Source organism: Lathyrus oleraceus, chromosome 7, assembly GCF_024323335.1.
Source record: "Lathyrus oleraceus cultivar Zhongwan6 chromosome 7, CAAS_Psat_ZW6_1.0, whole genome shotgun sequence".
NCBI classification, from domain to species: Eukaryota; Viridiplantae; Streptophyta; class Magnoliopsida; order Fabales; family Fabaceae; genus Lathyrus; species Lathyrus oleraceus.
The window spans coordinates 500,166,011-500,238,099 of NC_066585.1; the positions used below are offsets into that span (position 1 = coordinate 500,166,011).

At 38.0% G+C, this 72,089-nt stretch overlaps 5 protein-coding genes across 5 annotated transcripts; 2 read left to right on the plus strand and 3 right to left on the minus strand.

Annotated features, from left to right (window-relative positions):
- The first annotated feature begins 28,051 nt into the window (after positions 1-28,051).
- LOC127104591 (secreted RxLR effector protein 161-like) lies at positions 28,052-28,474 on the plus strand. Its single transcript, XM_051041770.1, has one exon. The coding sequence runs from the start codon at positions 28,052-28,054 to the stop codon at positions 28,472-28,474; it is 423 nt and encodes a 140-aa protein (XP_050897727.1).
- Positions 28,475-29,318: 844 nt separating this feature from the next.
- On the minus strand, positions 29,319-34,390 carry LOC127101153 (protein disulfide isomerase-like 1-4). Its single transcript, XM_051038480.1, has 12 exons — positions 33,659-34,390; positions 33,250-33,379; positions 32,739-32,904; positions 32,524-32,642; positions 32,329-32,409; positions 30,882-30,968; positions 30,692-30,766; positions 30,485-30,553; positions 30,326-30,406; positions 30,102-30,236; positions 29,876-29,932; positions 29,319-29,775 (listed from the first exon to the last, which is right to left on the minus strand). The coding sequence occupies exons 1-12, from the start codon at positions 34,234-34,236 to the stop codon at positions 29,602-29,604; spliced, it is 1,752 nt and encodes a 583-aa protein (XP_050894437.1). The 5' UTR covers positions 34,237-34,390; the 3' UTR covers positions 29,319-29,601.
- A 12,333-nt stretch (positions 34,391-46,723) lies between these two features.
- On the plus strand, positions 46,724-48,716 carry LOC127101154 (uncharacterized). Its single transcript, XM_051038481.1, has 3 exons — positions 46,724-46,890; positions 47,008-47,115; positions 48,408-48,716. Exons 1-3 carry the CDS (start codon positions 46,870-46,872, stop codon positions 48,522-48,524), a joined length of 246 nt encoding a protein of 81 aa, XP_050894438.1. The 5' UTR covers positions 46,724-46,869; the 3' UTR covers positions 48,525-48,716.
- Positions 48,717-51,188: 2,472 nt separating this feature from the next.
- Positions 51,189-53,138, minus strand: LOC127101155 (UDP-glycosyltransferase 79A6). Its single transcript, XM_051038483.1, has 2 exons — positions 51,546-53,138; positions 51,189-51,417 (listed from the first exon to the last, which is right to left on the minus strand). The coding sequence occupies exon 1, from the start codon at positions 52,990-52,992 to the stop codon at positions 51,616-51,618; it is 1,377 nt and encodes a 458-aa protein (XP_050894440.1). The 5' UTR covers positions 52,993-53,138; the 3' UTR covers positions 51,189-51,417; positions 51,546-51,615.
- Positions 53,139-58,355: 5,217 nt separating this feature from the next.
- On the minus strand, positions 58,356-59,917 carry LOC127104592 (uncharacterized). The gene is made up of 2 exons (XM_051041771.1): positions 59,530-59,917; positions 58,356-58,375 (listed from the first exon to the last, which is right to left on the minus strand). The coding sequence occupies exons 1-2, from the start codon at positions 59,915-59,917 to the stop codon at positions 58,356-58,358; spliced, it is 408 nt and encodes a 135-aa protein (XP_050897728.1).
- Between the last annotated feature and the right edge of the window lie 12,172 nt (positions 59,918-72,089).

Genomic DNA, 72,089 nt, shown 5'->3' on the forward strand with positions numbered 1-72,089 from the left:
TATTGGTGGGATTTCTCGTGCCTTCTATCTGAGTCCAGAGGTTGTGAAGGGTAATCTGAAGGAGAAGGGTAAGTTGCCTGGTTTTCATCTGAGTTTCCTAGAGGCTAAGGCTAAAGAGCAGTCAGAATTGGGGAATTGGGAAGCTGTCTGTGCTCTGGTTGCGGCGAGCATTTATGGGATCATTCTGTTTCCGAACCAGAAGAACTTTGTGGATATCAATGCCATCCGCTTGTTTATTCGAAGGAATCCTATCCCTACATTGATTGGAGATGTCTATTATTCGGTTCATAACCGGAATGAGAAGAGGCGTGGGGGTCTGATTCGATGCTGTGCGCAGTTATTGGTCAAGTGGTTTATGGGTTACTTGCCATCCAAGGGTGCTTTTGTTCTTCTGGGTCAGAATGTTAATTGGGCGACCAAACTGATGGGTTTGAGGGCTAAGGACATAGATTGGACTCACAGCAGCGGGGTTGGCCAAGATTTTATTTGCAGTTGCAGGGGTTTTCCCAATGTGCCACTTATAGGGGTGCAGGGTTGCATTAATTATAACCCGACACTTCTTAAGAGGCAGATGGGATTCGCTATGGAGCTTCCACCATACAAGAGTGATGTTCAGGAATCTGTGTACTTCCCGGTTGAGGGTAATCAGGATAGGGTGAAGCAGATATCCGATGCATGGCGCAGTATTCAAAGGAAAGGCAAGGCTTCTTGGGGTAGGGCTAACAACAGATCTTTTCCTCCGTTCGATGATTGGCTCAGAAAGAGAGTGGAGCTTACTTGTCTACCGTTTCCTATGGTCGATCCGTGGTATCCGTTGGTTGAGGAGACTCATTCTACTGTTAGTATGGATGAGTTCTTAGAGATGAAGCGGGAACGAGATCAGCTGCTTGCAGAGAAGACGGAATTGGAGATGAATGTTGCTCGGGTTCAGAGAGCTAATCAGGAGCTCAAAGCGAAGATGGAAGATCAGGATAAGCGACATGCTCTGGAGACCAAGCGTTTTGAGATGGATACAGCCTACTATGGGAAGATCAGCCAAGCTTTAGCATCGTCCAACCGGGAGCACGACATCACTAAGGATAAGCTGTTCAGAGCATCAAAGGTGATAGAAGATGAGAAGAGGAGGCAAATCCTAGTCAGGGATCAGAGGGATGGGAAAGCCAGAGTCCTCGCTGCAGAGTGGGAGGCAGAGAAAGCAAAGATCAAGGCTGAGAGAGATCATTACATGGCAGAGAGAGACCACTACTTCAGGCAGATGAAGATTCATCAAAAGGAAGTTGGAAGACTACAGCAGGAGAATACCGAGCTCAGGTTCGCCGCAGAGTTCGCAAGGATGGAAGGCGAGATAGGGCCATCTGCGGGACCCTCATCCAGTTAGATCTTTCATTTGTGTTGGATTACCGTCAGGCTTGTTGACGGAATTCACTTGTCTGTATTTCTTTCCTATTCTGGAGGATTATATCTGACCTTATCTGGTTGATGTATGACTATTGCACTGATTGTGCACTTTTGCTATGTGATGGTGATTTTTCATTCAGTGATTGGTTTTCAAGCTTTATTTGCTTTGCTGTATGCACTTACACAAGCACACACATGGTTGGGGGTATTCTTGCTAAATCACATATCTCCGATCTGCACAACAAAATCAAACACTGCTAATCAGAATATTGATGCCGGATTATTATTTGTCTCGATGATGCCAGGGTCGAGAGACAGAGTGTCCTTCATATGGATAGGCACTGCATACATGCATAATCATGATAACTTGTGTTTTATTTTGCAGGTGACTATTACTAACGTGTTTGTTTGTAACCAGGAATCATTGCTCGCGCTCGAAGAGTAGTACCCCTGCACTCAACTCGCCCTCACAGATATTACACAAGAAGAAACACTCCCAGACTCATGGAGCTTCCCAGTGCTGATATGCTGGAATTGAAGGAGAAAATGACCGAACTGATCAATATAATGCAAGGTTTTGCCATTGGTCAGAAGGCTCTCGCAGATAAAGTTGAGAAACTCGAGCGGGTTTCTGCTCAGAACAGTGGGGTCAACCTGGATGGAGTCTCCAACCAGGGGCAGGGATCTCGTGATGGTGGAAAGAGGACAACAGTTGGTCTGGTGAATAATGCTGGTGCTGCTGGTCAACCTGGGCCTAGTCAGAATATGAAAGACAACTTTGTGCCTCCGTTTTATGGGTTTGACGAAGATCAGGAGGAAGATAGAGAGGCTGACCAGTTCTCTATGCGAAATGAGCCTTTTGTGCCTTACGACATTCCTCCTCAGAATAAGGAAATCCAGCTGCTGGCTGAGAAAATCAAAGTGCTGGAGAGCTATGCCACGCCTGGGGTGGTAAATATGTCCAACATGGTGCTGGTGGAGGGGATTGTAATCCCTCAGAAATTCAAGGCGCCCGCATTCGACAAATACAATGGCAGTTCTTGCCCGGAAACTCATCTCCAGGCATTTGTCCGCAAAATCTCAGCATACACCGCGGATCAAAAACTGTGGATGTACTTTTTCCAGGACAGCCTGTCTGGAGGCTCCTTGGAATGGTACACCAAGTTGAGATCGTCCGATATCAAAAGCTGGCAAGATTTGGGAGATGCTTTCTTTAAGCAGTACCAGTTTAATGCAGATATGGCTCCGAGTCGTACCCAGCTGCAGGGTATGTCTCAGAAACATAATGAGGGCTTTAAAGAGTATGCGCAAAGGTGGAGAGAGTTGGCTGCCAGAGTTCAACCTCCGTTGGTAGATCGGGAGATGTCTGATTTGTTTATGGGGACCCTGCAGGGGCCATTTGCTGAGAGGATGGTAGGTTGTCCTGTCACCAACTTCTCCGACATTGTGGTGGCGGGGGAAAGGATAGAGAGTTGGTTAAAGCTGGGCAAAATTCAGGGTGCGTCTTCTTCTTCTTCTGGTACGAAGAAACCATTCGGCAATAATGGTGGGCAGAGAAAGAAGGAAGGAGACACCAGCGCAGTGTACACGCAGCGCGGACCCGGTAGGGAACGTTACTTCCAGCATACCGCTGCGGTAACAATTCCTGCTGAGTCTCATTCAGCACAACCGCAACAGCAACAGCAACAGAGACAACAACCCTTTCAACAGAGACCACAAAGGGCTGGTTATCAAGTCCGGGGCAGAGCGCAGGACAGACAATTCGATAGGCCTCCGGTGACCTATGCCTTTTTGTTCAAAAAGTTGATGGATTTGGGCCTTGTGCAAACTAGAACTCTGGCACCTTTGAGACCTGATCAGAGGCCAGCCAATTATGATGAGACTGCGAAATGTGAATTCCACTCAGGTGCGCCTGGGCATAATATTGAGAACTGTAAAGCTTTTAAGCACACAGTTCAGGATTTAGTGGATTCCAAGGCTATTAATTTTGCTCCATCCCCCAATGTCAATGCAAATCCCATGCCTGCGCATGGTCAGAGGGGGGTGAATGCCATCTTTGAGGAGAGCAGAGTGGGGCTGTTTGAGGTTGGTCAGCTGAAGACGCCTTTGATTGAGGTCAAAAGGCAGTTGTTGAGGAATGGGGTCTATCCGGGCTGCGGATCTGATTGTGCTGAGTGCACTATTTCTGCAAATGGTTGTGAGCTTCTGAGGAAGCATGTCCAGGGTCTGATGGACGCAGGGAATATTGTGATTGAGAAGGCTGAAGGAAAGAGTGAAGAGGTCTCCACCATAACTATATACTATGATCCGGTGGATTTGTCAAATCTGGTGGAGGAGGCCCCAGTTACCATCACGGTACCTGGGCCAATTCCATATGACAAAGATGATGCCGTACCTTGGCATTATGGTGGGGAGGTATATTGTAATGGTGAGAGGTTGGAGGAACAATCCGCTAGTGAAACCACCGTGCTAAAGGTGGATAATGCCGGTCCCAGCGGTTTCACTCGCAGCGGTAGGTTGTTTGCTCCCGACGCATTGAGGAGGGGGGAGGAAGAAAAAGAGAAAAAAGAAAAGGCCGAGGCTTTAGCCAGGGCAAAGGGAAAGGCTGTGGTGGATAATGGTAGTACTCCTGTGATGACACCGGCGCCTGCGGGGTCGGATAATAAATTTGATGATGAAGCTGAGGAATTTCTGAGGATCATCAAGAAGTCAGAGTACAAGTTGGTTGATCACTTGCAGCAGACTCCTTCAAAAATCTCAATTCTGTCACTGCTGTTGAGTTCTGAGGGTCATAGGGAGGCTTTGTTGAAAATATTGAAGAAAGCTTATGTTCCTCAGGAGATCACAATCAACCAATTGGAGACGGTCGTATCCAACGTGCATGCTAGCCATGGGCTGGGCTTTACGGATATGGACCTGACAGTGGACGGCAGGAATCATAACCGGGCTCTACACATTGCAATGGAATGCAAAGGAGCCGTGCTTTCGCATGTGCTGGTTGATACCGGTTCCTCTTTGAATGTGTTGCCTAAGAAGGCCCTGGCAAAGCTTAATTGTGATGGGCTGATTTTGACCCCGACTGATTTAATTGTGCGGGCTTTTGATGGGTCAAAGCGAGCCGTATTCGGGGAGGTGGAGTTACCAGTAAAGATTGGCCCGGAGGTGTTTAAGTCAACCTTCTATGTTATGGACATCCAACCAGCTTACAGTTGCTTGTTGGGTCGCCCATGGATTCATGCTGCGGGAGCAGTTACGTCGACTTTGCACCAAAAGCTGAAATATGTTTGGGGAGGCCAGGTCGTTACTGTTTGCGGAGAGGAGGACATCTTTGTCAGCCACCTGTCTTCTTTCAAATATGTTGAGATGGACGGCGAAATATGGGAGACGCCTAGCCAGTCATTTGAAACTGTTAAGGTGGAGAATGCCCTGTTCGCCAAGCAAGAGGAAGAGAAACCGTCCATCGCTTCTTATAAGCAGGCTGCTGAGGTAGTCAAAAGCGGAGAGGCTCCAGGCTGGGGCAGAATAATGGAGGTCCCTGAGAAAAAAGACCGTTTTGGGGTTGGATATCAACCGGGCCGAGGCTTGGGACGAGGAAGAGGGGGTCGTACGTCTGTAACTTTCACGAGTGCCGGAATGCTGGATCCGGACCACATCTGCATGATGGGTGAAGATACTGACAGCGACTGTGACATGGACCGGTGGATAACGCCGTGCGAACCAGGGATGGAAATCCACAACTGGAAGGCCGAAGAAATCATCCGGGTCACTCTCCTCGAAGAGTAATATTTTTCTTGTTTTCTTTCTTATTTGCATGCAAACCATGCGTGTTGCCCGACACGTAATGGTCCATTGTAAGGGCCACCTCATGTTTAAATTTGCAGAATTTTGCATCATTAATAAAAGGATGTTTTTCAGTTAAAAGCGGTGTTCCCTGTTTTTCATTTATTTTTGCAGTTTAAAAATTAAAAACAAATAAAAATGGCAATGTTTTCATTTTTCCTTTTCAATTTTTCACACCGGTTCTAAAGCAATGCATGAATCAACATTCATGCAGATGCGATTCCTCTCCGGATCTCATTGATAACAATCCTGTTACACCCTTGTATGACTTCGACAATCCGATCTATCTTGCTGAAGAAGAAGACGAAGAAGATTGTGAACTACCAGGGGAATTGGCCAGGTTGTTAAAACAAGAGGAGAAGGTCATTCAGCCGCATGAGGAACAGATTGAGGTCGTGAACCTGGGTACTGATGATGTCAAGAAAGAAGTGAAAATCGGGGCTGCCTTGGAGGGAAGTGTTAAGAGCAGAATGGTGGCATTGTTGAAAGAATATGTCGACATCTTTGCCTGGTCTTATCAAGATATGCCAGGGTTGGATACCGATATCGTTGTGCACAAGCTACCGTTGAGAACAGATTGTCCTCCAGTGAAGCAGAAGTTGCGCAGAACTCGACCTGACATGGCGATGAAGATTAAAGAAGAAGTGCAGAAGCAGTGGGATGCTGGTTTCCTTGCTGTCACTAATTATCCGCCATGGGTTGCGAACATTGTGCCAGTCCCGAAGAAGGATGGGAAGGTGAGAATGTGTGTGGATTACCGAGATCTGAACAGAGCTAGTCCGAAGGATGATTTTCCACTACCTCACATTGACGTGTTGGTAGATAATACTGCTCAATTCTCGGTGTTTTCCTTCATGGATGGTTTTTCTGGCTATAATCAAATCAAAATGTCGCCAGATGATATGGAGAAAACAACGTTCATTACACCGTGGGGTACCTTTTGTTACAAGGTGATGCCATTCGGTCTCAAGAACGCCGGTGCTACTTATCAGAGAGCCATGGTGACTTTGTTTCATGATATGATTCATCATGAAATTGAATGCTATGTTGATGACATGATAGCAAAGTCCCAGACAGAAGAGGGGCATTTGGTAGATTTGGCCAAGTTGTTCGACCGGCTGAGACAGTTCAGACTGAGGTTGAATCCGAACAAGTGCACGTTCGGAGTGCGGTCCGGTAAATTGCTGGGGTTCATTGTGAGCGAGAAAGGAATCGAGGTTGATCCTGCAAAAGTAAAAGCGATAAAAGAAATGCCTGAACCGAGAACAGAGAAAGAGGTTCGTGGTTTCTTAGGTAGATTGAACTACATTTCACGGTTCATATCTCATCTAACAGCCACGTGTGAACCAATCTTTAAATTGTTGAGAAAAGACCAAACGGTCAGGTGGAATGATGATTGCCAAGCGGCATTTGAAAAGATCAAAGAGTATTTGCAGGAGCCTCCGATTCTGATGCCTCCTGTGGAGGGAAGACCGTTAATTCTGTACATGACAGTCCTCGAGGGGTCTATGGGGTGTGTATTGGGGCAGCATGACGAGTCTGGTAGAAAAGAGCATGCCATATACTACCTTAGCAAAAAGTTTACCGACTGTGAAACAAGATATTCACTGCTCGAGAAAACTTGTTGTGCTTTGGTCTGGGCTGCTCGCCGACTAAGGCAGTACATGCTGGTTCATACCACTTTGTTGATTTCCAAGATGGATCCGATCAAGTACATTTTTGAAAAGCCAGCATTGACCGGAAGGGTTGCGAGGTGGCAAATGATTTTGACTGAATATGATATACAGTATACCTCTCAGAAAGCGATCAAGGGGAGTGTATTGTCTGATTACCTCGCCCAGCAACCTATTGATGATTATCAACCGATGAAGTTTGAATTCCCTGATGAGGACATCATGTTTCTCAAATCGAAGGATTGTGAGGAACCGATCCCGGAGGAGGGGCCTGACCCTGAATCCGAATGGATTCTGATGTTTGATGGGGCCGTTAACGTGAATGGAAGCGGTGTTGGTGCTGTTTTGGTTACGCCGAAGGGATCTCATATTCCTTTTGCTGCCCGGCTAACATTTGAATGTACCAACAACGTAGCTGAATACGAAGCTTGCATATTGGGTATCGAAGAGGCGATTGATTTGAGAATCAAGAACCTTGTGATATATGGAGATTCAGCTCTGGTGATAAATCAGGTTAACGGAAAATGGTATACGCATCAATCTCATTTGGTTCCGTACCGAGATTATACGAGAAGATTGTTGACGTTTTTCACCAAGGTGAAGATGCATCACGTGCCCAGAGAGGAGAACCCTTTGGCAGATGCTTTGGCTACTCTGGCTGCCTTGATCAAGGTGCAGAGGTGGAATCAGTTCCCCAGTGTTGAAGTGGGACGTCTGGATAGACCGGCTTATGTGTTTGCTGTTGATACAGCGCCTGATGATGAGAAGCCGTGGTATTACGATATCAAGCGCTATCTTGAGACGCAAGAGTATCCTGAGGGAGCATCTAAGAAAGATAGAAAGACTCTGCGGAGGTTGGCCATGGTATTCTACCTGAATAAGGATGGGGTTTTATATAAGAGAAATTTTGATTGGGTCTTGCTCAGATGTGTTGATGATGCAGAAGCAAGCCAATTGATGAAAGAGGTTCATGAGGGATCGTTCGGTACCCATGCCAGTGGGAATGCCATGGTAAAGAAGCTGCTGAGAGCAGGTTATTATTGGATGACAATGGAGGCCCAATGTTTTAATTTCGTGCGGAAGTGTCGTAAATGCCAGATTTATGCTGATAAGGTGCACGTGCCTCCAAATCCATTGAGCTTAATGTCGTCTCCGTGGCCGTTTGCTATGTGGGGCATTGATATGATTGGAAAGATAGAGCCTACGGCTTCGAACGGGCACCGGTTCATATTAGTGGCTATTGATTACTTCACTAAGTGGGTAGAAGCAGCCTCTTATACGAACGTGACAAAGCAGGTCGTGGCCAGATTTCTCAAGAGAGACATCATTTGCAGATATGGAGTTCCCGAGAGAATCATTACTGATAATGGTTCTAATTTGAACAATAAGATGATGGCAGAGCTGTGCCGGGAATTCAAGATCGAGCATCACAATTCTTCTCCCTATCGTCCGAAGATGAATGGGGCGGTTGAGGCAGCCAACAAAAATATAAAGAAGATTGTGCAGAAAATGGTGGTAACATACAAAGACTGGCATGAGATGTTGCCGTTCGCGTTGCATGGGTACAGAACGTCGGTGCGTACATCTACTGGGGCAACTCCTTTCTCATTGGTATATGGGATGGAGGCTGTATTACCTGTTGAGGTTCAGATTCCCTCTTTGAGAGTCCTGATGGACGTGAAATTGCAAGAGGCTGAATGGGTGAGGACCCGGTACGAAGAGTTGAGCCTGATAGAGGAAAAGAGGCTAGCAGCCATCTGTCATGGGCAGTTGTATCAGCAAAGGATGAAGCGTGCTTTTGACAAGAAGGTGCGACCTCGGGTGTATCACGTGGGTGATATGGTGCTGAAAAGGATCCTTCCTCCTCAAAACGATCGAAGGGGCAAATGGACACCGAATTATGAAGGTCCATTCGTGGTCAAGAAGGTTTTCTCTGGTGGAGCCTTGTTGTTAACGACCATGGATGGCGAGGATTTTCCATCCCCTGTGAATGCGGACGCAGTTAAAAAATACTTCGTATAAAAAGAGACCCGCTGGACGAAAAGAATAAAATAGTCCAGGCAAAAATGGGCATCCCGGCGAACCGAAAAACAGAAAGAAAGGTTCGGGCAAAAATTAGGGATAAAAATGAAAATGTACACCCGGCAAGTCGAAAACCTGAGAAGGCGACTTGGGCAAAAATGGGTATCCCGGTGGACTGAAAACCCGAAAGGGCGGTCCAGGCAAAAGAGGGATTGAAACGAACAACTACGTCCAGCATGATCGTTTACGCTTTGGTTAAAGCATCTTGGATAATACCCGGTAGGGATCAGTCAGAATTGTCTTGTTCAGAAGGCAGAAAGCATGGAGAGTCTGAGGACATATGGGGTGTAACCGAGTTGGAACTCGATGAGATCACGGGGTTCACATTGCCATTAGGATAGATTTTTCCTTTTGTGCAATTACCTCTTTTCAGGAATTGCTTCCTTTGTATTGCTCATTTGAGCCACACCTTTCCAGTCAATAAAATGCACATTCAGTCAAATAATTTTGTTTTTGTTTTTCATTACCGCTTTGATTGCAAAAACATCCAGATATTTTTGATAAAGAATTTTGCATTTTAAGACATACAGGTACCTTCCAATGCATGTTTATAAGATGGAAAGCTTGAAATCTTATTTGGAAGGTTGAGTGACCCAAGTGTTGAAATCTTGACACATCTGGGGCACGGTTTTATCTGACGATCTGTTTTGCAGGAACTGTTAGGTACTTTTTCACTCACTTGCAGGTTGTGATGTGGAAGCTTTGTAACAGATCCCCAGAGAGTTCGCTCAGGAACTAATGAATGGAAAAACGACGAAGTGACGTTGCGGCGTACGACGATCCTTGATGGTAATCAAGAAGACTCTTCAAAGTCGGAAGACTTGAGAGTGGGTAATTCCCCGCAGAGTCCGCTCAGGGACGAATGCATGAAGAAAGGACGGAGAGACGACGAGACGTCCGACGACCTTTGGAATTAATCAAGAAGACTCTTCAAAGTCGGAAAATTGAAATTTCTGTATAAATCCCAGGAGTACGTCTCTCGTCGAGCGCGGAGCGACTTGGAATACAAAATGATGGAGCAGAAAAGGTCCAGATGAGTCTGGGGGTTCTCAAAAGTGGAAAGCTGATGCGAAAGTAGGAGGTGGATAGCATGGTTCGACGAGTCGGTGGGTGTTGTACCCACTTTTCTCATCTCCCCAGCTAGTCCCCGAGTGGAGCGGGTTTTTTCAATGACATATCTCTCCAACAGTGTTCATTCTACCAGTGGATTGAACGAGTTTCCGTAGCAGACGAATATCTGCATCCCCAGCCGAGGGTATCCTACATGTGGATTGATTGGGTCCTCCCCAGCGGAGTAGTTGTCGTTCCCCTAGCAGGGTCTGGATGGTATTCCCCCAGCAGGTTGAAGATTGCTCATTTCCCCAGCGGGAGTATCTGTGAGGGTTCCCAAAGCAGAGTTGGGATCTATATCCCCAGCAAGTCAAAGACTGTGGTATTCCCACAGAGTGCAGTGAAGGATCTGTATCCCCAGCATGTCCTCGAGAGGGTGGGGTGCAAAGGAGGTATTTCCCAGCATGTCCTCGAGAGGGTTGGGTGCAAAGGATCTGTATCCCCAGCAAGGGTTGTCTATTTCCTAGCAGCAGTGGTATTCCCCAGTAGGGTGGAAATCGGAGCAGTGGCGAGTTCCTCAGCAGAGAGTCTCGTTTTCCCCAGAAAATTCCCTTGAGGGGGATATTTTTATGCATTCATCATGAAAAATAAGCATAGCATATTGCATAGAAAAATAAATAATCGCGTAGCATTTCCATAACTATGGAGCATTACGCAGAAAAAATCAATCATGCATCATTGCGAGCATAAGCTAGTCTCAAGCCGTGGTTACTGTTTGAGAAGTGGTTTTTGCCAGACAGCGAAGGTGTTACTCCGAGGAGTTTAGCCTCATGATTTGATCAAAGGTAGTTCCCCGGTAGTGCGATACTGGAGGAGGTTTCTGTCGTGCGAGATAGAGGGTGAAGATGTTACTCTGAGGAGTTTAGCATCATGACGTCAGTTCAACAATGTTCCCCAGTAGTGCGATATTGGAGGAAATGTTTCCGTCGGACAGAGATGGAAATGATATCAGAAGACGTTACGCGAGCAGCGCGATTCCGGGGTTCAAATGGAGAAAAGGAGATGTTGCGACATTTTCTGGAGATCGGGGTTCGATCAGAGAAGAGTATATGCTGAGGCATGTTCCGGGGTTCAAATGGAGATAGAGTTGAAGATTATATCCAGGATGAGGTCCTTGGGATTATCTTCTGTTCATGTGTCACCTTAGACTTTGGCGGATGCCAGTGGAGGTCGTTACGGGTGTCTTCGGAAGAAGAAATGCACATGTTACCTTCCTTATGTGAAGGTGTACCCTCTGATATGTCGCCCTCAGAGTGGTTTGGTGTTATTTCCGTCATTGCCAGCGGAATTATCACGGGAGAATGGAGAAAAGGATATGCTGAGGCATTTTCCTGGGGTTCAAACGGAGAAAAGGAAATGTGGAGACATTTTCTGGAGACGGGGTTCAAATGGAGAAAAGGAAATGTGGATACATTTTCTGGAGAACGGGGTTCATATTGGCGATCGCGGGTTATCGTCAGGCGACTGGGGTCCAAATCGGAGAATGGGGTCCATTTATTTTGGCAAACAGGAGAATGGGGTTCAAATGCAGAGATCTGAGGGTCGTTTGCGCAGAGAAAATTTCGGGGTTCAAGAAAATGAAAAAAAGAGCAGAGAAAAATTTCGGGGTTCGAGAAAAAGGAAAAAAGAAAAGAATAATAATCCCGAGCGGATGAGTGGTGTTCAGGCCATGGTTATCCCTGTGTTACCATTTATTTTGGTATCCAGGTCGACGTTTTTCGAGTTTGTTTCTTCGCCGATGCTGACAGGCGTTGGTAATTATATCCCATCAGAGTGCAAATTGTTCGTCTGTTTCTTGGTATTCAATCACTCTTCATCCTGATCATCCGAAAGCCGAGGCTATTCGTATCGACAGGTTCACAGTGGATTGAATAGGGGCAGCTGTAACACCTCAAAATTTGCCCTCTTCTCTTGGGACTAGCATTAACATATTGCATATCATTTTAGGTCATTAGGCATTGCATATTGCATATCATGTGGTTACATTGTGCAAGTCATCCTCCCAAGTCTTTGTTGGAAGATGAGAAAGTCAAAGTGCAAGCCTAGGGTTTATTGACTGATCATGGGCCATCTGAGGATTGGGCTGTGAATTAGGGTTTCATGATTCTCAATGGATGCTGGTCTTCATCTTGATTGCAATGGTACATCATCATCATCATGGTTGGTTATCATCAGAAGAATCAAGAGTGTGGAGGCAGATTCCTTGAGATTAGGGTTTTGACCACTGGTCAACCCTAATCAGTTGTATTGGGCCAATCAGGGCATAATCAGGAGATGGGGTTTATGATGGTTATGGGGTTCATAATATGATTATATGGTGCTTATTGAGGCTAGGGTTTCACCCTTGAGCTATTTCAGTTGGAGATTGGAGCTCAGATTGATCTATGCATTGCCTGATTTATCTGTCAGTTGAAAAATCAACTGTGGTCAACTGTGCATGATCTGATGGATTTGGAGGTGGAAATGAGTTGGATACACTTCATTCATGTTGGAACAAGTGTTATTTGACATCTCAAAGCTTAAGAATGAAGAAAATCAAGTCAGGACAAAAACTGCCAAAAATAGAAAGTGACTTGTAATTGAAGTTTCCAAAAATGGAAAGTTTTTGACCTCAAAGCCACGTGTCCAAGTAAGCTTCAAATGAAAAATTGTTCAACATGAAAGTTGTAGATCTTGTTCTCACCTTTCCAAAAAGTCCAAGAACTTGAAAATCCCATGTATGGTTGGAAAATTATGGCTCAGCGAATTTCAAAAATGACCCATAATCAGGAGGCCATAATTTCCACATGGTTTGTCCAAATTGCAAGTTCTTTATATGCACAAACTCCATTTGACATGTACTTTCATGGTGCATAATTGGATTTTCTCAAAAGTGGCCAATGCAAAAAGTCAATTTTCAACTGGACAGTTAAATTGGACCAAAGGCAAAATTGTCCAACTTTCAAAATAATTGGAATTTTTGAGTGGGGATTTTTTCTACACCTCATGAATGGCATTTAAAATTTGTTGGAATCATCATTTCATGGCAAAGGCTTGTGGTTTGGAATTTGGCTTGAAAAGTGAAATTGCAAAATTGGACAATTAGCCATCACATAGTGAAAATGGGAATTACACATCCAATGAACATCCAACAAGTAGCAACAGCTCATGACAGGTGTTTAGAAGGTGTATGAGGTGGCATTGAGCTGTCATGAGCTGGCTTTGGAAAGTTCAATTTTGCCCTCACTTGGGAAATTACCATTTCACTAACAAATGCATTTGGTTGATTAAACATGTTTAGGTGGTAATTAAGCATTGGTATATAATCTTAATCACTTTCTAAGCATAACAGAAAAACACATTTCCCCAAATTGGATCTGAAAACCTCTCACATTCTCTCAAATTCATCAAAATCTCAAGAACACTCCAAAAACCAAAATCCATCAATCTTCCTCAAATCTTAACCAATTCTCGAATTTCTTCTTGATTTGAACTCCTCTCATCATCAACTCAAACTGTTTTTGGTCATTGGAGCACAAGGAGTGGTAATTCATAGCTGTCCAAAAGTGCATCATTCATGGTGGATCTTGAATTCGAGCATTAGAAGCCATTACATTCGAATCCAACTCTTCTACTCACCTTCCACGAGCATATACTACACCTGTTTGGAGCTAAAACACACGAAGAACGCCGATTGCAGCACTGCCATTGCCGGTATGTCGAAATTTCGAATCTCCTGTTTTGTTCGATTGATAGGTGCTTTGTGTAGTGCGTCTCATGTAGAATCCAATGGTGCTTGTGGTTTATAAAATGGTGAATCGTAGGTTACGAAATCGTGATTTAAAGTTTCGAACTAGAACCCTAATCTCTTCGATTCACACGATTTAGGAACAGTTAGGTTTAGATAAGTTGATATTCGGATTGTAGAGGATGAGACGGTTACAACGGATCCTCGTTTGCTCATTTCCATGGAGATTTGTTGTTCTTCGTTTTCGTGAAAAATCTGGAAAATTATTGGTTGACGGTGATGAAGTTAGGGTGCCAGATCTTGTTTTCTGTTTGAATTTTTAAAAACCGTGTTTCCCTCCCCCGCCACTGTTACTTACAATACTGCCATTGTCAAGTTTTAATTAATTCAAAAAAATTCTAACAAATCATTAACACATTAAATAATTCATAAAAAATAGTAAAAAATCATAAAAATGTGGAAATTTTTTCCTTGACTTTGTTGACTTGTGTAGGATTTTTTTGACCTATTGGTCAAAGTTGTGCATGGTATATTTTTGGTTTGACCTAAGGTTCTTTCACATGTATGACATTTCGACACACTTTACCATTTTAATTGTGAAATGCACATGCTTGCAAATAAATTCTTGAAAATTTTTGTGGTGGTTCTTGACTCATTGAGGATTATTTATATGTAAATTTCATGAATTTTTGATACCTGGTTAGAGAGCAGCAAATTCTGGAACTTAGGTGTGACAATTTGTGTCACACCTCTTGATGTCAACTTGTTGAATTTAATTGGATGACCTATGCATGTTGGAATTGGCTGAAATTTTGCATGGTGAATTGTTGATATGTTAGGATGTTGTATGAATTTTTGTAGAATTTTTCACTGCCTTTTCAATTTAATCTTGATTTTTCATTTCTGGTGATTGAAATTGCAAGCTCATGTGATACATGTTGGTAGATTGATTGGGAAATCCTCATATTGTATTGTATGGCCATGAAATTTGATATGCATGAACTAGACACATTGTGTGACCTCCCTGTTTTGGTCTCATCCATTTCTTTTTTGTTTTCATTGAGTTATGAATTTTTGAAGTGGATGTATGCATTGATGTTGTGAATTGAAGCATGTAACTGTGTCTGTTTTTGTTGATTTTCATTAACATGGTTCCATTTGCCCAATTAAGCTCAAATTTGACATGGTAGACCTTGATTGACCCCTGTTTAGGTGTAATTAATTTGAGAATTTTTGGATGTGTTTTGGTATGGATTTGAATGCAATAATTCTGTTTGTATGCTTGGTGCTTCATTTGAACCAATGTGCCTTGTTTTGTGCATGAATTGAACATAATGGATGATATAAACATGAGACCAATGATGTTTGCTTGTGTTTGATGATAATTTGATGTTGGATGATGAATACCTTGCTGTTTTGAGTTTTTTCTTGCTTTTGGACCCTAGGCTTGGCCTAGTGGTCTAGTTACTAATATTTGCTTGGTTTTTCAGGATCAAAAGCATAATGTACATGGAGAATGATACAAGTTGATTTTAATTGATGTTGTTGATGTTTGTATATTAACATAGCATTGTTTTGTAGGTGTTGAAGCTTGGGCTTAAGCCTTGAGCTTGCCTTGTGTTGTGCATAGTTTGTTTAAACTGGTTAACTGTTTGTTGTTTATGGTTTGTCTGCTTAAGTACTGACTGAGTTTGATTGTTTCCAGGTACTTTAGTTGCTCAGTTCCTTGCGAACTTTTGCTTTGCGTTGCTTAAGCAACTTGCATTGAGGTAAGTCCTCTCGACTTCATGTAGTCTGGAGACCCGGCTGTTACCGGGCCGGGCAAATAAATGTCTGAAGTCCTCCTTAAGAGGCAATGATTGTGGTTGTTTATTTTTAAGCCCAAGCAGGTGAAAGTCCTTTAAAGAAGGCAATTGGTGGAAGGTAGGGGTATGCAGCCTACCCCCCACTATTCAGTTGAGTCTTCTCCTTGCTCCCATTACATGGTTGTAGCATTGAGATCAAAAGCCCAAGATCTGTTGTGTCAGAGTCATCGAGTATAAAAGGGTTCCCCTATTCTGGACCCATGCTCATTTGTCAGCTCTCCCTGGTTAGGGATATGAGCTGTGAGGTCTGATCCTCACTTCATCCCATCATCTGCTTCACCTTAGCCTCGTAATGGCAAGGTTAAGAGCAAACACAGCCCGTACAGACGATTGCTTAGGCAGTCAAACCTGATTGATTGAGCCCCCTTGTTTGGCTATAGTGCGTGTTATGTGGATATCTGATTGACATGCTTGTTTGAGATACCTGTTCTCATTTGATGATATATGATTGTATGCTTGTGTGCTAGCTTCTTTCCTGGTTAGGTTAGTTTGCTTATGCAAGTAGGATAGAAAACTGAACTCAGGGTTAACGATGCATGACAACATTAGGTTCGAGTCTCAGCTCCCTAGTCTTGTGTCTTTCCCCGGTTTCTGGTTAGCAATTTAGTCCCTTTCAGGGGAACTACATCGCCCTGATCCTCGTTCCAGACGAGGTATGTAGGCAGGGGGTCGTACGAGACCTCTCCGGGCAACCTTTTTCTTTTTTGCGTGTGTTTACTTGTTATCTGACTGTGTGTTTTGGTTCGGATGCCGACGTAAGCCCAGTGATTGGCAGTCGGGCTCCACGTTTGCCGTTTAGAGTGTGTTTTGGTTCGGATGCCGACGTAATTCCATCCAAGTGGTTGTCGGGCTCCATGTTTGCCACCTTTGTTTGTTTGATTGTTTTGTGTTGTTTGGCGTGCGTAAGCCGAACTACAGAGGCTCTGATTCTTGTTCCAGACAAGATATGTAGGCATAAGGTGCGACGCCTTATCGAGCCCGTTTCTCTTAACCCCACCTGCGTTCCCTTGTGTGTGTGTGTGATGTTTAGCAACCTTTTCTTTTCTAGAACGTGGATCCCTAGGAATACCTAGGACGTGAGGGGTGTTAATACCTTCCCCTCGCGTAACCGACTCCCTTACCCTTTCTCTCTGGTCGCGAGACCATGTCTTTCCAGGTTTCTCTGAGCGTTTCCTTTCCCTATCTTGGGATAAATAACGTTTAGTGGCGGCTCTGTGTGTTTTTATTTTTAGGCTCGCCGGTTGATTTTTCGCAGGATGCGACACCAGGCATTTAACAAAAGAGTTAAGAGACAGGTGTACCAACTTGGCGACTTGGTAATCAAACGCATCATCCTACCACAAACTGACCCCAGAGGCAAATGGACTCCCACATACGAAGGGCCATTTGTGGTTAAGAAGGTATTCTCTGGTGGAGCCATGATACTCGCTACTATGGATGGTGAAGACTTCCCACATCCCGTGAACGCGGACATAGTTAAAAAATACTACGCATAAAAGAGACCCGCTAGATCGACGTATCTAGGCAAAAGTAAGGGCATCCCGGCGAACCAAAAGGGTTCGGGCAAAAATTAGGGATATATAAAAAAAAAATGTACACCCGGCAAGTCGAAAACCTGAAAAGGCGGCTTGGGCAAAAAAAGGGTATCCTGGTGGACTGAAAACCTGAAAAGGCGGTCCAGGCAAAAATTAGGGATTAAAGCGTATGACTATGTCCCGTTCTCAGTCAACTTTCATCCAAGTTCGAGGGACTGACCAAGCCAATCACTTCTATCCGACAGCAAGGGATGAGATGCTCGAAGACATAATGACAGTAGTAGGCTTAAAATCAATAGGACTTCTTCCACATAGCTTTCTCTTTGTTTTCGACAATTTCCTCTTACTAGGATTTCTGTCTCCTTGTACACAAATTGCCTGTTTATAGGCCTCCTTTCAAAATCAATACAACCCTCTTTCAAAAAAAAGATGCTTTTGTTTTTACTTTTCTGTTTTGGTTGCGTAAATGTCCATTGATTTAATTTGAATTAATATGTGCATTTGAATATGATAAATGTTTACCAAAATATATGCGTAGAATAGCAATAGCAATTACTACCCGACTTCAGGATCGAGGAGAAGGTCTAACCATGCTTCCAATGAATCCGCTACCAATTCTATTCCCCCAGCAAGTCTGTTATTCCTCAGAAGAAATTAGCAGTATTCCCCGGCACAGCCAGTTACTCCCCAACAGAGGTCGGCATCATCAGATAGATTGATCATCTCATCCATCCTCAGCCAAGATCTGTGGAATATTTCTACCATCAGACAGAATCAAGAACCCCCTGCCGAGAAAGGGTCATCGTTACAAATATCTCCAATCAGTAGATGGGGATTTATTTTCCCCAGTAGAGTCCCCAAGCAGAACTTCTCATACGCATAACTCATTCATTACATCATTTCACAGCATACGCATGCATACAACATTCGCATTTATTTTAGCATAACACGAAACATCTCATACATCATGACATAGCATGAAGCTAACTTTTCTTTGCAGGTTATTTATCCTCCTGATATAGTCAAAATAAAAGGTTCATTCAGACAGACACCTTTATCAATCACATTCAAGATTCAGATACATATTTCAAATACAGTTCATGGGAACATTCATTCTGACAACACTTCGATATCCTCCTAACAATGGCATCTTTAAGCCCATCCCAGACATTTATTGCAAGTACAACATATACAGGTTATCAGATACAGCCTAACGTACGGTTCATTCTGATTCAGCCCAACATATGACTTCTTCAGCAACTCCAATGCGGTCTAACGTACGACCCATTTGGACCTTCAAATCCTCAGATGCTGCCTAGCGTACGGTACATTCAGGGGTGTAGTCTAGCGTACGACTACTTTCTTTTTCAGATGCAGCCTAACGGACGGCTCATTCTACAACTCGGATACGATCTAACGTACGATCCATTCTGAACTTCAACAACCCCAACGCGGTCTAACGTACGACCCGTTTGGATCTTACAACCCTCAGATGCTACCTAACGTACGGTACATTTCTGAAGTGTAGTCTGGCGTACGACTACCGCTTTCATCATCAGATGCGGCCTAACAGACGACTCATTCTGCGACGGTCTAACGTACGACCCGTTCGGATGTCCATCCCCTCAGATGCTACCTAACATACGGTACATTTCTGAAGTGTAGTCTAACGTACGACTACCCCTTTCGTCATCAGATTCAGCCTAACGTACGGCTCATTCTGCAACTCAGATACGATCTAGCGTATGGTCCATTCTGATCCTTTATCCCCAACAGCATATGACACACTCCGACTCCCCAGCGAAGTCGGCAGCCTAATGGATGACTCATTATACGGTCTAACGTACGACCCAGTGTGGCACCCATGTCTTCGAATTGGCCTAATATACGGCGCGATCTGAAGCTTTCGTCATCAAACCTCCCGGATGGCATCTTTAAGCCCATCTCCATCAAGACCAACTGTCGATTCTCAAGTGCAAATTTTTGGGGCATTCTAGTGTTCAATAATCTTCCACCTCCAGACCACGAATGGCATACACGCCATCCTAACTCTCTCGGTTCAAGAATATTGAACAGGGGCAGCTGTCATACCCCAAAAATTACCCATCATTTTTCCTAAAAAAAAAAAAAAAAAAAAAAAATTAATAATTAATTAATTAATTAATTAATTAATTAAATAATTAAAATAAATAAATAAATAAAATATAACAAATTATTTTGGACTTGGGTCTCCCTCATTCCAAGCCCATTACCCACGAAATTAGTCTATAAATACTGAAGTTTCAGTAGGGGAGTGAGACTTGGAGTTTACACTGGGAGATTCACTGGAGAAAGAAGGAAGAGAAGCAAAACACTCTGAGGTTTCCTTGGAACAAAACCTTGAGGAAAAAGAAAGAGAGAGAACAGAGAAGGACGGATAGAAACTTTGGCATAGGAACCCTGCCTACCCGGAGAATTCAGAGTAAAGAAACCCTGAAGGCAGCCCATCTGCACCGAAGCCATCGCCGTCCAATTCCCGCTGCCTAACTTATTCCGATACTACAAGTGGTCAATCCCTTCAACCTTGAATTGGCAAACAGGTTTGCGTATCTCTATTGTTTATACTTTCAATTGGCCATATCTATATATATAATGCATCATGATTAAATGTTGATATATAATTTGCTTTCGTATGGGAATTTAAATATGCCTGAATACCCTGAATGTTTGACCATGTTATTCCTGTGATAAAATGCCATAAAATTCAAAGTTCCTAACATGGGGCTGTTTTCAAATTCAAAATCCGTGGCCTTCGCTAGGCGAGGCAGAGGCGAACGAGACAGTACCTGATTCTTCTAGTCTGTTTTTTTTTTATGTTTTTATCATAGCCATGCATTATTCATCATATCCTATTTATTATTGTGATATTTCTCCGGTGTAATCTTCGATTGCACCCTGATTTGGTGTTCTGACATGTTTCTTTTTTTGAGTTTCGTAAAGGTTCACATATCCCAGGAAAAGGTTATTGGCTAGGTATTCCACTTTATTTGTGGGATACCCTTGTGGAGTTTCACCCTAAATTAATTTTTTAATGTATTAATTTCTAATGTATTAATTTTTTAATATATTATTTTTAATAATTTTAATGTGGAGTTTCATCCTAATTATATAATTAATTGTAAAACTTTGCCTTTGAATAAGTGATCTTGGACCTCTCTTTGTTGCCTTACGATTACGATATTACGGTCATGTCCCGCGAACGTGGGGATACCCTTAGCAAAGACCCTTCGGTTAAATCATCATAAAATAAATTATAGTCCCTCGGATGTTGCCTTCGAATATACAACTTTGTCCCTCGATGACCCTCCGATGTTGCCTACGGTTAAATGATGATAGTCCCTTCGAATGCTAAGGTATCCTCATAACTGTTGCCTTCAATGACCAATCGATGACCCTACGATGACCCTTTTACATCCAAAGGATAAAACTACTTATTTCTCAATAATAAGGACAGTTTTACCCTCATAAGGATCGGAAATGCCCGTAAAGACCTTGGGTCGGTATAACTCTTAATTGCTGGCTCACAACTTAAAACATTTTTTTCACACCTCACACCTTTCAAAATACCTTCAGAAAATCACCACTTGGTATACATTCATACTAGAATCATTACCGAGTTATATTTTTCTAAACAATTTTCAAAACTAAACGAGATAATCACTTTGTATACATTCATACAAGAATCATTACAAAGTTAAATTCTCTTTTCAAAATAATTTTTCTAAACAATTCACAAACACTTTTTTTTTAGACAAAAATAATATAAGTGATCGAGCAATTAAGAGCCCATGGATAACCATGGATACAAAGGGTGCTAACACCTTCCCTTTGTATAATGTACCTCCCGAACCCAAAATCTAAATTAAGGTTTTTCCTGTTCTTTTCCACCTTTCCTTATTGGATAAAAGAAAAGTCGGTGGCGACTCTTGCTAACCGCGACATTGCGATTAAAACCACAAAAAGTCCAGTTCACCGTATGACAATAACATAATCGGTCTTGCATAAGTCCTTCATCCCAGATAGTTGTAAAGCAACCTGAAACCACTCGTCGGTAGGCTGATGCAAGCCAGTAATCTTCTGCACATGGTTAATGAATTTCAGCGGATCATAGTCCTGTAGAAAAATAAATCATCGTCAGAAACTTGTAATATAATAATAAACTTAATTAAAAAAAAGAATGAATCCAACTAATTTTACCTTTTTGTCCCAGATATGTCTAGCAGTATGGTCTGGAAAAAGAGACAGCAATGACAACTCTAACGAGCCTTCTCCAAACACATATGTTGTCTCATCATCCTAAGGTCCGTGAAACATGTCGCCTACGGGAAAATGGAGGCAGTTGCGTCACTAGGTGACACCTGTCTCCTACGGGAAGAAGAATGTGGAGATATATGAGCCATAGAAGTCGATGCCTCCGCATCAACAAGGCTAGAGGGAACATGAGTCTACGAAACCTGACTTTTTTCCCTCTGGAAAGGTGTATGTTGTGCAATCCTATTGTGCCTCAATATGTTGTCTCTATTAGCTATAATTCCTGTAAGTAAAATGACAAGTGTTACACAATTACTACAAGCAACCCTGCAAGCAAGAAAGGCAAAAAAAATGCATACTGATAAAATACGGAGATAAATCTCTGATTCCTGGGAACTCAAACATTAAAAAAATATGGGGATGCATCTCTGAATTTTCCAGCAACTTTCATTTTCGTCAATGGTTATAATGCAGACCACCAAGACCCCAAAAATAATGCATTTATCATTACTTTTAACTATGAAACACATTTCTCATAATGTATCAACTATGAAACATGCACAAACTATGTATTTCAATACCTAATCATCAATTTCTAAAAATATGTACAGAAACTCAAAAAAGTTTACAATAATAAAAAAACTTACAAGAAGTGAGAAATACTTGAAGTTAATGTAGTTGAATGAGCTCTTTGATATCGTCTGGTGATGATTGAATAAGGTTTGATGTTGCTTGATTGATTTTGGGACAATTTGATTTTGAAAGAATTTTAGAGAATTTTTTTTATCAAATGAGTAAGAAGAAGGGTTCTGGTGCGCTGTGTACAAGAAAGGCCCGGAGATGCATCTCTGTAATGTTTACGAAGATGCATCTCCGTAGTTTTTCATATTAAATCAGACTTCTATTGACTTAGGATGCGACCGAAGATGCATCTCCAAATTCTAAGGGCATTTTTATATTTTCACGTGGTGGCATAGTAATACATAAGATATATTAATAAATTTCCTTTGCGGAATATGGATTGCTTCCTAGTTATCATAATGAAGCCCGGATGGAGAATTACATTGAACTTGCAGACTTGAAGATAACGTGGGATTTACGTTTTCCACATAGCAGTTATAATCTTAAAGGTAACTTGGTTGTTGCCTTGTACGAGGTGCGAGCTCTATTAATTTAATCTCTTTATGGTCCTTCATCTTTGTAATTTGAATCTCCGTCTCATTCTAAGCCTCGTGACTTTTTTCTTGACTTTCTCTAGAATTTATGTCCATTTCTTCTCGTATGATGTCCTCCTCTAGTGATATTGTTATCCTAAAATGTATTTTTTGGCAATGTAAATTTCTCTCATGTGGTCATATATGGTGACTCGTGTTCGTAAAATATCAGATCTCTACATACATAGAACTCGCGAGACTTTAGATTGTACACCCTTCATCTTTTTGGTCCTTGAGGGCACCCAAAAAGATGTACATATCTACTCTTGAATCAAACTTGTATTGTTGTTTGGAGTCCGTTCCTACATAGCATAAACAATCAAATACTATCAAGTGGTTATATGTGGGCAGTTTTTCAAAGAGCATCTCATATCAAGTGATTCTTTGAGTCATTTTCTATTGTAGATGTCTTGTTAATGATATGAGTGACAACCAAGATGCATTATCTCTAAAAACGAATTGAAAGATTTGTTTGAAATCTTAGAGCACTAGATACATTCAACATATGTATGTGTTTATACGTTCTACTCATCCATTTTACTGGATTGTTACAACACATGAAGATACATGCATTGAATCATGTCTCCACCATAATATAAAATTTATCAATATTTTTTAAGTTTAATTGTTGTGTTTCATAAGATATATCCGAGTTTTTCGAGAATAGTCATCCACAATGGTGATAAAATAATAAGAGTCATCATTTGCATGTGTATTGTATTTTTCCCACAAATCACAATGTATCACATCAAAAGGCTTCTTGGCTTTATTAATGCTTTGAACAAAAGGATGTCTACATTATTTTGATTTGTGACATACGTCACAACAAGCAACATTATTGAAATTAATTTGCAATTGACTAGTTGTGAAATGTGCCTAAGAGCTTGATCCAATGGATGTCCTATTCTTGAATGCTAAAGAATAGTGTTGTCGCTATGTGTAATACCAAATGCATCATCATTCACATCTCCTTTGAATACATAATCTCCTTCCTGCAAATTACTCGAACCAATCGTCCTCTTTAAAGTTTTGTCATGTATCATATAAGAGTTAGAGTAATAAGCAATCCAAATCACATGTCAACTGGGCTATGTTAATCAAATTACAACTAAAATCAGGTACATGTAAAATATTGATCAATCTAATGTTTATATCTCCAAATTTATCCACCAAAACAGTGTTCCCGGTAGGTAATGTGATGCATAATGGTTTTTCAAGCATTATAATATCCCTCAAAATGTTGATTAGAGAGATCATGTGGTGTGATGCACCACTATCCAATATCCATTGGACCTCTACACTACCGTCATCAACGATTTGTTCTCCACCACACTTGTTATTCCCTTAATGTGGTCGTTCTCCACCATACTTGTTATTTCCTTGATGTGGGTGTCTAGTGTCTCAATGTGACGAGTATCCAACGATTTCAAAAGATTATGCTTTGATCGTTCTACAATGATCACACTTCTGCTCCCTGACGATGAATGAAAAGTAGTTTTTAATTCTGATTGGTTGTTGTCTTTCTCCCTATCTAGAGCAAATCTCACTTCCTCTCAATACATGGTTGAGAGCATGTCGCAACAGAGACGGTGGGTAAGAGTTAAGGATAGTTGCCTTGACATGATTCATTGTCGAGACTTTTAAGGAAGAGATGAAATTGTTGTTGTTCTTCTCTCTGCTTCAGTTCCTCTGATGCGCCACAAGTGTATTTTGAAAGTGGTTGAAGCTCATTTAATTTATCTAAAAGATCTTTAAACTTAGTGTAAAATTCTGACACTTAGATCGTCTTCCTTCTACAATAAGTAGATAGTATGTCACTGTTGAATAAACTTTAATGTCATAGTTAATAGGTTTTATTAATAAGTTAATGGAGAGATTTGGAAGGTCAAGAGACAGTGGCCAAAATTTATAGTATTTACTAATTATCATAATTCCTAGAATAGCTAAGGTTTCTGAGTATGTATAAAGACCAAAATTATACTCTAATCAAAATACAGAAGTTTACAAACGAATCGTTTCTTCTGACAAATTGGCATCAGAGCTGATGGCAAACATGATGAATCAAATGTCGTTGCCACGGCTAACAAAGTTAAATTACGAAAACTGGAGTATCCAAATGAAAGCTCTTCTCGGATCTCTAGACGCGTGGGAGGTGACCAAAGATGGGTTTGAAGAACCAACAGATGTTGAGGGATATACGGCAGCTCAAAACAAGGCGTTGAAAGAGACGCGATCGAAGGATAAAACGGCACTATACATGTTGTTTAGAGTTGTTGATGAATCAGGCTTCGAAAAGATTGCCGGTTCGACTACGTCGAAAGAAGCGTGGGACATGCTAGAGAAAGTGTTCAAAGGAGCAGATCGAGTAAAGCAAGTTCGACTCCAAATACTTCGTGGCGAATTGGAGAGGATGCAAATGAAGGAGTCAGAAAATGTATCTGACTACATCACGCGTGTACAAAAGGTGGTGAACCAACTCACCAGAAATGGCGAAACAGTAACTGATGCACGAGTTGTCGAAAATATTTTGAGATCTTTAACAGATAAATTTGAGAATATTGTGTGTGCAATAGAAGAGTCGAAGGACCTTTCGACGCTCGCAGTCGAAGAGCTCGCTGGTTCCCTCGAAGCACACGAACAACGTAAGATGAAAAAGAAGGAAGAAGGAGTAGAGGACGCAAATCAAATCAAGGAGCAAATCAAAGACGAAAAGGTACTCTTTTCTCAAAATTTTCGAGGAAGAGGACGTGGTCGTGGAGGACGTGACAGTGGTCGAAGTGATAGAGGCAGCAACTTCGAGAGAGGACAGTCGAGTCAGCAAAATTGGCGTGGCAGAGGACGTGGTCAAAGAGGTGGTAGGTCGAACCATTCCAACTTTGAATGCTACAAGTGTGGCAAGTATGGTCATTATGCGAAGGATTGTACCTCATTCAAATGCTATAACTGTGATAAATTGGGACATCTTGCAAAAGATTGTCGAATCGAAAAGAAGGTAGAAGAAACAACCAATCTAACTTTGGAAGCTGAAGCAAATGAAGGTTTTCTCTTGATGGCTCAAAGTGAGATCAACTCAAATGACGATGTTTGGTATCTTGACTCAGGAGCAAGTAACCATATGTGTGGTCACAAACACTTGTTTAAAGAAATGAGAAAGATTGAAGATGGAAATGTGTCTTTCGGAGATGCATCGAAAGTGAAGGTCGAAGGCAAAGGAACGATTCGTTACCTGCAGAAGGGTGGGATGATAGGATCAATTCAAGATGTTTATTATGTACCAAATCTTAAAACCAACATCTTGAGTTTGGGACAACTTACAGAAAAAGGTTATTCGATACTTATGAAAGAACGGATACTGCATTTGAAGGACAAGCTGGGACATCTGATTGCTCGTGTCGAAATGGAGAAAAATCGAATGTACAAACTGAATCTGATAAACGTTCAAGAAAAATGTTTACAAGTAAGTGTCGAAGACAAAGCGTCACTATGGCATCTACGCTTTGGTCATCTACATCATGCTGGTTTAAAAAGGTTGGCGAAAAGGAACATGGTGCATGGACTACCAGATATGGATTATGAAGGAAAGTTCTGTGAAGAATGTGTGGTTAGCAAACAAACAAGAACTTCATTTCAAAAGAAGGCAGAATATCAAGCTAAGCATATCCTTGAGTTGATTCACACCGACATATGTGGGCCAATCACGCCAGAATCTTTCAGTAGCAAAAGGTACTTTATTTCCTTTATCGACGATTACTCACGGAAGACATGGGTTTATTTTTTGAAAGAAAAGTCTGAAGCATTCGAGGTGTTCAAAAGGTTCAAAGTAATGGTGGAGAAGGAAACCGACAGACACATTAAAGCAGTTCGATCTGATAGAGGTGGTGAGTATACTTCGACAGCCTTTATGAAATATTGTGAAGAGCAGGGTATAAGGAGATTTCTAACTACAGCATACTCACCTCAACAAAATGGGGTGGCTGAAAGGAAGAATCGAACAGTCCTTGACATGGTTCGTTCAATGCTTAAAAGCAAGAACATGCCAAAGGAATTTTGGTCAGAAGTTGTAAAATGTGTCATTTATGTTCAGAATCGATGTCCACACTCGAAGTTAGAAGACCAAACACCACAAGAAGCGTGGAGCGGACAGAAGCCAATAGTTTCTCATCTCAAAGTATTTGGAAGTGTGGCTTATGCACACGTACCAGATCAACGAAGAACGAAACTTGAAGACAAAAGTCAGAAATACATACTCATAGGGTGTGATGAGAAAACAAAAGGGTACAAGCTATTTGATCCCATAAGAAAGAAGGTGATAGTGAGTAGAGACGTTCGAATAAACGAAGCAAGTAAGTGGGACTGGAACAGTTCGACAGAAGCTGTTGTCGAAGTTGAAGAATCATCTGTCGTTGTACCATCAAACATTTCGACAAAACTTGAAGATTCTGACAATGAAGATGAACCTACACAACCCAGAATGCGAAGTTTGCAAGATCTGTATGATTCGACAAGTGAAGTGCACCTTGTATGTCTCTTGGCAGATGCTGAAAACATCAGTTTTGAAGAAGCAGTACGAGACAAGAAGTGGAAAAGTGCCATGGACGAAGAGATGAGGGCGATTATCCACAACAACACTTGGGAACTAGTTGAATTGCCAAAAGGTAGTCAACCCATTGGTGTAAAGTGGGTATTCAAGAAAAAGATGAACGCTCAAGGAGAAATAGAACGATACAAAGCGAGACTTGTTGCGAAGGGATACAAACAGAAAGCAGGAGTTGATTATGACAAAGTATTTGCACCTGTTGCAAGAATGGAGACAATTCGATTACTCATATCTCAAGCTGCTCAATTCAAATGGCCAATATTTCAAATGGATGTCAAAACAGCTTTTCTGAATGGTGTACTAGAAGAAGAAGTCTATGTTGAACAACCACTCGGGTACATGAAAGCTGGAGAAGAGAAGAAGGTACTGAAATTGAAGAAAGCGCTATATGGGCTGAACCAAGCACCGCGGGCATGGAACACACGTATCGACACATATTTCAAGGAGAACGGGTTCGAGCAATGTCCGTACGAACATGCCCTCTATGTGAAGAAAAATGGAAGGAATGTATTACTTGTTGCTCTCTATGTTGATGATCTTATTTTTCTGGGCAGTAATGATTAGATGATAGAAGAATTCAAAAGCACAATGACACGTGAATTCGAGATGACAGATTTAGGCCTGATGAGATTCTTTCTTGGTCTGGAAGTTCGACAAGAAGAAACAGGAATCTTCATCTCACAAGAAAAATATGCAAAAGAAATCTTGAAGAGATATAAGATGGAAAGCTGTAATCCGGCTTCGATGCCAATGGAACCAGGAACAAAGTTGTCGAAATTTGATGGAGGAGAACGTGTCGAAGCAGGAAAATATCGAAGTTTGGTAGGAAGTCTTCGCTATCTCACATGTACAAGATCAGATATCTCATTGAGTGTAGGCATTGTAAGTCGATTCATGGAGGAGCCAATTTACACACATTGGAAAGCATTGAAGCGAATTCTGAGGTACATCCAAGGAACAGTGTCACTTGGGATGTTTTACTCGAATTCAGACAAATACAAGTTGGTTGGTTACTCTGACAGTGATTGGTGCGGAGACATAGACGATCGAAAAAGCACTTCTGGATATGTGTTCTTCATGGGAAATACTGCATTCACTTGGCTTTCAAAAAAAGCAGCCAATAGTAACACTTTCGACATGTGAAGCAGAATATGTAGCAGCATCCTGGTGCGTTTGTCATGCAATATGACTCAGAAGATTGATGAGTAAAATGGAGCTAGAACAGAAAGGTGCAACAATAATACAAGTTGACAACATGTCAGCACTTGAGTTAGCAAAGAATCCAGTAAACCATGAAAGGAGCAAACACATTGACGTTCGCTTCCACTTCATTCGAGAACACGTGAAGGAAGGAAATGTCGAATTGAAGCATGTAGCAAGTAAGGACCAAGCAGCTGACATTTTCACAAAACCACTATCAAAAGAAATCTTCGACAGAGGCAAGAAATTGATAGGCATGATGAATAGAAGAAACATTTAAGTTTACAGAGGAGTTTTGTTGAATAAACTTTAATATCATAGTTAATAGGTTTTATTAATAAGTTAATTGAGAGATTTGGAAGATCAAGAGACAGTGGCCAAAATTTATAGTATTTACTAATTATCATAACTCCTAGAATAGCTAAGGTTTCTGAGTATGTATAAATACCAAAATTATACTCTAATGAAAATACAGAAGTTTACAAACGAATCGTTTCTTCTGACAGCCACAACTGATGAATTCTGAGTGGATCGGTTTGAACAAAACGTTCTTCAAGATCAAGCCAGATCTCTTTAATATATTCTTACCATTGGAATGTGCTTATGTGGCAAGTTTCTGCATTGGAGATGCTCTAATAAATTTGAGAAGTGTAACTGTAACATTCACCTGCCAAGCATACTTTTCAATGGAACTTTCTTTATAAAACTTATTTTCCTAGCAACTGATTTCTAATGAAGCTTTATAAAACTATAAAGCTTAAACTAAGAATAAAATTAACAGATAATCTAAAACAAAAAATAGACTGCTGATAAACTAAAATACTGGGCCACTTCAAATTCAGTCTCACAAAAGTCTAATACAAAACCATTTAAGCTCAAGAAGCTAATACATATGTTAACATCACCATCATTTTTCTACTTCCCTTTTCTTAGAAATTTGTGTTTTGGCCAGGTTAGGGCAAGTGCTTTTTCTCTCTCAATCATTTGCAATTTTCTGTGAGCAGCAAGTGACTCTACTCTTATCATCTGGTTTAAGTCATCCCTCAGTATAAATATATGTCATTTAAATCTTACAATTCATCCTTCACTTCTGTGCTGCTACTCTGACTCTCCTTGATATCAGAATTCCCACTATTTTCGGTTTTCGTAGTTGAAGTTGGTTTTTGGAGTTGGAACGGGATTGATGCGTGTTTTTTGAGGAACTTATAAAAAGCCACAACTGTACGATCTACATTAACAGTAATCTGCATATACAATGAACCCCATACATATTAGATCATTGAATGATAAAATTAGTATACACAGAACTGAACTTGTGCATTCTCTAGTTTAATATTCACTTACAGGGTCGGAACTCTTTTTTCCTGCTGGGTAGAAGAGGAGAGTGGGGAATCCATCAGACTACAAAGTGAACATAACTAGAAGGTGAGTACACATGCAAGCATGCATGCAAAAGTAAACCATGATGGCTTCTGATGTATGCTCAAATGAAAAATCCAAAACTTAACATGAGTTGGAACCAAATGTCACTTTATTATAACTATAATAGCAATATCAATTGGAGGCTTACCTTTGCCCTAGGATGCTCATTTGTTGTTCCATCCATCTTGGCTATTACAATAGAATCAATGCTACGAAGATGTTTTGCGAGCTTGTTGTATGTTGGTTCCAAGGCTTGGCAATGACCACACCAGGGAGCATAAATCTGATGTTAAAACAGCCATTAAATTAACACAACCCACTGAACAAGCTACACACGAAATATGATTTGAAACTGGTGGGCTAAAATTATACCTCAATTAGAACATCCTTTGACTCATCCAAGACAATTTCGTCGAAGTTATTGCCAACAACTATTTTCAAATCACCATTGTTCTGCCATCAAGTTAGCAAATGTGTTGAGAGATGAAAAACATAGCTAGCAGGATATACGTGGAAAATAGAATGTCTTACACTTTCAGGAATTGGATCTGATTTGAGGAAAGGTTTTAGCTTGTCTTCAAGGAAATCTTCCCCGAATGCCTGAGGGAACATGAAGAGTTGAATTTTTTAGCAATCGCTTTTAGGGTTTACTAAAGCATACAAGAAAGCATTTGTGTATATTCCGAAACATGATAACAAAATGAACAGATCCCTTGGAGGAAAGGGAGAAAAGAATACCTTAATATTGTCAACAGTCACCTCTCCATCAAGCAAAAACTTTCTACCATCATCACTTCCTGTGAATGCAAGTACCTATTTCAAAATATCATTTGTCACTTGATTTACTTGGAATTCAATTTAAACTTTATAATATGTCGAGAATCTCAAGGCTCAACCACACAAAATATAGAAAAGGAGAAATTATTACTTTGGGAGTTTTCTTAGAGATACCAAAATAATCTGCTACAGGCTTTCCAACTTCTTCATTATCCATTTCCACATGAACAAAAATCAGCTACAAAGGATCATTGTACAGAAATATGTTATTGTCCTGAAATCAAGATTCTTTGGGGAAAGTATAGAAACTAAAATTTATTATTTCTTAAATTTTAAATGATGCATAGGGTTATTATGAGCAAAGTGTATGAACAACATAAATAGATCAAATTTGAAATCTCAATAGATTCTGCAAAGGACGTGGTTATTATGTACAGCCAGGGAAATTTTTGTAAATTTCAAAACTATTTCATAATCACAACCACTCATTCAAATCAAACTCACAGAGAAATTAGCTTCTATGCACTAACTGTGTAAAACATTTTTACACATGCATCCAATTATATCACATTATGATGCCACTATGCTATGTTAGTAGTACCTAAAGCATCTCCACTAATACCTAAATGGTATGATGCGATTAGATACATGTTTAAAGAACAATCACACTGACTGTATATGCAAATTAAATCAATATAACTTTTACCTGGTTTCAAATTACATTTGTTTGTTAAAGAGGCTTGAATCTGAATACTAATGTCTTACTAATAAGAAAGTCTGTACATATTTATATACATGAGGGGAACAGTCTAAATAGTATTGTGATCCTATCATGATCATATAACTATGGAATGGAATCTAATCAAATATCCCTATAAATATAAGAGCTAATCATAAGAAGAGGATAATAACAAATCTGTTTACAAACAATAACTATTTCTCAACAAAAGGAAATGACTTTGAACCACCTTTGCAACAAATAGTGTATCCATTTTAAGAATATCAAATAACAAAGAGACAGAGAAATAGGGAAACATGAAACTTATATTAAATTTAAAAAATGGTTAGTTTAGGACTTTGATGCACCTAGAGCATCCTTTGAACTCCTCAGGACTTGAAAACTAATAAAACTAGAACTAGTTTTCATAAAAGCCCAGTGATTAAAAACACAAGATTTTAAGTTTTTAACTTACTCCGTTGGACCTGGTTACAAAAAGAAAAAGAAAAAGGTCTTTTTCAAACAAGTGGAGGCGGCTACATGGAGCAAATAACGTAATGATGTTATTTAACCTACTCAGCAACAATGACACCACTGGACATATCCAGACATTTTAGTTTGGCAAACACCGCCATATAAAAGTACATATGGCATTCACTTAGTCAATTCCATGCCTTCCAAACTGAAATTTGTATACCCTTACTTTCCCCTAATCTATTTTCATGATCCACTCGGATGCGCAGTGCACCCTAATTATAATTAACAGCAAAGCATTAAATTTTATTTGCATTGTTTGGTGAATAAAAGGCAAATACAAATTTGTCTAGACTCTAGAAAATGAATGCAGTGACAGTATTAAACAATGGCCTGTTAGAAATACCTTTCCCTTGAAAATCTTTGATGCTTCTTGAAATACGTGAATGAACTTCGCTGTATCCTTTTTAGTCACAAACAGCAACAGCTAAACGCAACGTATAAAACGCAACAATAGTTAGACGTTAGTTAAGATCCCATTTTCAAGGAAAGTCTATTCCTAGATCAACAATATAAACCGAAAAGAGATATAAGTAATTGCCTGTTTCTTGATTGGACTTTCAAAAATCACTGGGGCACTTTCCCGTGTAAAAGTTGTGACAAGCGGAAGCTTGCTGGAGGATACAAAGTTGGCTATTGCAGCTTTAACAAATTGGCCATCTGCAGAGATAATAAATTATATAAGTCTGCATTAAAAGCCTAGTGATGTCCTTTTCTTATCGAGGAGTTGGAGGAGAGTGGAACAAGAAAACAAACCAAAATGGTTCAGTTTCTCCTCCTCTTTCTTGAGCAAGACCAAAGCAGGGCGCGTCACATTTGGGTCAATATGGAAAAGCTTAGCCACATTAGGAATCACGGTTTGGTAAAAATTGACACCATCCTCAAGTTTTGATGCTGCAGCTAGCTCATCACTTTCAGCACCCTGCATATTAAAACAGAATAAACGAGGCATCAGACCTAACAACCAATCAACCAACACTTTCATAAACTGAATCATCAAACTTCAGATCCGTTAGTTTAATCTATAGAGTATCAACACTGCAAATGGGCTTAATTAGGAAGGAAATAACTGTATATTTTTCTTCCTATAAGACAAACCTATATTAGTACGACCCATATACGCAAAAACCACGGATTTATCAAACCAAATTGAAATAGGCATTTAAATTACAATTTTTTTTTTGAATAAACTGTACTACTAAACTGCATTTGATAAAAGATGAGAGACATAAATGCAAGACAATCAAATAAGAATTCAAAAACTTACAACTAAGGAATTAAGGAAGCCCAAAACGACTGTAGTTTCAGAGGTCAATACGCGTTCAGCATCATCCAATGTAGTAATGTTGTATACACCAGGCCCTATCTTCTTCTTAATCCATGTCACTATAGCATCTCTGCATAAAGCAAAATTTCAATTCATAAGAATGCTCTAAAAGCAATGTCACATCAACTGAAAGCAAAATTCGATGATTATAACTTATGTAACACGACACTTCTGATTAAAAGTGTGATCGCTATCATATTCGATTTGCTAAAATAACAGGGACTTGCAGTGATTCTGTCAAACTAAACTCACCACGAATCCAAATATTCACATATAGGTTATAATTCTCATTTGTGATCACAATTAAGAAAACACACAAGATCAAAATTCGGAATGGAGAGAAAGTTACTTGGTTCTTTGGCCACTGTAAGGTTTATGAACTCCATCGACGAAGAAGTAGATAGTAGGAAAACCCTGAACATCATACTCGTGAGCCAATTCATTTTCCAGCGAAGCATCGACCTTAGCCAAAACGACACCGTCTTTCTTCAACTCAGTGGCGGCGGCGGCATACTCCGGCGCCAGAGCTTGACAGTGACCGCACCACGGGGCGTAGAATTCAACAAGCACGAATTGGTTGTTTTCAATTACGGTGGTGAAGTTTCGCTCAATCAAAACGACGACGTCTTTCTCATCCACCTCTGGATCATTGAACTCGTCCTCCGACTGAGGGTCGTAGCCGGAGAAGTCGCCGACGTCGTCTCCGTCGTCGTCTTCATCCTCTTCGTCGAAATTATCGGGATCTGGGTAATTGGCGTGGCCGTGGTGTGTGGTGGATGCGTCTTCAGGTTCCTCCAAGAAGCTGAGATCTTCGTCGTCTTCGATGTCGTTTTTAGAGATTTTATCGCAGAAAGTGAGAGATAATGAAGAGAGAAAGAGAAGAGTGGTGAGAGAGAGTAAAACGACGAGACGTTTATGATTCAGCATTGTGAAGTGTGGATTCAGATTGTTTGGTTTGGGTTTCGCCGGGAGGGGGAAATCTATGGTAGTTTGAGTTAGTGACAGAAGTAGTAACTGTGTGATGACAGATCACATAACTGCACCAACTTTACGTTTATGCTATGTGTCTATTAGTGATGTCTTTGATTTCTGTTTATTTTTCTATAAAATGAAATTTTCTAATTAATTTAGCAAAATATATGTGATATAAATTTATTTAACATGATATAGATTTTATTTAATATATATTTAATTATAAAATAAATAATGATAATATAAATTTAATTTTGATACTTAAAAATAAAAAATTTGTATCTCAAATAAAAATAATTATTAATTAAAATAAAATAGGTATTTTGATAATAATGGTCGGTAAAAAAAATAGAAATTTTAACATTTGAAAATTATTATTTTGTGTCTCAACTAAAAATAATTGTTAATTAAAATAAAATAGGTATTTTTCTAATAGTGGCATGTGAAAAAAAGAGAAATTTTGACATTTAAAAATAAGAATTTTTTATCTTAAATAGTAAAAATTATTAATTAAAATAAAATAGATATTTTTCTCTGACAGATGAAAATTTAGTTATGTCTGACTATAAGTATCATCTAATTTCATAAAATAAATTTTTAATTTTATTAAATTTAAAAATAGATTAATTAATATTTTTAATAATAATAAATAAATAAACTTGATTAAATTTGTCGTAAGAACAAAATTAAATGTCAATATTGTATACATTTATAAACCAATAAATATTTAATATGATAATCATATACTATAATTATAATGATTGGAATGAGGTCATGTGTCATTTGGAAAAAAATTGAGACATTAGTTATTTACTTTTTTTAATCTTTTATTATTGTAAATTAATGGAAAGGAAATAGCAATTAAATAGTTTGGTGGTAGTTAATTTTAATAGAAAGATAGTTGATACTTAGAAAAAAAATAAAAAGGAAAAAAGAAAATGAAGTGTTAAAAAATTAAAAATGAAAGTGGGAGAGTGTGAAAAAAAATGTGAAAGAGATTTGAAAATTGAATTAAAAGAACATAATGAAGTGAAGATCGCGAAAGTTGAAGTTTTAAAATGAATGATCGGAACGAGACCATGTGTCACTTTGTGGTAGATTATATTGGGGAAAATTGAGAGATTAGTTATTTACTTCTTTTTTTACCTTTTGGTAGTGTAAATTAATGTAAAGGAAATGGCAATTTAGGTGGTTTTATGGTAGTTGATTTTAAAAGATAGACACTTGATTAGTATTTTGATTTTTGAAATTATAAATTTAATCTATAATAGGATTTATGTATTTGTGCATAATTGAGCTTAACTTTTGATATTGATGAAGGCAATAATATATATACAAGAGGTGACTTAGATGAGAAGCAACAGAAAATAACAAACTATCTAAAAAGGAAGTTAAAATATATGCAAGTTGTGTAGAGCTAGGGATCAATCAGAAGTTGAAAAAGTTTAGTAATCAGTTTTTCGCGTACGACATGTCTATTAATCTCAACGTGTTTTGTGCGTTCATGAAAATGACATTGGAAGTGATGTGTCGTGCAGATTGGTTATCACAATACATTACAATGGGTGAAACAAAGTCGACGTGGGGATCATGTAAGAGATAAGTTAACCATTGTATTTCACATATTGTGGATGTGAAAGCACGATATTCAGCCTCCGAGGAAGAGTGGGAATTAGTATTTTGCTTTTTGGATTTCCATGAGATGAGAGAATCTCCTAGGAAGATACGAAAGCCAGTGATAGAGTGTCTTGTGTCACCACATGAGGCCCAATCATAGTCGCTAAAAGCTTTTAATTATAGCGCGGATGAGTAAGATAAGAACAATCCTTGGGATGGGGAGCGTTTGATGTAACGAATCACTTTATAAGTGGCTTGGAGATGAAGAGAAGTTGGAGAAGACATAAACCGACTGAGTTGTTGAACACTGAAGCTTAAGTCAGGTCGGGTGATGTAGAGATAGACCAATCGACCAATGAGTCTCCGATAGGTGGTAACATTAGTGGGGTGAGTCATCGATAATGGTGTATTTGTGTGTTTTTGTCATGGGAGTAGGATAAGGTTTAGCAATAAGACGACTTGTGTCATAGTGTAATTCTAAGGCACATTTGCATTGACAAATCAAGATGCCACTAGAAGAACGTATAACCTCAAGGCCCAGAAAAAAAATGGAGGTCACCAAGGTCCTTGATTATGAAGTGTGTATCAAGAATAGTTTTAATTTTATGTATCCCATCGATGTCATTGCCATAAAGGATGAGATCATCAACATAAATGAGAAGGATAATACATTTCCCACCATGAAAATGAGTGAAAAGAGAGTGGTCGGAAGCAGATTGTTTGTAATGCAAGGAAATAAGTAATAAGGAAAGTTTTAAGAGTCATTGTTTGCTGACCTGTTTTAGTCCATAGAGCGACTTCTGAAGTTTGTAGACTAGGGAAGGATCATAAGGCTTTAAACCAGGAGGATGTGTCATATATAATTCTTCACCGAGATCCCCATGTAGAAAGGCGTTGTTAACGTCAAGTTGAATGAGATGCCAATTTTGAGATGCAGCAATGGCTAAGAGGAGTCAGATAGTTGTCATCTTAGCAACTGGTGAGAAAGTGTCAATGTAATTGATACCCTTAGTTTTTCTGTGCCCTTTTGCAACGAGTCGGTCTTTGTGCCTTTCAATGGATCCATCTCTATTGCGTTTGATTTTATATACCCATTTACATCCTACCTTTTTCTTATGTTATGGTAAAAGAGTCATAATCCAAGTGTGATTGTGTAGTAGGTATTGGAGTTCAACAAGCATGGTCTGATTCCAACAATCATGTTGGAAAGCTTGTTTGAATGTGGTTGGTTCAGTTTCACAGATGACAAAATGAAGGTAGTGAGTGGAGTCAGGAGGTAGATGTTGAGTGTTGGTGTAATGTTGAATGGGATAGATAGTGGTAGGAGCAGGTTGGTGTTGAGAAGAAGTTGGGTTATTGTAGACGAAATCTTCAAGGTGTTTGTATTTTTGAATTATTATGTTGGAGACACGAGAAATAACAGGTGGTGTGAAGGAAGAAATGTTGTTGTCAAGAGATTGTAAATTCGTGGCGGTGGCTATATCAAGAGATTGTAAATAAGTTTTCGAGGAGACGGTTGATGAAAAGGCCATGATGTTCATGATGTCAGTCAACTAGATGAAATAGTGTTTGAGAAAGTAAAAAACACCCATATCTCCTATTCGTTGAAAGAGGCCTTTTTGGAAAGCAGTTTGTTAGCTTGGATTTTTGACAAGGGCAAAAATCTTAGTACAGTAAGAAGAATTGGAGCAAGTTAAGGTCAACAGAAGTTTGTCGAAATGTTATGGTACAAAGGTCGAAACTTCAAGAAGAAAGGTGCAAAAGGGACTTATGATTTTTTTTCAGGAAAAATGAAAGTTTTCCTAACATTTAGACGTCATGAAGATTTGGGTTTTCGACTATGTCGAATAGCATTTATTTAGGCATAATGAAGCGCTCTATTCAAATAAGTAACTACTTCTCAGTCTTATCCAAGAAACATGTGGAGAAAATTCAGAAGCAAGACGCATGCAAGGATCTACGTGACGAAGGTTGGAGAAATGAACGTTAGGAGCAGTTATTTTATACTTGTTGTCGTACTCCAAATTTTGACCATCTCATCTTTCTATTTATTAAGCTATATAAGTCATCTGGTCAACCTCAATGACCTAAAAAGTCAAAGGAGGATCATTTTGACTTTTCTAACCTTGATTCCATTTTGAACAGTTAACACTAACTAGTTAGTATTATTAAGGTTGTTTGTTTTTTATTTTTGTTCAGGATTAGTTAGGTTGCTAAATTTATGTTTAGATGGTATTATGGCTAGTTGGGCTTGGATTAATATTAGTAAAGTCATTAGTTCAAGTTCAAATTGAGGGATTAATACTAGTGGGGTTAATTTGAGCTTATTAATTAAGTTTAATTTAGGTTATCAAGTTAATTAATTCATAACCTTTTAATTATTTAGTTTGTAACCTTTAAAAATTTAATTAGTTATAGTTAAATTTTAATTATTTTATATTAAAAAAAATTATTTGGTTTACTAGTATTTTTTGTTGGGCTTTGTTTGATTTAGATAAGCCCAGTCCGGCTTCATCTGGGTCAATTAGATAACTCAAAGGTCAACAGGGTCAAACCCGAGACCCAACCCTCTGAATCGGGTCAAGCATGACCTAGGTCCATCATCTTTTTCCCCAATCAAACCCTAATTTGCGCCAAAATTGAAACTAGAGAAAATTATAAAAAAAAAACTTGCAATTTTCAATTCAATCCAAACTTTCCATTTACATTTAAATCACGAATTACAAATCAAATATGGACCAAATACATTACAACTTTCAAGTTACAATTCACAAAACCTAGTTTCTATTTCTAAACCCAAATCAATCTAATTATAATTAGATTATGAATTTCCTAAAATGAATCAATCAGAATTAAATAAAAAATATCTATATAAACCTAAGTCTAAATTGAGAAGGGGAGGAAAAAAATGAACCCTAAAAACTATTGCTTATGCAAATATCTAACCCTCACAAGAGCTCTGAAATCTGGTTGATTAGGGTTAACATCGAACCCTAATCGTACCTGAGCTTTATATCCATTCTGTTGACACCTGCAAGAACAAAGAAAAAGAAGGGAGATCAGAGGGAGCTATCAAAAGGGATTAGACGAATCATAAGAAAAGGGATAGAACTCAACTTAATTCATACACTGAAGGAGAGGTATACTTCAAACTCTTGATTTAATGTGCATCCATGAATAATTTTCGCTATTGGGACAGGGTTTTGGTTCAAATATGTGCGTGGTTGTTCTGTTTTGGTTGTTTGGTTGTTCTGATCTATCGATCGATGCAGGTTTTGTGTTGATCTGGGTGGTTTAAGGGTGTTTCTGGGTTATGGCTAGCATTAGGGTTCATGTGATGAACCCTAGGGTTCATCTGGGAAAAGGTTAGGGTTTTTCGCATACCCTTAGGGTTCTTGGGGTTTAAACTTATGGTTCATATGAGAACCCAAAAGTTGTTAGGGTTCTAAGGGTTTTAGTGGGAAAAGATGAGTTTCTGGGTTGATGTTCATCACCTAGATGAACATCGGTTTAAGGTTCCGATTGAACTTCAATCGCATACTTGAGGCGCAAGGTGGTTCAAGGTGGGGGACGGTGGTTTCTGGGCTAAGCTTGTATTTTTGGGTTAATGTTCATCATGTTCATGATGAACACGGTGGTCCGGTGGGGGTTTGAGTGATGGTGAAGGGTGGCTCGGGGAAGGGAGAGCAAAAGGAGTTTAGAGTAAGAGAGAGTGGGGGAAGTGAAGAGAGAGAATGGGAAGAGAGAAATGAAAGAGGGTCTTAAGGGAGAGGGTTTAAGTACTCCTTATATGACTCCTCTGATGTCATCCAAGTGGCTTTCCCAAGATGCTCCACATCAATTGACTATTTTAGTCAACTGATGCTCACATGCAGGCACGCTCACCCATGCTCTGGTTGACTTTGCTTCTTAACCACACAATTTACATACATTGACCAGTAATCAAAATCAAAGGCTTTGATCTAATCCCATCAGGTCCACGTGATCTTGATCAAGAGGATCACAGAGAGTCAACCATTGACTCTCTCCTTCCGTAGACCCTCCTCCATACGTGGGCTTCAGCAGCAAATAATTTTCCAGAAATACAAGCTCAAATTAACCCCACTAGTATTAATCCCTCAATTTGAACTTGAACTAATGACTTTACTAATATTAATCCAAGCCCAACTAGCCATAATACCATCTAAACATAAATTTAGCAACCTAACTAATCCTGAACAAAAATAAAAAACAAACAACCTTAATAATACTAACTAGTTAGTGTTAACTGTTCAAATGGAATCAAGGTTAGAAAAGTCAAAATGATCCTCCTTTGACTTTTTAGGTCATTGAGGTTGACCAGATGACTTATATAGCTTAATAAATAGAAAGATGAGATGGTCAAAATTTGGAGTACGACAACAAGTATAAAATAACTGCTCCTAACGTTCATTTCTCCAACCTTCGTCACGTAGATCCTTGCATGCGTCTTGCTTCTGAATTTTCTCCACATGTTTCTTGGATAAGACTGAGAAGTAGTTACTTATTTGAATAGAGCGCTTCATTATGCCTAAATAAATGCTATTCGACATAGTCGAAAACCCAAATCTTCATGACGTCTAAATGTTAGGAAAACTTTCATTTTTCCTGAAAAAAAATCATAAGTCCCTTTTGCACCTTTCTTCTTGAAGTTTCGACCTTTGTACCATAACATTTTGACAAACTTCTAGTTGAACTTAACTTGCTCCAATTCTTCTTACTGTACTAAGATTTTTGCCCTTGTCAAAAATCCAAGCTAACAAACTGCTTTCCAAAAAGGCCTCTTTCAACGAATAGGAGATATGGGTGTTTTTTACTTTCTCAAACACTATTTCATCTAGTTGACTGACATCATGAACATCATGGCTTTTCCATCAACCGTCTCCTCGAAAACTTATTTACAATCTCTTGATATAGCCACCGCCACGAATTTACAATCTCTTGACAACAACATTTCTTCCTTCACACCACCTGTTATTTCTCGTGTCTCCAACATAATAATTCAAAAATACAAACACCTTGAAGATTTCGTCTACAATAACCCAACTTCTTCTCAACACCAACCTGCTCCTACCACTATCTATCCCATTCAACATTACACCAACACTCAACATCTACCTCCTGACTCCACTCACTACCTTCATTTTCTCATCTGTGAAACTGAACCAACCACATTCAAACAAGCTTTCCAACATGATTGTTGGAATCAGACCATGCTTGTTGAACTCCAACATCTACTACACAATCACACTTGGATTATGACTCTTTTACCACAACATAAGAAAAAGGTAGGATGTAAATGGGTATATAAAATCAAACGCAATAGAGATGGATCCATTGAAAGGCACAAAGCCCGACTCGTTGCAAAAGGGTACAAAAAAACTAAGGGTATCAATTACATTGACACTTTCTCACCAGTTGCTAAGATGACCATTGCTTACCACGCCCCCATTATGATGACCCATTACTAACTTAGTTCAAAATGCACCTCGTGTTTTTATTATTTTAGTTAATTGATTACTTAATTAACTATTAATTGGGATTTATTTATTTAATATTTAGGATTAATTCAATTAAATTAATAATTAGGTTTTTTTTTTCTAATTTTAATTTATGTATTCATGATAATTTACTTTTATGATTTAATTGGTTAACTAATTAGGATATTCACATTTAAACTAATTAGGGATTTATAATTTAGGGTTATTTAAATCAAGAAACTTGGGATAAAATTAGGGATAATTTCTAAGGTTTTAAGGGATGAAAATTAGGGATAAATTTGGGTTAATGGATACATCATATTGCATCTTATTTAATTTATTTTCTTAATTAAATGAAATTATATCTTTGCAATCAAATGGGATGATAATTAATAAGATAAAAACCAAGGATAATTCAAGGGATAAAATTCTAAGATTTTCAGGAATAAAATCGGGATAAAGGGTTATGTCTAATATTAAAGTATAATCACTAATTTATTTTCTTAAATAAATTAAATATTATATTTTTGCAAAAATGATTAAGGGATAAAAATAATTCAGCACACCTCAAACTATAAGCCCTCAACCCTAGCGTATTGAGGCATTTTCTTAAAATCAATCACTTCTCTGCCCCCGATGTGTGTGAATTTTCAAGGAATAAAAACAATCAACAAACAACTTTTTTATATAAGAACTACGGTACTCTGATCCCTCGCCTAATGTGAAGATACGTAGGCATAGAGTTGTAAACTCTAGCGAGTACGACAATAAAAAACCTTTTTGGTCTCCCGTCTGTTTTAATTAAAATATTTTCTCTATAAATATAGCAAATAATTAACATTTAATCGATAATCAAGCAAACGTCTATAAACACACACTAACCCTAGAATTGAAGTAGGATTACATTGAGTGCAATGGAGATAGTGGGTGCCTACTACCTTCCCCTTACTTAACCGACTCCCGAACCTAACATCTCACCCTTAGTTTATAGGTTTTATAATTATTATCATGTTCCTTAGGAACAAATAAAGGATGGTGGCGACTCTGTCATTTTTCCAATCGCGACACTTGTATAAGTCGGGATTCTAGTGTTAGAATTAGGGTTTTCATTCAAATGCAAAGTATTTCATTTTAGTTTATGATCTTTGTCAATTTCCCTTTATTTCTCTTTTAACTACATTGTTATTGCACTTTTCACTTTATAAACTTTTTACTTTCCCCTACATTGTCGAAATCACTACTTTCTTAATTATTTCGACTACGTCGAAATCTTTCAAAATCTTTACACAAACTATAAACAAAAGGTTATAGAATTATGTCCTATGATTCCCTAGTCGATCCTACAAGTAATCTTTAATGAGAGACTAGTGATTATTTGCCAAATTTCTCAGTAAACAGTAATATACAAATAATACATAAAAACAACAATAATGTTTAAATATGCCTTCCACGGGCTATATGTGCAGCATGAGATAAACTAGTAAAAATCTCACCATCTGGGTTTACCAAACCCATGAGGTTATCTATAATAACTGCAATCATCTTGAGGCATTGCTAGTCATCGACATCAATTGGAGGTAGCGGCGACACGTCATCTACATGTACCTCAGTATAAGAAGGCCTAATATCATCTATATTCTCAATAGGTGGGATGATGTGAGGGTGTGATATAGTGAGGTATCAGTCAAAGTAACCATCCTCACATTGTGAGGCATGCTGAACCGTAACTGCGTGATCTCTAATGCACGACCAGAGCTGATGATGTTACTCTAAAATTACCAGTCAATTCCCATAGATGGAATATCCAAAACTGGTTGTGGGATTCTCTGAATATAACGATATTGTTGCAGACACCTCTAAGGCAAGTGTCTATCAACCAAGGTCTCACACCACATATAATCTGCATATAAAGAAGAGGCATCAAACTCGTAGTGGACAAAAAAGGATTAGAACCACTCGTCTAACTTGTATTTGGGAAGACTCAGCCTCAACAACCATAACATTTTCTTTCGCTTTATCTGTTGCACTGCCTGCAGTACTGCCCTTTCTGGCCCTATATTTCATTATAAAAAATGGGAATGAAATAAGATTAATTCCAGAAATTTTAAAATTTCCCTAATTTCATCGGAAATTTTGAAATTCCCATGTAAAAACAATTTTTTTAGTAATTACCGGACATTCTGAAATTTTTGGGAAAATGCATATCAACTGTACCACAAATTGTGAAATTTATGAGGAGAAGTTTTTAGAAATATTGAAAATTATGAAATTCACGGTACAAAATCACACAAATTTCGTAATTTACGGTAAAAAAATACTGATTTTGACATTTCGAGTATCGCCCCAGAAAATTTGTAATTCGCGCGTGTGGTTGATAATTTTTAGAAAAAACGGTGGAAAAAATTGTAAGGTTAGTATGGTCTATTCAACAAGGCATGATTATGCATACCAGAAACCACATTATATTTCCATGTATCATTCTCCTTACAGTATCATCGCAATTTAAACAAATACTCACATTTTCTCGATCTGATGTCAACATGTTTCAACTTACGAATAAGTGGTTGGTATGTGCCAATTCTTTCGCATTTCATTGTTACAAATGCTTGCCTTATATTAGAACCATTTTCATACCTTCCGATTACAATGCCAAACCCCAAATTTTCGACCTCCATGCGGACCTAATGTATCATATGTTCATGATCAATAAACTCTTATTTATTTGTAAATTGATCATAAACATCTACCTTAACACAATCGGTGTAACCCCGGTTTAACATCATCCTTCACTCATCTGGTTTAACATCTGATTTAACATCATCCTTAACTTCATTCAGTTTAACATCCATCCTCACAATAGTTTTGGAAAACATATTCGAGTGCACCATATTTAATATCAATCATAACAGAAAAATAGATTAAAAACTCAAAGTATCATGCAAATCCGAAGATACATCTCCAGGACACATGAAACTTTGTCCGAATATGCATATCCAGACTTAACGTTCTTTTTTCCAGCTCAAAAATCAGATTAATGCAACGAATGTGGGAATGAATGAATGGACTTTACATTAAATTCCAAATTCTATTGCTCCCTTTGATGTGATAAAATATAAGAATGATGTTTTGGTATTGAAAAATTGATTGAGAATGGAATTTTTTTTCAAGGGTTTTGAGAGTGAAGTTAAGTTTGATCACGAGGAAGAAGAACATACAAGGCAGTGTTCTATTCAATTTTTCGCTTGACATTTTCGGACATACATCTCTGGAATCATTATCGAGTTGTTAAATAAACTAACTCATTGGATAAAAATACCATAAATAAGTACATGGGGTTCCATAAATAATTTCGGCAAAATATAACAGCTGACTAAAATACAAGGACTATTGTGATTTTAGGTACGTCCAGAGATGCATCTCCAGACACCAGTACAAATATTTTTTTGGGTTTTCAAATGTGCGAGGCGTATGTGAAGTCAAGCTTTTCCAACTATAGATTTTGATGAAGACAACTTAATAGATAATTCTCATAGTTAAAGGATAGAAAAATCCCCATGATCAAAGCTAAAACATCAAGTGTTATATCTCATTCAACATTATCAATGATGACTTTGGAGCTTAAAGTTTGATCACATCATTTTAGTGGTACAAGATGCATTTCTGTAATTTGTTGTACCATAGTGCTCAAAATATGTTGCTCATCTCATCTTAGTGCATTACCAAAATTTTGACATAAAAAAGAAGTGGTTCAACCATTTTCTAAGATATTTTTCTGTTTTGCATCAGGTGTAACTGGTTACACCCTTTTGGTTAACCGGTTACACAAACACGTTTTTGACTTCTTTGACATGCATCATCAGGTGTAACCCATTACACCATTTTGGTTAATCGGTTACACAAACTAAATTTTTTATTTTTTGGAAACACTTCAGCTGTAACCAGTTACTATTATGTGTTAACCGGTTACCACTGAAGCAATGTCATTTTTCACTCAAAATTTGATTTCAACGAATTTGTTATTGCATTTTTCAATCATGACATCTTTTCATAAATAAATGCTTGTTTAGAAAAGGTTTTATGCTGATATAAATACGTTTATATTAGACTTTGTTTCTTACCTCTTTCTTATCAATTCAAACTTATTTTCAAATTTCATCAAAGTGCCATGTGCTGCAGACTTTTATGTCAAGCTCTTTGCATTCAAATTTCACTATATCATAAAGGTTTCATCATATTTCATCTGAGAACTTTGTGTATAACACCTTGTGAATTGTATACTTAAGAAAGAGAAGATCTATTCTAGTAATTGCTAAAAATCTTACAAAAATTTAGATTGTGTTTTGTATACCTTGTTGTTCAGGATTGTCGGAAACAAGAGAGTAAAATAGAGAGAATTGTTCTCTATTTCTACTTGGTTGTATCATAAGGTGATTTGTCTTAATGATTGATTAGTGACTTGTGTATAAAGACTATGATAGACTTGTACAAGTTATAACACTTAATAAAATCTTGGTATAATTAGTCACCAAGTCCCTCAACTTAATTTAATGTTCCGCTTTAGTCACCTAACTAAAAACCGTTACAAGTTAGTCCCTTAACTTCACTTCCGTTATCCTATTTGGTTCCTCCCGTCAAATTTTGACAAAAAAACATTAAGTTCTGGTGACGTGGCGTGACACAAAGACCATTGGTACGAATCTGAGTCATCATATGTAGTTAAAAACTAATACACTGTTTAAACTACGAAGGTTTTGTTTTTGGAGTTTAACTAGCGTATTCGTTTTTAACTACATATGTTAATCCAAATTTATACTAATGACATTGCTGTTACGCTACATCATCAGAACTTAACGTTTTTTTGCCAGAAATTAGCGGAAGAGAGCAAATAGAGTAACGGAAATAAAGTTAAAGGACTAACTTGTAACGTTTTTTTTAATTAAGAGACTACAACGGAATATTAAATTAAATTAAGAGACTAAAGCATGTATTAAGTCTAAAATCTCTTACTGCGTAAGGGGACTGTAATACTCTTGAATTGTGAGGATAACCATGATATATCGTCGATGTTTTTTACATTTATGTATTTTATTGCTTTCTAAAACATTATCTGACCAGAAAATTAAAAGCAAAGTTTCAATAAACCAAAAATCGATCAAAATACTTAATTCACCCCATTTAAATGCACTCTACACTTAGTGCCCCATGAGATTGGAATGAATATTCTCCTTTTTATCCATGGGTGTAGAATGTTTTGGGGGGTCAATAGGGTACTTCGAGGGTAGTCCAACAATTAGGCCCAAGACCGGAGAAGCCTCTCTAAGATACGACGTCGTGTAAGAGCAAAGCGTTTTCCAGAAGCAAATAAAAAAATGCGCAGTGTTGGGTGAAATCCGAAAGTGCAATAGAAAATAGGGAATTGAGGGAAACATTGTTCAGACAAATCTGTCACAGAAAAACAAAACGAAACGAAACGATGATTAGCATTCTCGCCCAGGTACTTCCTTAACCCAATCAACTATTGTCCGAATTCCAATTCAGGATTCTCTTTCCGTGTCTTGTTTCAATCGGTGAGTTTTGATTTGTTGAAAAATGGTTATAATCCATAACACAGGAACGGTTATTGGGAGCTTCCCTGGGTGTGGTATTGACGAGTGTGGTTGTATTTGAGCAACGCAGATACATCTTCGCTTCGATATCCGATTCCCCATCTCACTCTAAGGTTAGTTGCTTTTCTATGGCTTTCTAGTGTTTTTGTTATTAAAATGGAGAGTTTATTGTTTTGGTAATTGTCTTTACAATTGGATGTTTATGTTTGTCTTTGTTCGTGGAATGATGTTTTCAAATGTTGGATTATAATGAGTTACGCCTCATTTATATGCATTGCAAAGTAGCATCATTTGGTTTTCTAAGTGGCTAAACATACTATTATATTGGAAGTTGAATTGATAAATATGTATTTGCTTCTAACTTATGAGTTTTTAAATTGAAATAAACGTTTAGGCTATGTTTGGATTGACGGTGTAGAACGGAACGGAGTGGAACTGATGGAATGGAGCCGAGCGGAAGGGAACAGATGGAATGTAGTGGAGGGGAGCGAAGCGGAATGTATTTTGTATAACTTGGCGGAACGGAACAATGGAATTCCATTATTTACCATTCCATTCCATACCACAAATCCAAACATATTAGTTGTCGCGTAGCTCAGTTGGTAGGGCATTGTCGATCCCCATATGTCGCAATTGAGCTCGTTTGAATTGATGGAATCAGATGGAGCGGAGAGGTATGGGATGGTATTCCATTGTTTGAATTATTTAAAATCGGATGAAGCGGAGTGGTATGGATTCCATTTCATTCCATCACTTACAACTATATTTTTCCCCCTCCGATTTGGGTGGAATGTAGAACTTGCCTTCTTCCGTCCTAAAGTTTCCAAATGATGGAATGGAAAATTCATTCCGCTTCACTCCATTCCACTACATTTTGCTCCGCTCCATTCCACTCCGTTCATTTTATGATCAAATTCATAAAATGAGTTTACAAGTGTTTGTTCATCAAGAAGCCAAATGAATGATCTTTTGAAAATTGAGATGCAGAAGCTGATGAAAAGTTTATCCTAACTAGCTCATACCTATGAAGCACTAACATAGACAAAAACATGAACACCAGAAGGATATACATTGATAGTAATTTGAGAAAATAGATAACCACATGCTTTAGTGTCGTATAGGTCACTCTGAATCAATTGAGTACTGAACACACCTTTGATCTGAAGTGCTAGTGCCTCATAAGCTCAACGTCTAACGTACTTTTACTCCCTTCTATTCAATAACTTTGAAAGTCCATATGCTTCATCGAAAACGATATTTTCAGAATTCTCAGGCTCAAGTTAATTTGTATTTGAAATACTGGGTATTCATTCCATCAGTGTCAGTGTGTCACCCCCGACTTGCTTATTTCATGTTTGATTTACTACTTTTAGATTCTAACCTTTCAGCTTTCATGTTCTACCAGGTTAGAGAACCCATATTTGGGAAGAAATCACGTTCTGAATTTGCACATTCCTGGAACAAAACTGTGGATCAGACATTTGGACCTTTGATCAAGTCTCTCAGCTCTCGCGGATGGTAGAGATGGTGTGAATTTAATATATTTGTAATACTATCTTTTTGTGATTGTGATATCAGAACACGCAGTAATTTACCTTCACATTCTATATTTGTTTGTCAAACTATAGCAGTGCTCACAAATGTAACGTTTTCTGCAACGCTCGTAAGTTCGTTCAGTATATGCATCAAAATACCTGATTTTTCTTCTTGTCTACTCGGAAATGAAGCCCAATGAAACCTTATCTTTCGACATTAACTTGTTAAATGGAGTTGAATTGGCTTCACATAAAGTTTTTTTTGTTAATATTTTAGGCTAACAGATTACGATTTTTTTTGTTTATAATTAAAGTGGCTCTGATGATGCAACCAGTCTCGTTATATTTTCTCTGTTTTTTTTTTGTTTTTTATAATTGAAGATGTAACAAATGAGCAAGCAAAATAAATTTTATACTTTTTTTTTACAACAAAAAAAGAAACAGTAAAGATGTGAGGACTTTTTAAATTTTTTTTACAACAACAAAATTATATTTTCAAAAACATTTGTTAAAGAACTAAAGTGGTGTAAAAAAGTTTCCTAAACATATTATTTTCCTAATTTTTATATATCAAATTATACCTTATCTGACCTATGTAAAAAAGTGTCTCATATAATAAGGATCTAGTGTCTCATATAATGAGGATCTTACTTAAAAACTATTATCAATACTATGTAAACAATAAAGTTTCATAATGCAATAAAATAAAAGTTTAAATAATTATAGGTAAAATATATATATATATATATATATATATATATATATATATATATATATATATATATATATATATATATATATATATATATATATATATATATATATATATATATTTTAACTTTATTTTGGAGTTCATTTTGATCCCTTAATTTTAAAAAATTTCAAGTTGATCATTTAATTGTTCAAATAGTATCACGTTCATCCTTTCCGTATGTCCTGTTAGTCAAAGTCAATATTACTGTACAAGTGGAGCACACGTATAGCTGATGTGGAATTATTCTGTCATGTGGATAAAAGTGTGCAACCTTAAAAAAGAAAGTGACATTTACAACTCTTCCATCAAACCCTAGCGCAACCACTGTCGTTTCTTGAAGGTGCATCAACTGCGATTTGAGGCAAAGACGTTCGTTCAAGGTGAAATCGAAGACACCATTGCTCATTAGAGATATGTTTGAACTGGTTATTCTGTGAATTTTTAATGTTTATTAGGGTTTATGAAAACTTTCTGAAATCCATCTTTTTCTTCGCTTCTATTTTAGGGCATAGTTTGAAGTTGATGAACATTGACATCTAAAAATCCATCACAGTGGTGAATTTGTAGATGAAGAATTTATGTGTACGAAGGGGGTGAGATGGCTGACTTGAAAATAGATGTTGATAGGTGAAGTTATTTTGAGTTGTTAGGTTGTTTTAAGGATTTAGGTTATAATTTCATAAAGAAGATATATTACAGGGATCCCACATTTGGGATGAATGTCTTGGTTGATGACAAATGTGCCTTAGAGGTGTTGATCTCTATAAGGTTCATCTTAGTGTTGGCATCTATATTCAACACATATTGTCTCAATAGTCAACAAACACCTACTCAAGCAATCCCAACAAGCACCCACTAATGCATCCCAGCAAGCACCCCAACAATTTACACAAGCAGCTACTCAAACATCCCAACAGTCAACTCATGGAAGGACAAACAAGCAACCAGTTAAGAGGGCATCTCAAACAGCTACTGAAACATCACATCACTCAACTCTTGGAAGGGAAAAGAAGCTACCAGTCAGAATGCCAACAACATCATTTGTACCACCAAGACATACAACTAGATTGAGTGCAATGAAGACTGCAGTGAGTCCAACAACAAGGAGGACAACACCAACTAAGAGATCCACACCAAACTGAAAAATTTAGTTTAACTTAAAGTTGTTGTTTGTCATTTTGTCTGTTGAATTCAGTTTAGAACTTTTAGTTTAAGTTTGAACATGTGTTTATGTAATGTGTTTTGAACCTATGTAGTGTGTTTTGTACCACATTAGTAATGTTGAATATTAGTGATTTACACCACATTAGTAATGCATAATATTAGTGGTTTACTCCATATTTGTAATGCAGAATATTTAAGTGTCTTGTCTGAACTGTTTTGATATGGAAGTTATGTGATGGTATGATATGAAATGTTTTAAGGATGAGCAAATGTGGTCACTAACACAGAGTCAACTATCTATGATCCTAAACTAAAATTGCTAAAGGAAAAGGCTAGTTTATGGATACTTCAGGTGATGTGACGACTAATGTGGTTAGCAGGATTAACCTTATTAGCTGAAGCATGTTGATTTTGTGAAGATGAATTTTGAAGCAAATGGATTTTTTTTGGCCATAATATAGTGGAAAATCATATTTTCTATAACATGTATGAACCGGGTGACCGCTCATTCCACAATAAGAGCATTATTTATTCTTATAACTATAGCTATTTATTTCATGAAGTAAAAAATGGAGGACTAGAACCACGCCCTTCACTTGAAATTTTCTCACCTCACTTGCATTATTAAGAACATTAGACTCATCATAATGAACTGCATTATAATGTATTTTATGATGCAAAACCATAGAAATTTTTTGTTGATCGTTGATAGCGGACTCGTTAAACTAGAAAGGAAAAGCAGAAAGGTGAAGCTCTGGTTTAAACACAGAAAATGCATATTGTTTGGAGAGTTAGTTACAAGTTTCTACATATATAGCATATATCTCTAACTCACTCTAGCAAGTAACACTAATAGCCTTGATAGCTAGAATAGCAAGTCATAGCCTGAAAGTACATAAAGCTGTCATAACTTGATCATCAAGTTGCAGGAATGAATGAGCTTGGCTTTGCGGTGACTTGAGCTGCAAGCAATAGGTTTAACAATAATATCCAATCTAATACATTGAAACACTTCCAATGACTTCAAAAGGGAGAACAAAAACAAGTAAAGGATATGGCACAAATTTTATTTTCCAAGGGAGAAGAGTACCTAAGGACATTGTGATTTTGTTGAAACATGAAAGTGACTCTACCTAACCCAAAGTCAAACCAAACATTCACTAAGCCAAACACTTCAACTGCTCAACCAGATCTATGATGAATTTGTTCTGAATTTCCCTATCCAACAGAAACTCTCTCCATTTCATATGATTCTCTCTTATCTCTCTCCCAGGCTCTCTATCAACTTCCACCATAACAGTTTTCACAGCCTCCAACAGATCCTCTTTCTCAAAAAACCCATCTTCATCATTCCTTTTCACCTCCACCCCTGCTCTCAAATCATCAGCAATAAGCTTAGAATTCAAAAACTGGTCACCCTTGAAAGGTAACAGCACCAACTGACAATCACTAACTATAGCTTCTATCACAGAACTAAAACCAGCATGACACACATAACACCCTACACTTGAGTGATTCAAAACAAGCTGCTGCTGCAACCAACCACTATGCACAATTCCTCTATTCTTCACTCTCTCTACGAAACCTTTTGGCAAAGCTCTTCCCAACTCAACCTCAGCATTGAGATTTGATGGAAAATTCAAAACCAAAATGAAAGGTAAACTTGTAAGTTCCAACCCAATTGCTAGTTCCTTGATTTGATCATCGCTTAGAAATGTTTCACTACCAAAGGAACACAATACGACTGACTTTGTCGGAAAATTATCTAACCATTTTGTCCATTTTTCATCAAGCACTTCCATGGATGGCTCTGGAACAAGTACTCCAGAACAAAGAACTGGTTTTTTAATACGGTTTTGAAAATAGTCTATATAAGGACCTTCTATATCTCTGCAACTTTTCAACACTATTAGCGAGCATTCACTAAGTGTCTGTGCAAATCTATCAAAAACAGTAGGGTTGTCACCAAATCTTTGAAACATCATCGTGAAGATAGTTCTGGCTTGGAAGGTTTGAAGGGAAATTTTGGATTTTTGAGGATAACCAAATGGAGAATTTTTAAGATCCTCCTCAGAAGTGATCTCTCTTTTTTCAATATCAGCAACAAAAAGTCTGCAATAAGAGATAGAATTTGCAGCAAAGACAGAGAAGTAAACAGATTTGATGCCAAGTTCATAAGCTATTTTCGGTAGCCAGTTTTGTATAAAATCAAAGAAAACAAAATTGGGTTTAAGCTTCAACAAAATGGTTTTGACCTGATCTTGCATTAAGTTTATTGCTTGAAAGAGTGCACCAAACATATCAGGGTTCAATTCAGAAGTGTTGTTGGGTATGTTATCTGGGAGGTTAAGGGGAATGATTTGGATGGCAGGGTTGAGATTGAAGGTTGATTTGATTTTGGGAATGTTATAGGAAGGTGACAAGAATGAGATTTGAATTCCATGAGAGAATAATCTGTTGGATAATTGAACAAAGGGACTAATGTGACCAAACCCAAGATAAGGAAACATAACTACATGAATGTTACTAATACTCATGTTTGTCTAATTGATTTTTCAGTTTCTGTTGTTTCTCAGAATGGTGTCTTTACAATGCTCACCAACCTTGCTTTTTTAAACATAAAATAGTATTAATCATACTGTCAAAATGATGCCATCGTCTCTGTAGCATTTTCTTATTTTCAATCGTGTCATGCTCACATGACAGAATCTCTCAAAATCTTTGAATTGGATTAATCAATTATATCAATAACGTGGCAAGTGGCAAAAACTGTTTAGTTGATGTGCCAACAGCTATGCATTTTATAAAAAATTCATCAATGTGATTTTATTAAAAAACAGTGGACATCCTACCATTTAATATCATTAAAATAATTTTATAAATAGACCATTTAATATGACACCACGTGAGTTATATAAAATTTTATTCATAAATATGACCTGATAGATAATTTGATATGACACCAACATTAAGGGTTATGATTGGATAAGGAAGAAGGTTGCGAGATTTGTTCACTTATATGTGTGTGACGAAGTGATGTATCATATCTTGGATCTAACAACGTCGAATGAGGTTTGGTATAAATTTTCTGTATATGTCAAAGACGCTGATGAACAAATTGTCCACGAAGCAGCGACTATACAGGTTGAAGACACATAACGATTTGATATGCAACAAGTCAATGTATTCAACAACATAATCACCAATGTGGTGAGATTTTGGGTGAAGATATTACAATTATCTTGTTGTACTCGTTACTTGGTTCTTATGACCATTTGGTGACTACTCTTACCAATGAAAAAGACACTATTCGTGTTGATGCGATTACTGCCACACTTTTGTCTCATTCACAATGGAGACAAATTGTAGAGGAAGAAACTTAAGAAGATGATTTGTATGTGAAGAGGGTCAAGATTGTGGGCGGAACAAGAGTAAAACGCATTCTTAAAAGAAGATGTCTAAATCCAAAAATCTGAAAACAATTGAGTCTTATAATTGAAAAAAATGGACATTGGAAGAAAGCATACCTCATCCAATTTTACAAATGTGGTTCAAATGATGATTCTGGAAATGAAGGATATATATTGTGCGTTTATCCAACAAGTGCACACATGCGTGGATTCTTGACTCTGATTATTCTTACCATGTGACGTCTGTTCGCATGAATTTTTAGCGAACAATCACGAGTTTAAATAGTCTATGAGATTAACTCAAAAAATCTCAAAAGAAATTTGTGCAAAACACGTGTACATGAAAGTATGTGTGTGAAGTGACTGTGAATGTCTATATACAGACAAAGTGAAAACAAACTTTAATGACACAAAAATTTGAACTAAAATAAATGGAAACTGCAATAAATGATATTAAACGAAAATCAGTAAGTGACAAAAAAATAGAAAAGTGTTTCAATTAAGGAAACATAAAGACAATAAGGAAAAAGCCGCAAATTCATACATGATTCTCACAAACTATTTTGCTCGTTGACTCGGATACTCCAGTTATATAAAGAAACATATGAATTTGTGTGACCCTCATTACAATATATGAACTCACTATTTATATTAAGATAAAGATAACAGTCGCCGACGAATTACTCCAAGAAAATAGACACGTATTAAGAACATGAAAAACTTAGCCTTCTGAAGAGCTGGCACATTGTCAGAACATAAAAACTGCTGAAAACTATTATCCTACATCCGTAACTGCTCTTAGCGACTAATAATTGTCTGCTCGTCGAAGGTAGTTGCTGAAAACTCTTAATGATAAGACCTTTATCAAGTCTTTGGTTTCCAAAAATCTTCAAAGTCTTTGAAGCCCGTAGAACGCATCTACTTTGACATGGTGTCGAGTGATCAATTGCATCTGTTCCCGAGAGTCCTCTGAACCGTATTTCAAGATCTGCTATTGAGATTCTTCCAAACCATATTTCAAGACGCTAGTCAAAACTTTCCAGTCGACGTATTCGTTTTTGTCGACTTGTGTCAATAAATGCTAACACTTACCATTTTCACAATGCAACATTCAATTGACTTTTTCCCAAATAAAAATTCTAGGCTAACATATGCCCAAAAAACTACCACTTTCAATCATTTGTGTCAGATGAAAGAAAAATGGTATTTTTGTAACCCTTATACACTGTTTACCTAGTCTACACATGTGATATCAATTAGATGTTTTATTATTTAATTATTATTTCTTTCTCATCATGACCACTTTCTACCAAACCGCCATGTCACAAACGTGCGTGGAGCTGATCATCATCATCCCTTATTTCCTAGTGTTAAGTCAAGACTCTCCATCAAATTTGTTTTGATGAATACAAAGTGCAATTCAAATGATCATGTCAAAATTATGGAAAAAGATTCAAGTGCATTTAATCAAATCAAGTACTCAATGTTCAATATGTGTGAAAGCTATCATCAAAGGATTCAAGACTTATTTTGAAGACTAGCATTGATCTTGAGTTTTTTAAGGTACAAGCATGCAATATATATTGATAAATTAGTGCTAAGAATTAATCCAAATATTCATTGCATGCATGATCTATCATGTCTCACATGTCTTTGTTGGTATACTATTTTTCTAAAATTCAGTTCAGGAAATTGATTACCCCTTTTCCAGGAATCGATTTCCACTTGCCAGAACTCGGTTTTTTAGTTCAAGAAATTGATTACCCATTTTCCAGAAATCGATTTCCACTTGTCAAAACTCATTTTTTTAGTTCAGGAAATCGATTACCCCTTTTTCAGGAATCGATTTCCACTTGCCAGAACCAAATTTTTTAGCCAGGAAATCGATTTCCCTCATGAAATTTTGAATTTTTTTGAAGCAGTGCCTATTTTCAAATCTGTCCTATGAACTGAATATTTTCCAAAGGTCATCCTTTAACCATTGCATCTTTTCATTCAATCACACTCTTTCATAGAGGTGTCAAGATAATATATATATATATATATATATATATATATATATATATATATATATATATATATATATATATATATATATATATATATATATATATATATATATATATATATATATATATATATATATATATATATATATATATATATATATATATATATATATATATATATATATATATCACCTTGACACCTCTATCAAAAGTCACCTCTTCCATTGCAATTTGAAATCTTATACACATTCATTTTCAAACAAGTGTTTTGATGTTTGAACTTTCATTAAGAATTTTTCTGCATTGTTCACATATATCAGTCCAAAAAATTCATCTCATATTCATAAACACTTGAGCACTAATATATCATTATAAATTGCTTGTTTGAAAGAGAAGATCAGTCATAATGATTGATATATTGTGATATACTTTCTTTACTTAATATTTTCCAGAATTAGTTTTAAACACCTTGCTGTCCAGAATTGTTGGAAGCAAGAGAGTTGAGTTTGAGAGGATTGTTCTCATATCAACTTGGTGAATCGCAAGAGGTTGTTCTTGGTGATTATGTCTGTCTTGTACAAGTCATAACAGATAGTAAAATCTCGTTCGTGTTGAAAGGGGACTAAACGTACCTTCAGATTGTGAGGGAAACTAGGATACATCCTTGTGTTTTTTTTATTCTGCACTTTATCGCTTTCTAAACTCATCACCAAACCAGAAAAATCAGAACCAACCTATCTCTAAAACCAGAATTTTTAATTGGTCATAATTCACCCCCTCTTAGGCGCACTCCGAATTTACACCTAGGAGATTAAACCATCACTAAAAATGTAATTAAAATAGAAAATCATTTAATTCCATCTTTTCATATTTTCCCATGACATTTTGGTGCCAAATGTCAACCTGAATGCGCCACATGTCCAACATTATTTGGAGGGAAAAAACTGAAACATTTTCTTCCATTTGACTATTTAAAACATTTTTACTCAACTCTCTTCTCTTTCACCATTTCCTTCTTCTGAAAAGCGAAAAGAAAAAGAACTCTAGGGAGCTTTCTGTAATTTATCATCTTCCTCATCACATTTCTTCCCTAAAAACCTTGAGAATGAGTCTACGTCAATGATTACACTTACATTCCTAAGCTTCCTGTAGAGGATGGAAACTAAAATGTTTGGTATGGTAACACCCCCATTCTCTACTCCATTGCAGGTACCATTTTTATTTCATGGGTCCTCTCCCTAGACCTGTTAAGAAACCTCAAGTGTTGAGAGATTTCTTTCTCAGCTACCCATTTTATGAGCCTTTGGTATTTGTTGATGAACCCTTTGGTTTTAATTTCTTCAAAAATAAGGTCTTCAGCTCCTCTTCTTCGACTGAGGATGCTTCTTACATCCAATGGCTGAATAAGGTTCAAGAAAAAAAGAAACATTTTTGGAAATATTTGGTTATCTTTGACCTAAACAACTGTCATGAGTTGGTCCCAAATATAACTCTCACACGCTCATTGCAGCCATGTATTTATGGGACATCTCCACCAAAACCTTTCACCTTCCCTATGGGATGATAACCCTAACACCTTTTGATATTGCTGTTATTGTTGGCTTTTGACCAACTGGATAGCCCCTTAAGCCTTCAACCAAAAGCAAAACCAAACTTGAGTTTTTTTCACCAAAACTAATTACAGCGCTTTCATTGAACATCAGTCATGTTTCCTTGCTTCATCTCAAGGAACTCAATCTTATTCTTGCATGTTGTGTTTGGGATGCTACTCAAACACAACATGCATACTTTATAAATATTTTTGAAACTAGCAACGAAACTCAAATAAATAACATAACTTCAATTATTTCATCAAATCGAAAATACTGAATCAAAATAATGTAATCGAAAATTAACAAAAAAAAAACACATCTTGTTCCCGATGTTACAGATCAAAGCATATAAACTAACTAAGTAGTGTAAGCGATAAAATAAACGAATAAAAGCTTCAAGGCCATCTTCCAACTCACAATATCACTTACTCCTTCTGAGTGTCTGTACAATAATGTAAAGAGCAACATAAAACAAACAAGAAAAGGGTGAGAATACGCTCAAATATATTAATAATGTAAAATAATGCAAGGGTAAATAAAATTACACAATAAACAACACACATTCAATTACACAACAATACTACAACTCAATTCACATAGCCTTTATGTATGCAATATGACTCATAACATCGACACAATATGTTGCATGACATACAATAATACAACAAAAACAACAATTATGGTTCCACTGCTAACCATAACCAACAGTGCAATACAACATTCAACAATGGTCCCCACTTCTGAACTACACACCTCAACATAACATATACAATTATATTTGAAGCACATAATTGTATTCACAACACAAAAACTGATACAGATGACCATAATTCAACACATACAATCATGCTAATTAATTCAATTATCGCTTCGTAATAATTCAATTTAATTAATCAATTATACAAATACCTGAAAGCAACATTCAAACATTAACTACACGAGAAAACAACATCAAAACTAGACTTATCCCCCAAAATGACCCCTGGAAGCTGTGACGACCAAATCGTCATCTGGGTGACGATGGTCACCCAACCCGTCACCATCCCCTTATATAACCCGTCACCTATGTGACAACCGGAAGAAGAATCCTTACCTGAAGACCGTGACAATCTCCCCATCACCCCGGTGACGACCATCAGCCAACCCAGATGCATGGCGACCAACCCGTCATGCTCGTGACTCCCGTCACGCTGTTGCAGAATGCAATTTTTGTGTTTTGGCCATGGGAGCTCACTCGAAGCTCCGATTTAGACCCCTAGCACCCCGAATCACACAAAAAACAATTGATACATATCGTACAATAATCAAATCTCCATATACTAATCAATTAACAACCAATTTCACCAATTATTCACGAATTCAAGAATATGTTCATAATTCAAATACAAAACAATGGTAGGGGCAACATTCAGATTCATACTCAATCCATATACATGATTTTCAATAACATTCAGAACACAAATTTACACACAAAACATTGCAATTATCATGGGTTACGATGATGAAAATCCTAGAGGATGGTGAGAATGCCTCTCTACCTTTCATGTAATACACCTATATTCAAGTAGTTTTCCCCTTACCTGAATTTCCAGCAAAAGCTCCAAGCTTGGCTATGTATTCTCCTTCTCTCTCAAGCCATTGTTCTTTTCTTCTCATACTTGTCTCCTTTTCTCAATTCTACGTACGGTATAGTTTTGGCTCCACTCCCTTTACTATTTATTTTAACCTAAATTATAATTAATTTCCCTCTTCACACTTTTACCTCTCCATTAATCTCCATTTTACCCTCTTTCCTTATTTTTCTAGTAATTCTATTTTTTGCCCCACTATTTTCTCTTATTTTTTTCTATTTATTTAATTAATATACTACTATTTTAATTAAATAAACCAATTAAAATTCTAATAACCCCCAAACACCACATAACACACATTATCACCAATTAAATGGTTAAAGCACATTAAATAATTTAAATAATTAAATTAAGCAATAAAATTTAATTAAATAAGTTAATTGAATTCAGGGTCCCTCATCCACTTATAGAATTTTTGCCCTAAAAAATTACCTGAACGAAACAACTCTAGATAAGACTCCCTCATCCGACTCTCCAGCTCCCACGTCATGATTCCTCCAACATGTCCTCCCCATATAACCTTCACCAAGATAATATCTTTACCTCTTAAGTGTTTCACTTTTTTATCATCAATTTGTAATTGTGATGCCTTTACAATCAAGTTATCTCTCACTTGCACATCATCCATTTGAATTATATGAGACGGATCTGGAACATACTTTCGAAGTTGAGACACATGAAACACACATTGAAGATTCGAAAGAGACGGTGGTAAATTAACTCCGTAGGCCACTTCTCCGACTCTCTTCAAAATATGATAAGGACCAATGAAACACAACATGAGCTTTCGATATTTCAAAAAACGACTAACATCACTCATTGGATTAACTCTCAAGAACACATGATCTCCCTATTGGAGTTCAAGTGCTTTCTTTCGCTTATCGTGATATCTCTTTTGTCGACTCTGCGAAGCTTTCATCTTCTCCTTAATCATCTTAATATTTTTCGTCATCTATTGAACAATCTTTGGCCCAAACACAAGACTTTCTCCAGACTCATACCAACACAAATGTGTCATACACCTTCTACCATATAAAGACTCAAACAGTGTCATTTCAATACTAGAATTGAAACTATTGTTGTAGGTGAACTCAATCAACGACAAGTAAGTATCCCAGTTATCTCAGTGAAAGTCACGTTCACGTAGATATTTTTTAATCATGTTTACAAACTTCGTGAACTTTCCTTTTCTTAGGACTTTCCACCTGATTACCACTTCTTGTGACAACATCATTTATTTGTCTCATAGGATTTTCCCTGGGTTGCCTCAGAAAGGATCCTTGAGAGACTGACATTAAAGCTTGTTGTTGTTCTATTTGAGAGATCTACATCTCAAGCATTTTATTGTGGGTGGACATAGATTCAATTTTTGTTGACAAATGGGGGTTTTGGTTTCAGAAATCATCATTTTGTCGAGCTTGTGTTGCCACCAAACTCTCCATCATGGTTTCTAGATTTGACTTTCTAGGAGTTGCGCCTTATGGCAACCTAGATGGTTCCACAGTGTTTTAAGTCTCATTATTCTGGTAAGAGAAGTTGGGGTGGTATCGCCACCCCAAGTTATGTGTATTTGAGTAAGGGCTCCCTATCTAATTATTCGTGTAATTAAAAGTGTCTTAGTTGGTTCCTCATACTAAAATCATTTGACAATCCCCCACGGAATGTCCATTCACCATGCAGACCTAAAAAAAGGGTCATGTAGGAGTGGTGGGATTTAAAGCAGCTACCAATGTCCGATCAATGGAAATCCAATAATTGGAAAGATAATTACAAACAAGAGTGTCGTCAATGGCAAAACTGCCATCATACTGTTTCATAGGGCGATATCATGTTAGACGAATGTAAACCGAGTAGGGAATACATGGAGTGGTATGCATTTGTATCAAATTTGTATCTATCACCAAATATATTCTTATTTGACCCTCGTAACCAACTCACATCTTCAACCTTTCAACACACCAGACCATCAACAAGAACTTACACCCAACAACCTTTCATCCCAACACAACACCCCTCCCCCGTTATACCCCAAGCCAACAACATCACCAATAAAACCATTCATTTAACCTAACCCCCTACAACGCCCAACAACAAAATTCAAATTTTACCCAATCAACATCATACTCCCAACCACAAACACCATTCACCACCCACAACTACTAGACACCCCAAACACAAATCCTTTTTTCTCAGTCATAACAATTTACCCCGAATACATCACAAGACTGTTACATCCCCTTCCGACATAGCTCAATCCCTACCGCTATCCAACAAAACTGGGAGAGAATCATATTAAGTTATGGTAGTGCAACGACGTCAGACTTTATAAACGCAGAAATGGTCAAAGAATTGATGGATCAAATAGATTACTCAACCATTAAATGAAAATTTGCCCCGTAGAGTATCTATGCGATTTGGACAAGGTCTTGATTGTGGAACCGGCCACGGTTACCACGACTGGGTCAAAATCAACATTGTCACTAAATTTTGTTTATTCTAATTTTATTTTTATTTATGATAATTATATATTATCTTAATTAAAATCTATATATTATTTTAATTAAAACCTATATATTATTTTAAGTATAATTAAGTTTTAATTAATTTATAATTAAAATAGAAAAAAAAAACATTTTCTAAGGTTCCTCCAAACTAATGGGCGTAGGCTCTAAAAATTAACACACTTCCGCCCATTGAATGAGAGGAGCCCTTTAACTTTGAACTTTTCCACCCATTGAATGAGCAGATGATTTATACAAATATTTTTTTTTTGAAAGTAGGGCATTTTGGTATATACTCTAAAAAGGTTGGTATTTTGATATATATTATCCAAAAGCAGGGCAAGGCAGTAAAAATTCACAAATTCAATCGCAACCAAACAAATAAGAATTAATAGATTGCAATAAGCACGAAATCAATATGACAAAGCATTAACAATGAGGAAATTACGAGATAACAATCGAAAGCTTTCAATTGATAAAGAAACGATTTCGAAACAAATACGAATGAGAAACATGAATTTGAGAGAGACCCTATAGGGTGTCGCTGTTCAGCCAAAATAACAAGTATTCACATGTTTGATTGAACCCTTATGATACCATGTCACAAATTCTAGCTTGATGTTTTTCTTCTATTTAGAACAACGTTGACATTTACACAATTGATTATAAAATATTTTATATTTGGTTTTCTAATCTATTATAAGAAAGAAAAACATATACAATTAAGGATGACTAAATCATTTCTTATACATCTAACTTTCTAATCTATATTATGAATGAAAAATATATATGATTAAGGAGAAGCAAATCATTCCTTATTAACATGACATATTAAATATTTGACGTGGGACCGATTTTCTTGCTAATGCCAAGAGACAAATTTGATTTCACTTGGAAGGATTGGTAGATCAATCTGAATCTTTGTCTGTCTTATCCTTAATATTTTAAGTGAATGTCTCTCTTGTATTTGTAGTAAGGATAGACAACGGGTCGGGTTGCGTGGTTTCGGGCCCAAAAGCCTCAACCATCCTAACCCGCAGTTGTACAATATAAGCCTATTTCGCCCATTTTCTTAATCGGTTTGGACAGGTTGGGCTAGGACGAGTCACAGGTTAATACAATTGGTTAAATCCGATTATTGGGTTGATTTTTTATTAAGCCCAATAACACATTTTGAGCTACAAATTACTACAAACTAAACCCAACATAAATCCAAATTACCAAAAATTTAAATTCAAGAAAGCCAATAACCTATTATTCAATATTCTATCAATGGTCCCAACAAATTCAACATAAATCCAAATTACTTCAAAATATACATTGATCAAAAACAGTTGCACCCTTTTTGGTTGCAGTCACTATCTTTACCATACTTACTCATCATTTAACAAAGTATCACCTACAATATAAGTATTAAATTTCTCTATGCATCATGGTAACAAACTCATTAAATTTCTTTATGCATCATGGAGTTTCTAAGTTCACCAAACAGTCCCCATAACAAATAATTCATTCTTAAACATAAGTATTAAAAGAGCAACATAACATATTATTGTTCACGATGAAGTACGAACACCGAAAATAGGATACCGACATTGATATGTCGACATTTATACACAAGTATTTAGTACACTTACCATGATCTAAGACTCTTTCAATGACACTTTGATCTTGATCCATCTATCAAACTGTTTCATATAACAATCTCTAACCTTCCTAAATAGGTTTACTTGCAGGTCCGCTTACAAAATCCTAAACTGATATGTGTTTAAGTATATGGTTGTTCAAATGACAAGATGTTTGGAATATTAGAGTATTAAGTGAGATGTTTCATAAACTAAAAGTGCATATAAAAATAAGACAAGACAAAAGACAAGATATAGAATGTAAATGAGCGAGACAAAATGAAGCTAATTTGACAAGTTAAATGACTGGAAGATAAAGATGGAAGCAAAAGTAAATTTTATAGGAAGCTAACTTTTTTCTCTCAGACACATGATACTTCAAGTGTTTTCCTATTGCAATGCTAAAAATGCCATCCTTGAAATGAAAATTACACCTGCTTAAATAGTACTAAAAAATAACTGCTAGGAGGTTATGACCTATTCATGAGGTGACACATGTCGGAGCATATCTCCCACGATTGCTGGTAACTCCCCATGCTATTCTCCCACGATTGCTGGTAACTTCCCACACTCTTCTCCTACGATTACCACCATGATACACCGACCTTCGACTTCGACAAACTCCCTTTTTTGTCGACCCAACCTTCTTTACTTTCTCCCTCGTTGATCTCACTTCCGAGTATCCATCGGTCGAACTGGTTTCGTACTTCTTGGGTCGAAATTTGACAGCTAACAAATTTCCCCCCAAAAAAGGATGGTTTTGACTTAGGCGCTTCGACCAAGAAACTTGACTTTTTACTTTCCAAATTTTGGCTGGCCATCTAATCGTTAATGATGCTTTCGTATGCAATGATGATTTTCCTACGCTGCGATTTCCCAGACAAACTGTCATCATTACGAGCTACTTCCTTGGTCGTGGGATCTCAACTAAAGTACCAACTCTTCCACTACCTCCTAGCTGGACAACTGTTAGTCGACTGACGCTTGATTTACCATTAGTTTTCCTATAAATAAACAGTTTTTAACCTCAAAATTTTCTTCCTTCTTTTTCATCTGCATATCTCTTCTGCAACTTTTCACAAAAATCCCTATTTTAACAATTTTGCTTCATTCTTCCTAACAATGGCCTCCTCCACTCGTACCAAAATGATAATTCCTTCAACACTGACAGCAACCCAATTGCATTTCAACTTACTTCCATGGAAAGCATGAAGCGTATTCCTCAACTTGTTTCTGCTGATGAAGCAGTGATAAAAATCTGGCAACGCCAGATGCTCATTCCTTTAGTTATTGACAACAAGCTGGTTGCATTTCATGGACCTTTCCCAGACTCAAAGTCCATACCCAAAGTAGTTCAAAGCTATTTTCCTGGTTACACTCCTGCTGCTCTTCCAATTTTCGACAAAGATGAAACTATCGACGTCAGATTCATGGATCCAAAAGCAAGGGTTTTCAGGTCGATGCCCACCCTTGGCAACAAAGAGTACTTGTCTTGGCTCAACAAAGTTCAACGAAAGTGCCAAGATCAATGGAGAAGCGCATGGATCTTTTGACGTTATCCAGATCTCTAGTTATGCCCACCGAGTCAATGCTTATATATTGCTGGCCTTGATGTACTTCTGGGAATGTTCAACCAATACTTTCCAGCTTCCATGTGGCATGTTGATGCCAACTCTCTTCATTGTGGCGGTTATTACAGGTTTATCGCCACTGAGCGATACTTTCGACCCCACCCTTCCGACAAAGACCACTTTTTCGTTTGGGCGCGCTAGTCTCCAGAACTACATTGAGGATCATCATGACAAGGACTTTGTCAAAGTTTCTAACGAAGAACATATCACTTTTCTAACATTATGGCTCTCATATTATGTGTTATATTTTGAATCTTTACAGATAGCCAAAAGTTATATAAGCATGGCGATCTAGATCCACGAGGGTCGACAAGTCTCTCTAGGTAAGCTTCTACTGGCTTCTTTATACCACTCCCTGAGGCTCGCAACCCTGAAATTAAAGTACCTACATTCGACTACCAAGGCCTTGAACCTGTCGGGTCCCATGTGGCTTTTGCAACACTGGTTGAATGCCACTTTCGAATATCAGTTAGGCTACTCAATATCAGACCGCATACTTCGTTTAAATGAGGATAAACCCATTGAAGGAGCAAGACTTGCCCTGATGAACTGTCAAGAAACTCCCAACAAACATCTTTTCATGAAGTACCTCAATATGTTCATCGAGGCCGACAAGTTTTCCCTAGGTATGACTCTGTTCGTGGATCGACGCTTTGTTCCGAAATGGTTTAAAGATCCCTTTCCATGTGAATCCCCTCAGGTTGCAGCGCTGTTAAATGCCGTATGGAGGGCGTTTTTGACCCATACGTTGCTATCCTTTAGGATCAAAGCGGGGTCTAAGGGATATGGCTTTATGAGTTACCAACCCAACTTGATGGCTTGACGATTCGGTCTTAGTCAAATGCTCCCGAAACCTTTGGTGTCACATTCAACTGGCATCATATGGTATGGTCGGTCCTTAAATGTTGACGACCACAAAGCTTGCTTGCGTAAGTCTGCTCAACGCTTTGAACTACCCGTGTTCAAGTTCCAACAATCTTTTTTAACAATTGCCGATTTCTACGAATGATGGCCGACTACCAACGTCAAGTTTTTTCTAGTAACTTTTTTCTTTAACACATGATTGATGCCTTTTCCATTCTCACTGGCGAGATACTGCCTCCACCAACGTCTATCGATGCTTCCGACGCAAATATCCGAACTACCAACGCTAATGAAGTCCCCAAAAATGTAACTATCATTCTTTCACTAGCCCCAGGCAAACCCTCAAAGAGGAAAAGGGCGCCATCAACTCCGAAACCAAAGGTATTCAGTGTCATTGTTTCCATGAAGCTTTACATTTTTACAATTTTCGTCCCCCTCTCACTTATCCTATGATTCAGGTTCCTGAAGAGGTCCCTTTGGTCGATAATGAGGATTCCGATGGCAGTGTGCATTCCCATATTTTCCCAATATCAAAATTATCGTCGATGACTCCCCCTAATCCAGCTCGAAAAAGTAAAGTCCAAGCTAGGAAACCCTCCTCAATGGTCGCTCCTTCGACCACGAACCCCGTAGTTCCAAATGACCTTGGTGAGATCTTTTCCCCTCATGGCCTAGAAAGAAGTCATCCTATTTCTCCAACTCGCGTGGGTTCTCATGTATTCATCTTCCTTGGTTTTTACCAACTTACAAACTTACTTTCCGATGTGGGTTCTGACTTTTTTGTCATAGGAACATGTGGCCGACTCGAATCTGACTGAACCCGCGGTCGAAGCGAGGGTCGACGATCAGGCAGCTGAGGCTATTTTGAGCCCTCAAAGACAAAATGAGTTTCAAAGCTTATCGCCTAAGGCTAAACAAAATCTCTCTGCTCAACAACCTTAAGCCCTTTTAATTGTCGTTGGCAAAGGAGTTTCTACTAATACTTTGACATCGAACGAGGTTCTGGCTATAAAGCAACGGAATCCAGCAGAGGCTTTAAGGAAACTGCAACAACTACGTCAAACTTCAACTAAGACACCGCCTTCTTCTTCGACTATTACACCTTCTCTAGAGTTGGATGCTGCCGTCACTCTCAAACTTCATCAGTTGAAAGACCTACTGTTTGAGCGTGAATTCTTAATCGTCCTTGAAGAAGAAGAGGGTCTGGCCTACGACGCCTTTAAACTTCTTGACGAACTTGCTTCATAAGCTTTCTGCCTTGACTGTCAAATACTTAATTGAGTTTGAGGCTTTCTTTACCCAACTGGTAAAGGATCTTGCCCTTTGTTGAAACACTGACTTTCAGATCAAGACCAAGATTAATGAGATGAGGCTTGAGTGGGATTTCAGTAAATCGTGCGAGAGGAAACTCAGTGGCTTCGAGGCCAAAAAACAAGAGCGTATCTGCCAACAACAAGCCTTCGATCAACAAATTTCAGACTACCAAGCTCAAATAGCCGAACTTACTAAGAAAATTGCTGAAGTGGAAGCGCAAAAAGCTTCCTTAGATACGACTAAAGCGCTTCCCACCTAAGATGATGTCGACCATGAAGTTCTGAAAGGGATTTCACATGGTGAAAAGGACATTAAGACCGAGGCTAGTATTAAACAGTTGCGGGGGAGAAAAAGCCTTCTTGATAGTCGAGTTGGTCATGAGACGACCTTTTTTGAGGATTTTAAATCTAGATTTACCGCTTGATTTTTCCTTGTTTGTAGCGTTTCCTGTAAGGTCGGTCGACCATTTTGTAATGCCATCTTAGATGTTTGAACAATCTAATGAATATTTTAACTATGTTTGGATTTGAATATCTTGTAGCATAGGTTTATATTTGTTCAAATATTTCCCATTTACTCTTAAGATCTTTCGATCCATGCCCAGTTCCTGAATTTCACAGGCATTGTTCGTAAACGTTCGGATTATTTCGAACGGTCCCTCCCATTTTGGCGACCATTTTCCTAAGGTTTGATCTCTTTGATCCATAGGTAGAATTACGTTCCAAACACAATCATTTACTACAAAGGTTTTTGTTTTAACTCTTCTGTTGTACACTCTGGCCACACACGCTTTTTGTCGTATCAATACCTCCATTACGGCCAACCTCTCTTCGTCTAACTCAATTAGTTCGTCGAACATCATTTCCCAATACTGCTCTGACTGAATATCATTATGGAGTTGCACCCTAATTGATTGTAAACAAATCTCTATTGGCAACACAACAACGTTCCCAAATGTCAGACGAAAAGGCGTCGAATTCGTTGCCTCTTTTGGGGATGTTCGACAAGCCCACAAAATTTGGTCTAGTGTTTTATGCCAATTTTTTGGTTTTTTGGCAACATGTTTTCTGCTTAAACTAATTATTCCTTTGTTGGCTGCATCGACTTGGCCATTTTCTTGGGCATAATAAGGTGTAGAAGTCACCAATTTGAAGCCTGTTTCGACGGTGAATCCTTGCATCTTTTGTCCCACAAAAACCGAACCTTGATCTGTGGCAATGGTTTCGGGAATGCCAAACCTATATACGATGTGTTTTTGAATGAATTCAATCACAACCACTTGATCCACTTTCATCAAAGGGACAACTTCTATTCATTTTGTAAAGTAGTCTATTCCGACTAGGATAAACTTTTATTGCTTCGATGAGACCGATCGAATTTCACCGATGACATCCAGCGCCCACCCCCGAAAAGGCCAATGCTTGAGAATTTCATACAACTCACTTGCTGGTACGTGTTGGACGCTCACATGCACCTGGAATTCTTGGCACCCTTTGGAGAACTCGATAGAATCCTTCAGCACACAGGGCCAATAAACGCCTTGTCAAAATATCAACCATTTCATCTTATGACCTACTTGGTGTGCACCACAGGTTCCACTGTGTACTTAAGATATGGCCAAGTAGGCTTCTGTATTTCCAAGACACTTGAGCAATATTTCTTTTGGAGTTTTCTTCAGCAATTCGTTTCCCAGGCGTATATAACTTAGAGCCCTGTACTTGATTTTCTTGTCAGTGTTTTCGACTGGATTCTCTAAGTACTCTATGATTGGTTTTCTCCAATCTGATGGTGGCAATTTTTCAATAGCGAAAAGTTTGTGTCTTGCGAAATTGTCTAACTTGAAATTTTCGAGACATTCGTCATCGAAACCTTTGTCGCGACTAACACTATCGTTAGGGTTATCTTCCCCCCTGTCTTTGGGATGTCCATATTAGGTAATGGCGGGACGTTTTACACCATATTCTCTTGTATGTTAATAATCTCCTAGAGTCTTGATTTCGATATCTTGTACCCAGAGACGATTTGGGCTAAATTGTTGGCTTCTTGGTTCTCCATCCTTGGCACATGCGTAATGCTGACGACCTCGAAACACTCCAATAGTTGGGTCGCCATCACGAAATACCTCAACAAATTTTCTTTAATGCACTTATATTCTCGTGTGATTTGTCTAATCATCAATTCCGAGTCTCCCTCACCTCTATTTTCTTGGCCCCTAAATTTTTCAGGATTTTAAGACTAGTTATTTGGGCCTCGTATTCTGCTTCATTATTGGAGCATTTTTCGTTGATTCTATAGTTGAACCTTGTTGGAATATCTTGTGGGGATAATATTAATACCCCAACTCCTGTTCCATCTTTGTGGCTTGACCCATCGAAATATAACCGCCAAGGGTTCATGTCAACCATGTTTAGTGAAGGTTTCGACTATAACATGATCTACTATAAAATATGCTACTAATTGGCCCTTCATAGCCCTCAAAGGCTTATACGTCAAAGAAAACTCTGTTAAAGCCAACGCCCATTTCCCAATCCGATTATGCAAGATGGGTTTAGACAACATATGTTTAATAACATTATAATGAGATGCAACATAAACATCAACTGATTTTATATATTGCTTTAATTTCATACATGAGGAATACAGACACTGGCATAATTTTTCAATCAAATTGTACCTAGTTTCAACATCTATCAAAATTCGACTGAGGTAGTATATGGGTATTTAGATACCACTGACATCCTCTTGAGCTAACATACTTCCCATGGTCGTATCCAACGCAACAATATACAAACTCATATTTTTATTCCTACTGGGAGGTAGAAAAATGGGAGGCTTTGTAAGGTATTCTTTGATGGCGTCGAAATCCTCCTGCTGCTCTTGTCCCCGTTGAAAATCACTCTCCTTCTTGATCTTGAGGAGTGGCGAAAAAACCTTCGTCTTGCCACTTAGATTCGATATGAATCTTCTCAAGAAGTTTATCTTCCCCAACAAGGACTAGAGTTCTTTCTTTGTCGAAGGAGACTTGAGATCTAAAATCTCCTTTGCCTTGTTTTGATTGACCTCAATGCCTTTCTTGTGTACCACGAAACCAAAGAAGTCTCCGGCATGTACACCAAAGACACATTTTAATGGATTCATTTTTAATCCATATTTTCTCATTCTCTCAAATGAGCGTCGATGGTGATCAAGATGATCATTTTGAGATGAAGATTTTATCACAATATCATCAATGTATACCTGCATAAATTTTTCAATGGAATCATGGAATATGGCACTCATGGCTCTTCGATAGGTTTCTCCCGTGTTTTTTAGACCAAACGACACCACAACCTATTCATATGTCCCCAAAGCTCCAGGGCATCAAAAAAATGTCTTGGGGACATCATCTTTTGCTATGAGATTTTGATTATAGCCATAATAGCCATCAAGCATGCATCAAATATTCGAAGCCTGCGGACGAATCGACTAGCATCTCTGCCACGGGCATCGAATACTGATCTTTCGGAGTAGCATTATTTAAATCTCTAAAATCTAAACAGATTCTAAGAGTTCCATTTTTCTTAATGACATGTACTATATTAGCTAGCCATTCAACATACCTTGCAGTCCTGATGAACCGACTTTTGAGAAGTCTTTCGATCTCCTACTTAATCTTTATAGTGATATTCGGAGCAAAGTGCCAGGGATGTTGCTTCACTGGCCTTTTCCCAGGTTGGATAGGCAATTGATGCTCCACCACACTTTGATTTAAACCAGGCATTTCGTCATAGTCCCCGGTAAAATAGTCTTTGCATTATGTCAATACTTTGATCAGTTTAACCTTCATTTTTGACCCAACTTTAGTAGTTATGTACGTCGGTATTTTTGTGACTCCATCTCCTAGATTGATTTCTTCGAGTGGATCTTGTGCTTGCATTTTCTGCAACTCACTCAATGGGTTTTTCTCAAACCCCAAAGGCTCATTGTCATAAATGCAATCAAGCCTCCAGCTTTTTGAAGTTGTTGTTTGATCTCGTCGACCATCTTCTATCTTTTTGGCTTTGAGAGCCAATTTTTAAAGTCTCTCCCTTTCTAGGGTCGACTTTCTCTTGTTTTCAGCCAAATAGGCCGAAATTAGAACCAAACTTTCTGACTTAGCAGTTATCTTCATCGACTGCAAGCAACCCCGTAGGTGGAATTTGTAAGGGCAAATTGTCAGACAACATACAATCATAAGTTTCGATGATGACAAATGACCATCATAGATGAATCGGCATTGTCGATTCCACGTCCACAAACAAATGCAACATATCACCTATCATATCCTTCTCTATGCTTATCTAAAACTGTTGTATTTCATAAAACATATGTGGATAAAATGTGATCATGACGAAATGCATGAAAACCACAAAAATACGAATTTTTGCAGGTTTGCAGGCTTTGAGTCGACCGCAAGGGTCAGCGCATGAGCCACGGGTCAGCGCATAACACAGACTAGTTGGTGACTGGTCAGCGCATGGTTGCTTGAGTCGACCACAGGTCGGCGCATGGCATAGTGCAGTTGGCCACGGGTCAGCGCATGGAATACTTGAGTCGACCATAGGGGTCGGCGCATTTCCCACGGGTCAGCGCACGCCGACCTATGGTCGACCGCTCGTGCGTAAACTCAGTTTTCTGAGTATTTTTCACTGTTTGAAAAGCTGTTATTTTTGGTTGGTAAGATGGTTACTATAAATAGAAGTCAAATTACTTTTATCAACTAACATTTGTCAAATTGATTTCAAGTGTTCAAAGAAACAAGAAAAAGTGAAATAGGTGTCCAAGATTCATCATCTTCATCTTCAACATCTCACAACACATCAACTACACACAACCATTTTTGATGCGCTTCGTGATCGGTTAAAGGTGATAAGGTTCGAAGCCGAGATTGGGGAATCCGTTTCGGGTTGAAGCTTGTGACAGGTTTTTTCTTGAATAAAGCCGTTAGGGTTTTGTCCTCCAAGACTGGTTTGTGTTTGGGGGTTTTTGGACGAATTTCTTCATCAAGTTTCAGCTGAGCGAAGGTGATTGAGAAGAGG

Bases quoted from the DNA above. Each gene is read 5' to 3' on its own strand.
- LOC127104591 (XM_051041770.1), top strand. From the start codon at position 28,052: ATGGAAAGCTGTAATCCGGCTTCGATGCCAATGGAACCAGGAACAAAG.
- LOC127101153 (XM_051038480.1), bottom strand. From the start codon at position 34,236: ATGCTGAATCATAAACGTCTCGTCGTTTTACTCTCTCTCACCACTCTT. The intron at 30,767-30,881 runs GTAATAATTTCT...ATTTTGAAATAG, and splicing joins TCTCTAAGAAAACTCCCAAA to GTACTTGCATTCACAGGAAG. The intron at 29,933-30,101 runs GTAAGCCTCCAA...TTCACTTTGTAG, and splicing joins ATGAGCATCCTAGGGCAAAG to TCTGATGGATTCCCCACTCT.
- LOC127101154 (XM_051038481.1), top strand. From the start codon at position 46,870: ATGATTAGCATTCTCGCCCAG. The intron at 46,891-47,007 runs GTACTTCCTTAA...TCCATAACACAG, and splicing joins TGATTAGCATTCTCGCCCAG to GAACGGTTATTGGGAGCTTC. The intron at 47,116-48,407 runs GTTAGTTGCTTT...ATGTTCTACCAG, and splicing joins ATTCCCCATCTCACTCTAAG to GTTAGAGAACCCATATTTGG.
- LOC127101155 (XM_051038483.1), bottom strand. From the start codon at position 52,992: ATGAGTATTAGTAACATTCATGTAGTTATGTTTCCTTATCTTGGGTTT.
- LOC127104592 (XM_051041771.1), bottom strand. From the start codon at position 59,917: ATGAGTGATGTTAGTCGTTTTTTGAAATATCGAAAGCTCATGTTGTGT. The intron at 58,376-59,529 runs GTAATTTTTTAG...TGTTGCTTTCAG, and splicing joins TCTAGAGTTGTTTCGTTCAG to GTATTTGTATAATTGATTAA.